Here is a 72,089-nt window from a genome sequence, read left to right as displayed (position 1 = left end):
CGCCGAAACCGGAAGTCGAAATCTCCCGGAAACCGGAAGTTGTTGTCTGTTTCTCTCCTCTCCGGGTCTGGATTCATCTGTCAATCCGAGAGGTGAGCTCAATCAACCCATCCAAGGAAGCAGGGAGATCATAGGAAACCAGCTCATCTCTCATATAATCCGCTAATCCTCTCAGATATGCGTCACACTGCGCCGGCTCGTTCCAGCTGCTGCAGCGGCTGCTGGTGCGGAAGTCAATAGCGTAATCCACCACCGTGCCGGAACCCTGGCTCAAACTCAGCAGACCTCCGGCAGCGTCGGGACCCAGACGAACGGAAACGAACACCTTCCGCATCTCCGCGGAAAATGCAGCAAAAGAGGCGCAGGCTGGAGTCTGCTGCTCCCACTCTGCAGTTCCCCATAAACGGGCTCTCCCCGTCAGATGATTAACGGTGAAAGCTACACGAGCCGCCTCGGAGGCGAAGGTGTGGGGCTGCAGTGAAAACAATATGGAACAGTTTGTGAGAAAAGGACTGCATCCCTCCGGCTCACCAGCGTAGCGTTCCGGCGTTCCCACACGAGGCTCCGGAGCGTATCCCGTCGGGCCAGGGGCTGGAGCGAGCATCGGAGTTGCGGGCGGAGGGACGGTAGCAGCCATGGTAGCAGCTAGCTGTTGTACGGTGGCGGCCATCTGTTGCATCTGGGAGGTAAGGTAAGCCAGCGTTTGTCCCTGGATTGAGGTTGCCTGGTGGGTCTCGGTAGCTAAGGTAGCTATCGTGACCTCCTGGCATCCTCAACCCTCTCAAAGCGGTCTCTAGGAGACCCGGTGTTTGCTTGGTCCATTTCTGGCCAGATCGTTCTGTCACAAACGAGCTGAGGACCAACATGCAGAACACGGGAAACCAGGGATAGTCGGTAACCAGCTTTATTGAAGGCAATAGGCTGGTAGGAGACAAAACGGCAGATAGTAGGCAAAGGGCTGGTCGGGGACAGGCGAGGGTTCCAGGAGAAAGCAGGACGGGAGTCGCAGGTACAGAACGGGTCAGGGAGCAGGCGAGGCAGGCTGGTCAGGGACAGACCGGGTCAGGGAGCAGGCGAGGCAGGCTGGTCAGGGACAGGCAGGGTCGAAACCGGGAGAGCAATCTGAAGGGTAATGCGGGAAAGACTGGCATGCTGCAAAGTACGATCTGGCACTGGGGTGAAAGTGAAGTGGGCCTAAATACTAATGGAGCTGATGGGTGTAACAGAGTGAGAGAGAGACAGGGTGTGACTACCAGGTGACTAAGGAATGTTAATGCAGAAAATAGGTGAGTGAGAAAGCAGACTGTGACAGAACACGAATCAATAGATTAAAAATCGTGTTGGTGAACACGAAATGCCATAAGACTGGGTTGAGCTCTCAGATGATGCAACACAGTCTCACGGCATTTCGTGTTATAGTCACGAAATGAATCTATTGATTCGTGTTCACCAACACGATTTCGCCATTTTCTTCGTGTCACACAGAACGATTTTAAAAGCAATGTAAATAATGAAAAAATAGAAGGAAAAACAGATTTAAAAAAAATACAGATTTCAGTATTCTGACACAGAATGATTTTAGAAGCAATGTATTTCCATTGGTAGTATGTTTCGTCCCTGCACTAAATAATAACAAATTAGAAGGAAAAAAGATGACAAAAATACAGATTTCAGTATTCTGAGGCTCTGAGCCCCATTTCTTTTCCTCGCGGACAGCAAAAAAACTCCGACATTATACAATTTCAAATAAAAGGGACAGGGTTAGGCTTAGGGTAAGATATTGAGAAAGAAAATATTTGTATGAACCACACAGCTTCTGGTATTCCAAGACCTGACAGGAACATACTACCAATATAAATACATTGCTTTTAAAATCGTTCTGTGTGACACGAAAAAAAAATGCGAAAATAGTGTTGGTGAACACAAATCAATAGATTAAATTAATTTCGTGACTATAACCCCCCCAGAAGGAGGACTCGTCGGCGAGCGTCTGGTGGCCGGGCTTGACACGGAGCCCGGCCGGGCCCAGCCCGAAAAGGCAACGTGGGCAACACCTCCGCTTCTCCGTCCCGCGGGCCCACCACCTACGGGAAACAGCGATGGGGTCGGGTGCGCTGCCAGAAGGGTAGCAGTGAAAGCAGAGGGTCTCGACGGACCAGACCCGGGCGACAGAAGCTGGCTTTGGGGACGTGGAACGTCACCTCTCTGGGGGGGAAGGAGCCGGAGCTTGTGCGGGAGGTGGAGCGTTACCAGTTGGATCTGGTTGGGCTCACCTCTACGCACAGCGTCGGCTCTGGAACCTTACTTCTGGATAGGGGTTGGACTCTATTCTTCTCCGGAGTTGCTCAAGGTGTGAGGCGCCGGGCGGGTGTGGGGATACTCACAAGTCCCCGGTTGGGTGCTTCGTTGTTGGAGTTTACCCCAGTGGACGAGAGGGTCGCCTCCCTACGCCTGCCGGTTATGGGGGGGAAAACTCTGACTGTTGTGTGTGCTTATGCACCCAACAGCAGTTCAGAGTATACGGCCTTCTTGGAGACCCTGGAAAGAGTCCTGTATGGGGCTCCTGAAGGGGACTCTTTAATCTTGCTGGGAGACTTCAACGCACATGTGGGCAATGATGGAGACACTTGGAGGGGCGTGATTGGGAGGAACGGCCCCCCTGATCTGAACCGGAGTGGTGGTTTGTTACTGGACTTCTGTGCTAGTCATGGATTGGCCATAACAAACACCATGTTCGAACATAAGGATGCTCATAAGTGTACGTGGTACCAGAGCACCCTAGGCAGAAGGTCCATGATCGATTTCGTTATCGTATCATCGGACCTGAGACCGTATGTTTTGGACACTCGGGTAAAGAGAGGGGCGGAGTTGTCAACTGATCACCATCTGGTGGTGAGTTGGGTCGAGTGGCGGGGGAAGCCTCTGGATAGACCTGGTAAGCCCAAACGTGTAGTTCGGGTGAACTGGATAAATAAAATACCCACTATTAACGGTGTGTGTGTCTGCCCAAGGACAATTTAAGGTAAAACCTAATAGAGGTGTCATACATAATAACCTAATAAAAGTAAATGTAACAACTACTACAGTGCAACAAAACAGGAATATTAAATGTGGTCTCTTAAACATAAGATCTCTAGCATCTAAAGCAATATTGGTAAATTATTTAATATCAGATTATAATATTGATAAATGCTGTCTCACTGAAACTTGGTTGAGACATGAAGAATATGTCAGCATAAATGAGGCCACTCCACCCAGCCATATCAACAAATTTGCCCGAGGCACGGGCCGAGGAGGTGGAGTTGCAGTAATCTTTGACTCAAGTTTACTTATCAATACTAAACCAAAATTAAATGATACCTCCTTTGAAAGCCTCGTTTTTAGTCTTACGCATCCGACCTGGAAAACTTTGCAGCCAATCTTATTTGTTACAGTGTACCAGGTCCTTATTCAGAATTCTTATCAGAATTCTCTGAGTTTTTATCAACTTTGGTTCTTAAAACAGATAAAGTAATTATCGTAGGTGACTTTAATATTCATGTTGACGATGATAAAAATAGCCTTACGGCCCGTCCACACTACAGCTTCAAAAAATGCTTGGAGCTGGGCGTGTGGGAAGCTCGACCAACAACCATTCACATGAATCTCCCGCCCCTGACACACAAGCAGCGGTTTGATTAGCTAGAGCTTGTACTGGCATATGATTTGATTGGCTGACGCTTCCACCGAAAGCTTCAGAAGCTTCAAAAGTTGAAAATTGCTCAACTTTTGCAGCCTGAAACGCCAGGAAAGCTCCGCTCTGCTTCCCACAATGCAGTTGGGCGAAAAGTGTGAATGGGCAGACGCATTGGAAACCGTTTTTGAAGCTGTCGAAGCTGTAGTGTGGACGGGCCGTTACTGTTGCATTTAACTCTATATTAGATTATGTTGGTTTCTGTCAGAGTGTAAATAAACCAACCCACTGCTATAATCACACTCTCGACCTTGTTCTGACTTATGGTATTGAAATTGAGAAACTATTAGTCGAACCGCATAATCTTGCTTTATCCGACCATTTCTTAGTAACTTTTGAAGTACTGTTACTAGACTACAAAGCATTAGTCAAAAGCTATTGCAGCAGAAACCTATCTGTTAGTGCTATAGCCAAATTTAAGGAAGAGATTCCACCAATTCTTAACTCGATAGCATGTCTGCATGTAGGGGAGGAAACTTATACAAAATGTACACCACCCCAAATTGATCATGTTGTTGATAGTGTTACAGATGCGCTGCGAATAAAATTAGACTCTGTTGCTCCTTTGAAAAAGAAGAAAATAAAACAACTTAGATTAGCTCCATGGCATAATGCCGAAACCCGCAAAATAAAGCAAAAGTTGAGACGAAGTGAAAGGATATGGCGTTCCACTAAACTTGAAGAATCTCGTTTAATTTGGCATATTACTCTCAATGAATATAAGAAAGCACTGCGTAAAGCGAGAGCAGCTTACTACTCTTCATTAAAGGAATGGTCTACTCATTAGATAATTAATCAAAACTTCAGTATTTAGTGAAACGTTATGTTTAAACCATACCCTGAAGAAATCAGCGATATTCCCCGGTAAATAATGATTTTATAGCTCTTTTTTATCAAGACCTGTATATTCCGTCTGGCCGCCGCCATGTTTGCCATTTTCAGTAGTCACGTGATGGTCGTGACGTCATCCATGCGTTCACTTTGTCAACACACGGAAACATGGTGGAGTATTTCAGTTCGGACTTGTCAGCAGAGGAACAAGTTTTGACCAATGTGAAGAGATTGGATGGGGGAATTCAGCCATACATATCAGTATGACAATACGACACCCTCTGTCCTAAGACCCTCACATCGTACAAGGAAAAACTTCCGGAGAAAACCCACAGTTTAAAGGGAACATGGGAGAAACCTCAGGGAGAGCAACAGAGGAGGGATCCCTCTCCCAGGACGGACAGACGTGCAATAGATGCCGTGTATAAATTGAAAAGATAATACATTTGCAACATAGGTAGTCCAAATGTTTGGAAATGCATGTGTGTATAATGGGAAGATGATATAAGATACTATATGTATGCATGTAGTACCACCCTTGCTAGCGATTCCCTCTCTAGTTTAGCATACTCAGCTTCGTTGTCCCTGGCCATAGAATCACGATTTTATGGGGCCGGAAAAACTGGGGGGAAATACACACTAGCCGGTACTACACTATATGGAAAGGCCACCAAAAACTGTCCTGGCCTGGACGTTAAAACGGGGCTAGCCGCTGCAATGGAAATGCGCTATAACATACCTTATTCTTACTCCGAGCACTACTTCTGCTCCTCCGTCGCTTCACACTTGCAGAGGGCGATTTCTCTACTGGCCGAACTGGTGTCCTGGTCGGTGATGACACCAGAAAGACCGATGGTACTGCATCTCCATTGAGTAATGGTTGTTCTTTAAATCCCATGTTATGTTTGATCATACTCTCAGAGTAGTCGTCCGGAAATGTGAAATGTTCGCTGCATACATGAGCCTGTAAATCTCTCGGTTCGGGCCGGCCACATTTCGCTAGCCACTGCCTCCGAATGTACTTCTTATGCTTACCTTTTGGCAACAGATGGAACCGAGCATTCCGTGGATTGTTCCTATCCGAATTATGGCAATATTTCGCGATACAGTGAGGCATATTTGAAGAGAGAAACTACAGTAAATAACATGGAGATCAACGTGTCTTCGAAAACCAAACGCATGGATTACGTCACGTCCGGGAAATGGCGGCGCCCACAGTGTTGATGTTATTTCGGTATATAATCAGTTTAAAATCACTGATAATGTCATCGGATTAAAAAAAAAAAGAGAGAGACTGGCAGAGACTGGTCTGTTTTATCGGATGATAATTTTTAAAAACTGAGTGTCATGAGCATACCATTCCTTTAATAGATGACAATAAGAATAATGCAAGATTTATTTTCAGCACTGTAGCCAGGCTGACAGAGAGCCACAGCTCGATTGAGCCTTCTATTCCCATAGCACTCGGTAGTAATGATTTTATGTGCTTTTTTAACGATAAAATTGTTACTCTTAGAAACAAAATTAATGACCTCTTGCCTTTGACCAGTATAGTGTTATCAACAGCTCCCGGAAACGTAAGTTCTAATATTACACTAGATAGTAAACTAGAATGCTTTTCAGCCATTAACCTTGAACAATTAAAATCAATGATTCTCTCTTCTAAACCATCAACGTGTATCTTAGACCCAATTCCAACTAAGCTGTTGAAGGAAGTTTTTCCATTAATTAGCACTTCTTTATTAAATATTATGAATATTTCTTTATTATCAGGCTATGTTCCACAATCATTCAAAGTAGCAGTGATAAAACCGCTTCTTAAAAAGCACAACCTCGATCCAGAGGTTTTAGCCAACTATAGAGCTATTTCTAATCTTCCGTTCCTCTCAAAAACTCTTGAGAAAGCGGTCGCAAAACAGTTGTGTGATTACTTAAAAAACAATGATTTATTTGAAGATTTTCAGTCTGGCTTTAGAACACATCATAGCACAGAGACAGCTCTGGTTAAAGTCACAAATGACATTCTAATAGCCTCAGACAAGGGACTTGTCTCTATTCTTGTTTTGCTCGATCTCAGTGCTGCATTTGATACTATCGACCATGATATCCTATTGCAAAGACTAGAGCACTTAGTTGGCATACAGGGAACTGCTTTAGGCTGGTTTAGGTCCTATCTATCTGAATGCTCTCAGTTTGTACGTGTTAACGATGAATCTTCCACGCAAACCAAAGTTAGCCATGGAGTGCCACAGGGCTCAGTGCTCGGACCTATTTTGTTCACATTATATATGCTTCCGTTAGGCAATATTATAAGGAATCATTCTGTAAACTTTCATTGTTATGCGGATGATACTCAACTATATTTATCAATCAAGCCTGATGAAATTAATCATCTAAATAAAATTCAAGACTGCCTTAAGGACTTAAAAACGTGGATGACCTTAAATGTTTTGATGTTAAACACGACCAGAACTGAAGTTATTGTACTTGGCCCGAAGAATCTACGAAACAAATTATCTAAAGATATACTAACTATGGATGGCATTAATTTGGCCTCCAGTGAGACTGTAAGGAATCTTGGTGTTATATTTGATCAGGATTTATCCTTTAACGCCCACATAAAATCAATTTCAAGGACCGCCTACTTCCATCTACGTAACATTGCAAAAATCAGGCATATCTTGCCTCAAAACGATGCAGAGAAACTAGTCCATGCATTTGTTACTTCTAGACTGGATTATTGTAACTCTTTATTATCAGGGAGTACCAAGAAGTCAGTCAAGTCGCTTCAGCTGATTCAAAATGCTGCAGCTCGTGTACTAACCAGAGTTAGGAAAAGGGACCACATTACTCCTGTTCTGGCTGCCTTACACTGGCTCCCTATAGAACACAGGATAGAATTTAAAATTATTCTTCTCGCCTACAAAGCCCTTAAAGGGGAGGCGCCATCTTACCTTAAATAACTCATTATACCCTACTGTCCTACTAGGGCATTGCGTTCCAAGAATGCAGGGTTGTTGGTTGTTCCTAGAGTCTCTAAAAGTACAATGGGATCCAGAGCCTTTTCTTATCAAGCTCCACATTTGTGGAATCAGCTTCCAGTTTGTGTTCGCGTGGCAGACACCCTATCCGTTTTTAAGAGTGCGCTTAAGACCTTCCTTTTTGATAAAGCTTATAGTTAGGGCTGATTAGATTCAGCCCCTAGTTTTGCTGATATAGGCTTAGTTTGTCGGGGGACATCTTACTTCTTCCTTCTCTCGGTCTATACCTGTGTACTCTCATGCTCCGATTAACCCAGCTTCCCCAAATGTCTTTCTTTTTGGTGTCTATATACGCCGGGATCCGGAGTCATGGATGATCCTGCGGTCCTGTGTCCTGGATCACGAGTCGTGGCTGTGGTCCTGGATCATAGGTCCTGGATGGATATCCTCGTGGATTCATCTTCCTATTATACACACATGCATTTCCAAACATTTAGACTACCTATGTTGCAAATGTATTATCTTTTCAATTTACACACGGCATCTATTGCACGTCTGTCCGTCCTGGGAGAGGGATCCCTCCTCTGTTGCTCTCCCTGAGGTTTCTCCCATTTTTCCCTGTGGGTTTTCTCCGGAAGTTTTTCCTTGTACGATGTGAGGGTCTAAGGACAGAGGGTGTCGTATTGTCATACTGATATTCTGTACACACTGTGAAGACCACTGAGACAAATGTAACATTTGTGATATTGGGCTTGATTGATTGATTGACTGGGAACGTCTGGAGGAGGCCCAAGTTCAGGAGGCCTTCAAGTCACACCTCCGGCGGAGCTTTTCGGGTATTCCTGTGGAGGTTGGGGACATTGAACCAGAGTGGTCGGTGTTCAAAGCCTCTATTTGTTAAGATCTCAGGCACTTAGTATGTTGGACCCAATTGCAGACAGGGAGACAGAGGTAAAGTATTGTAAGATACTTTATTTTTCCATGACTGGCTAAAATGAACAAAAAAGGTAACCACCAAAACTCTAGTCGAGATGACAAAAAACAGAGAACAAAAAATGAATGCGCTCACGCAGTGAGGAATCAAAAACTTTTCATGAGTACCAGGAGCATAGACCTTACCATGACAATAGACAAGACAAACTGACACTGAACACTCGGAGACAGAGGAATTTAAACACAGGGTAACTAGACACAGGTGGGAACAATCAGGGGCGGGGCTGACACTGATGAGCACAGGAGACACACAAGGAGTGACAGGTGAAAACACTCAGGAACTTAGACACACCAGGGAAACTAACGACAGACATGAAAACACAGGGAAAAGAGACCAGACAATATACAGGGAGGAAAACATGACAAGGAGAACGGAAAAACACCCACACCTAGACATAGAAACGTGACATGACATAATAATCCTGACACTATTGCCGAAGCCGCGGTGGGGAGCTGTGGTCTCAAGGTCCTAGGTGCCTCAAGGGGCGGTAACCCTCGAACCTGAAGAAGGAGGCCTTCAGGGATTTGTTATCCCGGTGGACTCCCGAGGCAGGAGCAAGGTACCGACAGGCCCGAAGGGCAGCAGCCTCATCCGTGGCCGAGGCAAAGCAGCGGGTGTGGGAGAAGTTCGGAGAACACATGGAGAAGGACTTTCGGGCGGCACCAAAGTTGTTCTGGAAAACTGTCCGACACCTCAGGAGGGGGAAGCAGGGAACCATCCAAGTTGTGTACAGTAAGGATGGGACGTTGTTGACCTCAACTGATGGAGTGTTAGGGCGTTGGAAGGAACACTTTGAGGAACTCCTGAACCCGACAACTCCGCCCTCTATGTTAGAGGCAGAGCTGGAGTATGACGGGGGATCGACACCAATCTCCCGGGGGGAGGTCACTGAGGTCGTCAAACAACTCCACAGTGGCAAAGCCCCGGGGGTGGATGAGATCCTCCCAGAAATGCTGAAGGCTCTGGGTGTTGAGGGACTGTCATGGTTGACACGTCTCATCAACATTGCATGGAAGTCGGAAAAAGTACCGAAGGAGTGGCAGACCGGGGTGGTGGTTCCCCTTTTTAAAAAGGGGGATCAGAGGGTGTGTGCCAATTACAGAGGCATCACACTACTCAGCCTCCCCGGGAAAGTTTACTCTAAGGTACTCGAAAGGTGGGTCAGGTCGATTGAGGAGGAACCATGCGGATTCCGTCCTGGTCGTGGAACGACGGATCAGCTTTTTACTCTCGCAAGGATCCTGGAGGGGGCTTGGGAGTACACTTATCCGGTCTACATGTGTTTTGTAGACTTGGAGAAGGCGTATGACCGAGTTCCCAGGGAGTTACTGTGGGAGGTGCTGCGGGAGTATGGGGTGAGGGGGTCTCTACTCAGGGCCATCCAATCTCTGTACTCCCAAAGCGAGAGCTGTGTCCGGGTCCTCGGCAGTAAGTCGGACCCATTTCTGGTGAGGGTTGGCCTCCGCCAGGGCTGCGCTTTGTCACCAATCCTGTTTGTAATATACATGGATCGGATTTCGAGGCGTAGTCATGGGGGAGGGGGTCTGCAGTTTGGTGGACTAAGGATTGCACCACTGCTTTTTGCAGATGATGTGGTTCTGATGGCTTCATCGGTCTGCGACCTTCAGTTCGCAACCGAGTGTGAAGCGGCTGGGATGAGGATCAGCACCTCCAAATCTGAGGCCATGGTTCTCAGCAGGAAACCGATGGACTGTCCACTCCAAGTAGGGAATGAGTCCTTACCCCAAGTGAAGGAGTTCAAGTATCTCGGGGTCTTGTTCTCGAGTGAGGGAACAATGGAGCGTGAGATAGGCCGGAGAATCGGAGCAGCGGGAGCGGTACTGCAGTCGCTTTACCGCACCGTTGTGACGAAAAGGGAGCTGAGCCAGAAGGCAAAGCTCTCTGTCTACCGGGCCATTTTCGTTCCTACCCTCACCTATGGTCATGAAGGATGGGTCATGACCGAAAGAACGAGATCGCGGATACAAGCGGCCGAGATGGGTTTTCTCCGCAGGGTGGCTGGTGTCTCCCTTAGGGATAAGGTGAGAAGTTCGGTCATCCGGGAGGGACTCGGAGTTGAGCCGCTCCTCCTTCGCGTCGAAAGGAGCCAGTTGAGGTGGTTCGGGCACCTAGTTAGGATGCCTCCTGGGCGCCTCCCTAGGGAGGTGTTCCAGGCACGTCTAGCTGGGAAGAGACCAAGGGGTAGACCTAGGACCAGGTGGAGGGATTATATCTCTTCGCTGGCCTGGGAGCGCCTTGGGATCCCCCAGTCAGAGCTGGTTGATGTCGCCAGGGAAAAGAAAGTTTGGGTCTCTCTGCTGGAACTGCTACCCCCGCGACCCGACCACGGATAAGCGGGAGAAGATGGATGGATGGACTATAACACAAAATGCCGTGAGACTCGGTTGGATGATGAGAGAGATGAGGCTTTCACTCCTGGGATAGAAGAGGGTGAAGAGGAAGGGGGAAAAGTTGCAGAAGGCTCCATGAGCGCACAGATACAGACATAGAGACAGATAGGGACGAGCTGGAAATACATGCACGTAGGAGCACATATGTTTTTGCGACTACCCAGTCTTCCCACTCACAGGAAAGTCAGTGAAACAGTGCAAAAATCGAATGAGTAGTTTTAATAACTTCCGATGTGAACAATGCCAAAACAATAAACTAAATATAATAAAACAATGGACAATTAAACACACCCAGATCTTTAGATATAAAACATGGTGTTGGGAGAGGAAGAGGTGGATGAGGGCAGAGTGACTGACAGACTGCAGTTTAAATAGCAGCGATGTCATCAGGTGGACCAATCAGGAAGCACCTGCTCACACACACACACACAAACATATATACACACACACTAAGGTGAGCAGAGAGATCTCAGAGAAAGATAAGTTCTTCCTCACATTTTAAATGGACTGCATTGACAGAGTGCTTTTTTCTAGTCTTTTACAAATGTAACTGTAATTTGATGACGTCTTTTTTATACAACTGTAAGGGAATACAGTTGTTTTGTTGTATCACAATCAAGTAATCCCGTTAGATGTAATACGTTTCTCCCCTATCCTGTTCCAGATTCATTTACCAACTACAGCTACAGGGCCGCTAAGGTTTACCATCTTCAATAGATTTATCCTCAGAACACCATTTATTCAACATACAACATCATCCCTTTATCCGTTTAAATATCTTTTATTTTAGCTACAACAAGGTCAAATGTGAGCTCATGTTGGATCACAGGTCAAAGGTCGCTCCAGCTCACCTCCGTCCAATCAGCAGATGTTCAGAGTGGTTCAGGAGATGATTTAAAGAGTTGATATCTTCATCAGATCTGCTTCTCCCACATCTGCTTCCTGTTTTCTCCCCTAACTCGATTTCTGATGTTAGCTGCTGTTCAGCCGGCGGCCGACCAGCAGCTTCCTCTCCAGAACCCCTCAGGGAGATCAGAGCTGAAACATGAAAGCGCCATCCACTGCCACCAGAGGTGTTTCCTTACAGTTCAATGATTCAACAAACCCACATACTGGTTATGCTGTTTTACTGACTGATTGGTTGGGATGTAAATAAAACTGAACGTTTCCCCCTTTTCCCCACAAATCCTGCCATCACCTCTGACTCTTCAGACAGGAAACTGTGTTAGAGGACTTTAAGGATGCATTAAAGCAACCGTATGTCACGTTTCCCTTAAAAACTTTTGCATTTGGATGCTAGACGGACTTGTGAGAGGGAGAAAGGTTTCTGTCAGACAGCTCTTGTAATGTAATACAACCTAACTTTGGGTTTTCCAACGTTCTGAATCAAATTGCAAATGCCTTCACTTCTCTTTTCTTGCACTTAGTCGTTCGAGAGGAGGATGTAGGAAAAGAAACAAGGATGTACAAACCAAGACATGATAACAGCCAATATAGGGTCGATCTCAAGTTACTTATTTTTCATTTCCTCGCTTCTCGGTCTCACCGGAAGTTGAATTTTCGGTGCCATCTTGAGGAGGGTCCCATGGCGCTTATTTGTGCCGGAGGACCGAAGAGCGATAACTGAGGAACCACCTGACCATCCTTCAGTGGTGTCGTACAGTGTGTAGGTGTGTGTGTTGTACAGTGTGGAGGTGTGTGTGTGGTAGTGTGTAGGTGTGTGTGTGTGTGTGTGTGTGTGTGTGTGTGTGTGTGTGTGTGTGTGTGTGTGTGTGTGTGTGTGTGTGTGTGTGTGTGTGTGTGTGTGTGTGTGTGTGTGTGTGTGTGTGGTACAGTGTGTAGGTGCGTGTGGTACAGTGTGTAGGTGCGTGTGGTACAGTGTGTAGGTGTGTGTGTGGTACAGTGTGTAGGTGCGTGTGGTACAGTGTGTAGGTGCGTGTGGTACAGTGTGGTAGTGTAGGTGTGTGTGTGGTACAGTGTGTAGGTGTGTGTGGTAGTGTGTGTAGGTGTGTGTGGTACAGTGTGTACGTGTAGATGTGTGTGTGGTAGTGTGTAGGTGTGTGTGGTACAGTGTGTAGGTGCGTGTGGTACAGTGTGTGTGTGTGTGTGTGTGTGTGTGTGTGTGTGTGTGTGTGTGTGTGTGTGTGTGTGTGTGGTACAGTGTGTAGGAGCGTGTGTTGTACAGTGTGTAGGTGTGTGTGTTGTACAGTGTGTAGGTGTGTGTGGTACAGTGTGTAGGTTGTACAGTGTGTAGGTGTGTGCGTGTGGTAGAGTGTGTAGGTGTGTGTGTGTTACAGTGTGTAGGTGTGTGTGGTACAGTGTGTAGGTGTGTGTGTTGTACAATGTGTAGGTGTGTGTGGTACAGTGTGTAGGTGTGTGTGTGTGTGTGTGTGTGTGTGTGTGTGTGTGTGTGTGTGTGTGTGTGTGTGTGTGTGTGTGTGTGTGTGTGTGTGTGTGTGTGTGTGTGTGTGTGTGTGTGTGTGTGGTACAGTATGTAGGTGTGTGTGTTGTGCAGTGTGTAGGTGTGTATGTTGTACAGTGTGTAGGTGTGTGTGGTACAGTGTGTAGGTGTGTGTGTTGTACAGTGTGTAGGTGTGTGCGTGTGGTAGAGTGTGTAGGTGCGTGTGTGGTACAGTGTGTAGGTGTGTGTGTGTTACAGTGTGTAGGTGTGTGCGTGTGGTACAGTGTGTAGGTGCGTGTGGTAGTGTGTAGGTGTGTGTGGTACAGTGTGTATGTATGTGTGTGTGTGGTACAGTGTGTAGGTGTGTGTATGTGGTACAGTGTGTAGGTGTGTGTGGTACAGTGTCTAGGAGCGTGTGTTGTACAGTGTGTAGGTGTGTGTTGTACAGTGTGTCGGTGTGTGCGTGTTGTACAGTGTGTAGGTGTGTGTGGTACAGTGTGTAGGTGCGTGTGTTGTACAGTGTGTAGTACAGTGTGTAGGTGTGTGTGTGGTACAGTGTGTAGGTGGTACAGTGTGTAGGTGCGTGTGTTGTACAGTGTGTAGGTGTGTAACAGTGTGTAGGTGTGTGTGTGTGTGTAACAGTGTGTAGGTGCGTGTGGTACAGTGTGTGTGTGTGTGTGTGTGTGTGTGTGTGTGTGTGTGTGTGTGTGTGTGTGTGTGTGTGTGTGTGTGTGTGTGTGTGTGTGTGTGTGTGTGTGTGTGTGTGTGTGTGGTACAGTGTGTAGGTGCGTGTGGTAGTGTGTAGGTGTGTGTGGTACAGTGTATAGGTGTGTGTGTGTGGTACAGTGTGTAGGTGTGGTACAGTGTGTAGGTGTGTGTTGTACAGTGTGTAGGTGTGTGTGTGTTGTACAGTGTGTAGGTGTGTGTGTGGTACAGTGTGTAGGTGTGTGTGTGGTACAGTGTGTAGGTGTGTGTGTGTGGTAGAGTGTGTAGGTGTGTGTGTGGTGTGTGTGTGTGTGTGTGTGTGTGTGTGTGTGTGTGTGTGTGTGTGTGTGTGTGTGGTACAGTGTGTAGTACAGTGTGTAGGTGCGTGTGGTACAGTGTGTAGGTGTGTGTGTTGTACAGTGTGTAGGTGTGTGTGTGTGTGTGTGTGTGTGTGTGGTGTGTGTGTGTGTGTGTGTGTGTGTGTGTGTGTGTGTGTGGTACAGTGTGTAGGTGTGTGTGTGGTACAGTGTGTAAGTGGTACAGTGTGTAGGTGCGTGTGGTACAGTGTGTAGGTGCAGGGTTTCCCACACATAGACTATACTTGGGCGGGCCGCCCAGGTATATTAACGGCCGCCCAAGTATATTTCGCGACCCATTTAGGTTGTTTTTTTTATATAATTTTTTTTTTTTTATTCGCCGTGACCACGACGCCATCTGCGATCGATTAACTTGTGGACAATGATCCCTCGCTCCCTTGCACTGATCTCGCCTCCTTCTGGCCTGTTAAGTGGCCTGCCTCACACAGGGTGACTGGCTGTCCACATGATGTGGCCTGCCAACATGGCCACTGTGATACAGATCATAAATCAAAGCCCTTGATTGGTCTCTGTGTGTCATTCAAGCTCGGGATAAGCTCAGCTCAGGTTAGGTAAAGGTGTTTAGATAGTTAACTTAGTCTAAGTTCTCAGTGGGTCTCAAACGGTGTGGTCACCATTTATGTAAACACATATTTCCATTTGAGAGGGTAGTGATTGGTCTAATGGATAGTGAGGTGGGATGAAGATCGGAAGGCTGTGGGTTCAAATCCCGCCAGGAACACCACCACTAGTGTGCCCTTGAGTAAGGCACTTAGCCCTTAGTTACTCCAGGGAGAATGTCCCTGTAATCGGTCCTTATAAGTCGCTTTGGATAAAAGCGTCAGCTAAATGAAATGTAATGTGATTAGTAAAATATGCATAAATAAATAAATAAAAAGTTAACTGGGTGAAAAAAGGTAAGATACACTTTTAAAACTTGTTGAGAGAAAGCTAGTCTTTGCTGCTGCCTCAAAGAGGAGGAGGGAGACAGGAGAGGCTGATTCAGGAGCACAGACACACTCACAACTATAAATGAACCAAAAATAAATTAATAAACAAGTTTCAGTGTTTTTTTCATATTGGAAATGGTATGTTATGGCCATGATTTTATGATTATTGAAATGTATACAGTTCTGTTTAATATAGGTGTTTCCATAGATCTAGTCTCTTTATTTTCCCCTCAAAATGCACCAGATTGATGCATTTAACTCCAAAATAAAAAATAAAATCTTACCGGGGGGGCATGCCCCTGGACCCCCTAGAGGATTTGAGGTCGACCCCCACTAAAAATCACATGGATAGGTTCCTAAATACATTTATAAATACATTTATTTTTTTTAAATAGTAATCCATTTCCATATGTTCATGTGTGGGTAGTAGATTTAAACTATAGGGCTATCATTCCATCATGCCAGCGCGTGAAGGGTCTGCTAACAAGCGACCAACAGAAAGGTTAATGTTGTTGCACGTCACCTCACCCCCCCCCCCCCCCAAGTATATTTCAGATATGTGGGAAACAGATCTGTGGGAAACACTGGCAGTTAATGGACCAGCACCAGAGGTGTTCCCATACACACAGGCGTTGGAGCTGTTCTTCATGAAATCCCAGAAGGATGAAGTGCTCTGACAAACAGTGCCATCTTTGCGCAAAATGATTATACAGGAATGAAAAGTCAATAAATAAACATGTTGTTAAAAAAATGTTTTTCTTTTTTCGGGCACATACTGAATGTATGTAAGTCGCTTTGGATAAAAGCGTCTAACAAATGACATGTAATGTAGTGTGTGTGTGTGTGTGTGTGTGCGCGCGTAGATGCGGCAGACAGATTGGTCTCAGTTGGTTTGGTGTCCTATGCTTACTTGTAAATACAACTTTTGGCCCGTAATTTCAATTCCTCATTTGAGAGGGGGGGGGAGATAGTGTTACGTTATTATGAGAGTGCTCTCATACTTGTTTGTTTCTGAAATTGTATATAAATATATGTGTGTGTGTCCGCATCTGTAGCCTGTTATTGTCTCATTATACCACACTGTGAATGAATCAAAGTAAATATATAAGTCGTCATGAACACATCTGTCCATCAGACAGAGGGCTGCTGAGCCTCCTGTCATCATTAATGGACGTCTCTTTAAAACGACTTCTCAGAGGAGAGGAGTTCTCATTTCTCTAACCGTCTGCTGCTTCCCCTCCTCTCTCCTCGGTTCCCCTCCTCGGCTCACATCTCCTGTGGGTGGGACTAATAGATAAATGGGAAAGGTCCCTTGCTTCTTCTCCCTTCTCGTGGTTTCCTTGCGTCTCTCCATGTATCCCTGGTGGGAGGGACTAAGACACAAGTGAGGGACACAGTGATGCAAGTTAAGAGAAGTGAGACGCAGCTAATAATTAATAATTCCTTACATTTATTATAGCGCTTTTCCAGATGCTCAAAGCGCTTTACAAATACACATCACACATATGATACATGCAATGGTCACCACTGTGGACAATACCCACAGGAGCAAGTTCAGGTGAAGTGTCTTGCCCAAGGACACACCGGCTTTACAGACGCAGCAGCGGCGGGTTTCACCCCTTGATCTGATGATCATTGCACAGCGCACTGCGCCACACCGTCCATCTTCACGCCTTGAGGTCATCGAGGCGCTTTTACAAGTACACATTGGTATCATACATGTACTGTGGACAATACCCACAGGAGCAAATCCGGGTGAAGTGTCTTGCCCAAGGACACAACGGCCTGACGCAGTGGCGGCAGGAGCGGGTTTCGAACTGGAGTTCCCCAGCATCCCCCTTGATCTGATGATCAGATGCACAGACCACTGCGCCACCCGTCCCAGCTAGTGTGCATATTCATGGAGAGACATCCTGTTTATTTGTGTTATTAAAAAGTTTAAGAATATCACTAGGCACTAGAAAAATGTTTTACGTAGTTTCACTTTAAAACTGAATGTGTCCAAATGCTTTCCAAAAGTCCTTCCATCACCTTCAACCCTTTAGAGCTCTGCATTCTTTGATCCACTGCTAAAGAATAAGATGTGCTGTGCATTAAAGCAACACTATGTAACCTCTCCCCCTAAAATAACTGTTTACATTTTGATGCTGGACGAACTTGTATTATGGAGAAAAGTCTGTCAGCCAGTACTTTTAATCTAAAGTTAGTAAAGGAATCAAGGATGTACAAAGCGAGGAATGATAACAGACAGTGTGTATATTCATGAAGTGTGGTTCATTTGTTTTTAAGACTAGAAACATCTTTTTAAATGTGTTAATGCCGTTTTACTTTGGTCAAGAAATGAATACAATGGATCGTTGCCCACTTATTTCCAGTCCTGCCATCACCTCCAACTCTTTAGACTTGAAAGCTGTGCGTCAGCGCGGTGCCTTGCTCAAGGGCTCTGAATATAAAGATGTGCTGCCCAGATAACATTATGTTACTCTCCCTTACAACAAAAGCTTAGGATTTGTGACATCTTGGATAACTCGTAACCTGACACTACTATATTGAATAAGAATACAGCTTCTCATCATTGTGATGCCGCACTGACCTGGAATAGGGAGTTCTGCAATATGTAACTTTCATGAGTGAGTCACAATCTGAAGCTAGAAGTGGAAAGATCGCATTGTTTTTATTGAGAAATGTTTCCTGGTTTTCCTCTGATGTACTTCATTTGCTTAAAATAGAGTGCCCAGTTGAAGTGGAATGAAACATTTAAATAAAACAACGTGTGTGCAGATCGCTGTGAAGCCTGTGTAACATGTGGTGCTTTCTTCAGAAGCCCCATGACTTAGTTTAATAAAGCCCACCTGTGTGCAATGTAAGTGTCACGTGATCAAACGGGGCACCATTAGAGCTAGTATGGCTTAATGGAAACCACGAGAAACCTTTGGGGAGAGGAGCCGGCAGAAAAGCAACAAAGAGGATGTCCAAATCACATTTAAACTTTGAACGCTTTATTCCATTTGTACCAAGCACTCCTTAAGCAAGGCACTGAACCGCTAACTCAAACCGGACGCTGAGACGTAGCAGCCGTTTGTTTGAGAGCTCCCGTTTGATTCATGCATGTACTCCTTCTGTAGATACTGACAGAGTGGAAAGTGAATCTGCCCTGAGTGTCTGACTGACCCAGAGGCAGTAGAGGTTACTAGGCATTAAGGCAGACAGGAAACGTCAAACCAAATGGTCCTGAAACATGCATTGGTTCCAGAAAGTCGCCACAACTAAAAGCAGCCCTCCTATTTAATGGTTTATTCAAATGATTGACACCACTTTGAAAACTAAAGTCAAACATCCATAATAATCCCATGCTACAGTGTGCACGCCAATCTGCTGCAAGTGTTTTCCAAGAGTTAACGATGAAGCTGGCATTTTAACTGTAAGCAGAAGGCAAAATAAAACAAAGGTAAAGATGTGCATGTTCTTTTCTGGGGATCCATGTCTGAAATGACATGTACTTTGTGGTTGTTATTAAAGTGCACAGCATGCCTGCGTTTCAGTGTGAAATCCCAATTTTGAACGGTCGTAGGATTTAATCGTGAAAGGCATTTTACTGCCCAAGCACAACAGAAACAATTCAGATTTAACATGTTTTATTTTTTTCATTCGTCACTTTCAATTCCATCGTATACAGGCAGTTGAACTCAGGCTGTAACCGCTGAGAAATGAGCCAGCGCCTGAACGTCACTCTGACACCGAGACATGACCGAAGTGGAGGTGGGGGCACTGCTCATGTTTAAGCCCTCTGCGTCAAATAGAATTACATTCAAAAGAAATTAGGCGACAAAAAAAATTAAGACTTTTTCTAGAAATCAGGCAGAACGTGACATGACGTGCTGTGGGGGTGACTTTGGCAGCAGTGCTTCTTTACACCGGACCTCTCAGTAAACACACCCAGAAACAGCACCGCATCCTGTGGTAGGAGCTGCACAGGGCAGCGCTAAAGCAAACCCATTGGAATAAGGCCGCTGTACACTTAACCGTTTAGTTTGTAATCCCCTTCCACCTCGAGACAGAGGGGCTCAGATAGAGAAGCATCAGGGTGGGCCTTGTTCCATAAAGGGACAGGGAATGACAGAGTAAGTCTAACGGCCACTGGAGAAATGTTTCAGAAGAGTGATGATGAGGAGGAAGAGGAGGCGGTGGTCGTGGTCTGAAAGTATTGGCGTTTGAGCATTAAACTAAGATGGTGTCAGCTGAAGAACAGGGCTGGACTTTGCTTTAGAGGCCCCCCCTTCGCCCGCTCTGATTAGAGCGGCACAATCGATGGAAATGTTGTCAAATTTCTAATATGGACTCAACTATAAAGCCACAATCAATTACGAGCCGTTGGAATAATACCTTTGATCTCACTTAATAAAGCAGAGCGAGGTGTTTCCAAACGTCTTGGATCCACACAGTTGCCTCAGTAGTCATTTGATATTAAAAGGGGAAGAAACACATTCGTCTCTGTCCCTGAAAATCTGACACATGTAAAAAAAAAAAAAATGTAAACACCAATCGATCCACACTTCCTCTCCCCCCAGGGGTGGGCGCTCAGTAGCGGTAGTGGTCCGGTTTGAAGGGCCCCTCGGCGGGCAGACCCAGGTACGTGGCCTGTTTGTCTGACAGCTTGGTCAGCTTCACCCCCAGTTTGTCCAGGTGGGCGGCGGCCACCTGCTCGTCCAGCTGCAGAGACAGAAAGGTCACATTAATCATGTGTGTCCTTATACTTCTGATGTGGTTACTGAGGCAGTTGGGTTCAGGCTCTTTGAGGATAGGACATCATGTTTTACGGTTGTCCTACCTTGCATGCTTTGCTTTGGAAACACTGTTTTCTATGGTCATGACAATAAAGCTTTGGGTCAGGTTTTGTCTTAGGCCAAAGGTGGAATGATATTGCCACCTAGTGGTGAACTATGCAGTTTACAAACAGATGTTTGATTCCCTATCTGAAAAGGCTTCTCAATGCATTTGAGTTTTGACCACTTTACTTTAATATGTGGATACAACTGTATTTTGATTTAACACAAGCTCGTTTCAAAAAAGAAATCTGAAAAAAAAAAAATTACATTTTCTTTTGAAATTGTCACCAAAATAAGCAATTATAGTTTACTCTGACAGCAATGCCGTCTTTGCCTTTTTACTGGGACTAAGATTATGAAAAGGGCAGTTAATGAAATTGCTGATTGTGTCCAAAAACAGTTATGTAAAGCAAATGAGCATCAAATTAAATACTGTGTGGTATTTGATAAAGTACAATGATGACTCAATCAGGGTCAACTGGGTTTGGAGCTTTTGGAATTCAAAGTCAAATCAGGCGAAGACTAACTTTAGTGAACACACGCATGATCTCAAGTTTACAGCCTCTAATTATTTGTTGCTCTGAGAAAAACTAAACGTGTGCGTCACCCCACATTGATAACATTGGAGTAACACTCACTTGAAAGCATAGGACTTTCTACAGATCTTCTAAATATTTACAAACCTGCAGGTTTACAGAGGACCTCATAACAAATGGACTGTCAGTAACATTTGGAGCAGAACAAGGAGTCCAGAGGATCAACCGATACGACTCAAACACGGCAGTCTTAGCGGATTTGTTAGTGATCTGTTTGTGTATGAACGTGTTCTATTCTTCCAGCAGGACATCTGCCAATAGGAAAGTCTATGTTGGCTCAACCCGGTGCCGACACGGGTTCCTGCTGGTGAACTTATCTTCTCCAACAGCAGCTCCCTCTTTCCGGAATTCACTACTCTCGTTTGTTCACTGCTTTTCAGGATTATTCACCTTTTGCCAAATCACTGACTGACACCTGAGAACGTCCTCAAAACAAATAGATTTGAAGACGTCTCGATCGCTCCTTCTTTAAAGTCAGATTGTTTACATTTGATCCTGAAAACACTTAGCTTTGTACTCGTGTGTAAAGAAAGAGGGCACCTTTAGCCTCAAACTACATTTGTATCTTTCTAAATGTATGACCAATCAGAACACTCCGTGATCCTCCTTGGGTATGACCAATCAGAACACTCCGTGATCCTCCTTGGGTATGACCAATCAGAACACTCCGTGATCCTCCTTGGGTATGACCAATCAGAACACTCCGTGATCCTCCTTGGGTATGACCAATCAGAACACTCCGTGATCCTCTGTCATTTTAAGCTCATTTTCTTTAGTTGGACTCATTTTTCACACAATCGAAACCTAAATACAATTATTGTCAAATTCACTATCCCCTTGACCGCAAGGTCACTTATTTTTAAATAGTTTTAATATGCTCTTTTGCAGAACAGTAAAACAATGTTTTCTCTTTAGCAAAGGGTAGGCTAGCATGACCGTTTGTCAGCGAGTTGTATCCCGCAGTTATCCCCATGCACTCCAAGCTGCAGCGCATCAAGAGGAGCTGCATCTCCCATCACATACACAGCATTAGCAACATGTGGACAGGACACTGACCTTCTTGGGCAGGAAGTGGACTCCGATGGGGTATTTGTCAGTGTGCTTCCACAGCTCGATCTGAGCCAGAACCTGCAGGGGGGGCAGATTAAGTGACATTCTGTGAAGGCTGTACATTGAAATGGTGTTTGTTGGAGACTTCGAAGTAGGGCTGTGCAATTAATCGTATTTTAATCGCGATTACGATTATGGCTTGCGACGATTATGAAAACAGCATAATTGACAAAATACGATTATTTTGCTGGGTGCGCTTTCGCCCCTCCCTAAAAGCCCACTCGGCCACGTGGGAGTGACATGTGTTGTGAGTGTTCAGCGCGAGCGAAGAGGTCAGAACAAGAGCAGCAACTCGTTAAAAAGAAGGGTAAAACTATTTCCACTATTTGGCTTTCAGGAGTCCGACGTGGAGCAAAACAAAGTACAGTGCAGGATGTGTTACCAGGTTGTGTTGGCACCACACGCTAACACAACCAATCTCTTTAATCATCTGAAATACAACCACAACGTGCAATACGACCGGGCAACAATACAACAAAAAGCAGATGCCCGCTCGACTTCATCCACCACATCATCACAGTCATCGATTCAGGACGCATTGTACAGAGCAACGGCCTACGCGACGAGCTCGCAGAGACACAGAGATATTACATTTCACATCGCTAAAGATATGTGCCCAGTTAGCACTGTTAGCAACCAGGGCTTTAAGCAACTTGTCAACACGTTGGACAAGCGTTACGCGATGCCGTCTCGGTATTATTTCAGCAGGTCTGCGCTGCCTGCACTGTATGACAAATGCCGTGGGGAAGTTGAGAGAGATGTGGCTTCAGCTGACTACTTTGCTACCACAACAGACCTATGGTCTAGCCCAGGGGTGCGCAACCAGTCGATCGCGAGATGTGTCTAAAAATAGAACAACAATATTCTGTTTTATCGTTAATGTCCTGTAACATAATCTTCCTGTGCCAGAATAATGCACTTGAACGCATCAAAGCTTTGTGATTGGCCGGCGTCACCCCATGTGTCGGGGCGTGGCTGAGGGTCTTCAGTACAGGTGGCTTGTCACCTGCCTGCGCTCATCTCTGAAACCAGACCATGTAAACAGGCTGGTGTTTCTTGCAAACATCTTTAAGAGATGACATGAGCAGCCCTACCAGCATTTGCCATGGTGGCCTAAACATTTTTATTTGGTCTTAAATTGTAGTTCAACATTTATTTCCTGTTACTTCTGCACCATGACGGTTGGCCAGCCTTCAATGTTTAACTGGGTGGAATATGTTGAATATGTTTTACCAACATGTTGGCTATATGTTAAGGAGTGTTCAGTAGGTTGTGACAGTGCACTGCATCATATTTGATTTCATTTATTTTTGGTCTAATTTATTTTTATTTATCATATTAATAATATATGTTTAGTATGCTTTTGGAAGTGCGCTCCAACATATTTGTTGATCTTGTTTATTGGTAAAATATTATTTGTTTTAAAGTTCAAGAAATGGTCAATGAATAATCGTGAAAATAATCGTGATATCAATTATTGACCCAAATAATCGTGATTATGATTTTTGCCATAATCGCACAGCCCTACTTCGAAGTATGCCTGTCACATGATCGACCCATCCTACGGATATAACTACAGATCCTTTTCTCTGACCAAGTCTTCGCTTGTTGCATTAGCATGCGTGTTCATTTGCACAACAACGTCATTTTTAAGTGAAAAACATTCCCATAACCATCGTGAGACATTCCTGTAAACAGCTCCTATTCGTTGTTTTGGCCGTGTGGTTATTTTTTAGATTTATTCACACACCAATTCAGTTAATATTCTTACCATGCAATAAAAGGGTGTCCATTATAATCATTACATTAGCGATATAAAGTGACAAAACTATTGTTTATCCCTCCAGTCGTTATGGTGACCGGCGTACTTCCATTCTTTCTCTCTGGCCTCAGTACCTGGTTGGTGAAGGAGTTGCTCATGACGAAGGACGGGTGTCCCATGGCGCAGCCCAGGTTCACCAGGCGGCCCTCGGCCAGGAGGATGATGTGACGGCCGCTCTTCATCCGGTAGCGATCCACCTGAGGAGGAGGAGGAGGAGGAGGTAGATGTTACTGAAAGATACAGAAGAGAGCAGGCGCTAGACTCTGAAGATAAGCCTTTCATATAGAAATGTTCCTACCTGAGGCTTGATGTTGATCTTCTCTGCAGCGTTCTTGTTGAGCCAGCTTATGTCGATCTCACAGTCGAAGTGTCCGATGTTGCACACAATGGCGTCGTCCTTCATGTTCTCAAAGTGACTGAAGGGCAACACAAAATAATTACAACTCAGCGTGTTAAACTGCAGTAAGCGTCATTAGACACTAATATCTAGGATATTTTAATCATTTGGAGTTTGAATAGAAACGTACTGTCCCACGATGATGTCCTCGCAGCCGGTGGTGGTGACGAAGATGTTCCCTTCCTTTGAAGCTTCATCCATGGTGGTCACCTCATAACCTAGAGAGCAACAGAAGGAGAGAGGAGATCAGTCAGTAAATGCCCCACTCCGGTGTGAAAGCGCCCATTGTGTTGGAGGAGCTTTGGCCTCCATTATGCAGGGGTTGTGCATATGACAATAAATCCTTTACAATCAGACGACTTTCAACTTATACGTGCTGCCTCTCTCCATGATGTCGTTTAGGGAATCATCCTCTACCTTCCATGGCGGCCTGCAGGGCGTTGATGGGGTCGATCTCTGTGACGATGACGCGGGCTCCGAAGCCGCGCAGAGCCTGGACGCAGCCCTTACCCACGTCCCCGTACCCAGCCACTACCGCCACCTTACCGGCAATCATCACATCCGTGGCTCTCTTGATGCCGTCGATGAGACTCTCCCTGCAGCCGTACAGGTTGTCAAACTTACTCTGCAGGGAGGGAGAGACACATATTATATATTTTTCAACCGGATGTCAACTTTAATTGCAGATAGATATACCAGTTCACATTGAGGGCCTGGTGTCAGAACGGGACTTTGTAACGATACCCCCTCATCAAAGTCACTAAAGCTGAATAATGATACAATAATACTTGTCAGATCGAGTCAAAACAATGTGAAGCATCCAGACGCATCATTCCATGTATTTATGGAATATGAGAATACGTCCTAAGCATTGAAAATATAGATTTGTAAACTAAATTCACTTATAAATTATAGTTATGAATTTGTATTCATTTTATAATGCATTTAGTATTGCTGTTTGTTACTTTCAAATGTGAGAAATTAATAAAGACCAATTATTAAAAAGAACAGTAGTTGTCAAGACATGAGAAGTTTGATTGAATAAAAGACTGCAAACGCTCTCAGAACCTCAACAAACGTGCTTAAGATGTAGTATTTTATACATATTAACTTAAAGCTACACAAAGAATTATAAGCTATTTTGTCCATCTTCTATTCGCACTATAGATACAGCTGAAGAGGATAACAAGGTGGAGGCTGCGTACCTTTGTGACGGAGTCGTTGACGTTGATTGCGGGCATTTTCAGCTCGCCCTTCTTCATCATCTTGTACAGGTTGTGCACACCTGTAGTGGTCTCCTCTGAGACACCACGGATACCTAAAACACAGGGTTAATGAGAAATATCATTATAGATATACTCCTGATGAACAAGTGAAGAAATCCCCCTGATGGTGAGGACAGCGAGGTTACGAGAATCACTTGTAGAATTCAGAAAGCCTGACCGCACTCGTGTCTCTAAAGTACCGGGCGCTAGAAGAGAATAGCTAGTTAATGCCATCTGTGTGCAGCATAGTCCTTGTGGCAAAATCACACGGCTAAAGGCTAATGTTAAAAAGGTTGCATTGAGATGCATTCGAGTTATATTCTGAATAATGTATTATTCGGTGAATGAAAAAGTTCTGTAGAATATCATGTCATAAAAACTATGAATGCGGTCTGTTACACATCGTTTGTATGGTGGCCTGACATCGGTATTTTTGCTTTCAACAGTTGCGCTGGTTTTAAAAACAGGCTTGCATATTTACAAGCATGCGAATACAAATGAACAGAACGTGTTGGTGGTGAGAACCACTCCCAGCTCCCAGCGAGTCTCAGTGCAGACTGCCACCGTCTGTCTGCCTCCCTGTGCCACCGCTGAACACATCACCTTTAGGTGCATCAGTGTGCTGGACAATATCTTGGAGCTTTGTTTTATTTGCTACGTTCTTTTTAAATTACAAGATACAAAACTCTGGTAAAATGTACAAATGTATGGTTTATATATAAAAATACTTGCTGTGAATGAAAGTTCAAGATAGTGTAAGATGAATGAACTGGCAACTAATCAGCTTGTGTCAGACCACTGCTGCCACCTAGTGTCCAAAACTCTACATGTGATTCATATGGTCCAGAGAGGGAGCTCTCCTCCAGCCTCGGAATGCCTTCTCACGCCAGCAGCCATTTATGAACAGGAATGCAGCCAAAAACAATAACGACCACACTGAGAGGACTGGTGGTGAAACTCAGGGTTCATTATGAAACATGCTCCCACCGCTTAGATCCACGGATGTTAATGCTTGAGGCATAAGATAGATATTACCCATTTTTGGAGATTTTAAATTGCAACTTCAAAAATATTAATTAAAATCCTATTTCCCATGTCTTTACATTTGGAATACTTAAGATGAATATGTATAAAAGTAAATCAAAGTGACATTTTAGATTAACACAATTAAAGTGGCAACACAGTAGAGGAATAACAGGAAGACAGTATTGTCATCAACTTCTTATTTCTATACCCTCCTTAGACTAGGGAACAACTTAGACCAGGTGTAAACCCACCTGCGAGCAGTTTGGGGTATTTGGTGTGGACCATGTTGGTGAGGTCTCCTCCGTCGTCCAGGATCATGTTGAGGGGCTGACCGTCCTTGAAGAACAGCGTCTGCTCGATGCACCACACGTACTCCTCATCAGTCTCTCCTTTCCACGCGTACACTGCACAGACACAGGGATAGATTCACTCGTCTCTTTCTGCAGAGCCAGGTGATGATGCCCACCCTGAGGCAGGGGGTCTGGATCTGTGGTGAGAACCACTCCCAGCTCTCAGAGTGAGTCTCAGTGCAAACTGCCTCCCTGTGCCACAGCTGAACACATCGGCTGGGCTGCACCGCATCAAGGGGCCATACATCACATAATATCTGCTAATAAATATCCTTTTTTATTTCATCTCACATTATTTTCCTGTAGCAGGGGTTGAGCTACATTCATTTACTGGTATATTGACATACATTGGTAATAGCTAATTATTTGAGACTCCATTATTAAGGGTGAGAACGGTTTCTTTTCATATCAAAACACACAAGCCTTCACATCGACAGTGGAGGCAGTTCATAAAGATTATTTTGCCTCAACAGACAAATATGAACAATGCAGTTTGTTATCTTTCCAATAAACGCATGACTGCATCCACACGAGCTGGCTTTGGTTTCTTAACACGTTATGTTAATCTTCTTTGTCTTTTCTTGGCTGTTACATCAGCTAAGTCAGACATGCACAGGAAGTGTGCATACAGTGCATGAAAGGGAAGGGAAGGGCATCGCCAGCGCTCACAATTGAAAATACTCGCTGGCGTTTGATAAATAGAAGAAGCTCAGTGAGCCTCGGCTGGTTTAATCTCCCTTTTGTCCCCTCCTGCTGTGTTTTTAGAAAGCCAACGTGCACTTCTTCCCATTTAAATCACAACAATCACAGGTAGCTGCAGGAAACCTGAAGTCAGTGGAAGACCTTTTTTAAGACCCTTTCCATACGTTTTAAGACCACTTCGAGTTCTAACCGGTTACATTGGCGACACATTGACTATATACAGTATGGATTGTCCTTCCTCCTTATCTTCCAACCATTTGGACGCAGACTTGCATTTCCCCATAACGATGTTGTTTAGCAACCGGCGTAAACGGACCTTCGCGCTATCAAGCAGTGAGCAGGCGATGTCCTGTTCAGATGAAACCCAACGGGATGCCATCAATAAACTACACAGAATCACACGACACACCCACGCCATGACTACATTCAGGCAGACTGTAGAACACAAGCTCTCTGGACCATGTATAGACTTATTGAAAACAAGCTACAAAATGTAATACTTTGGAAAATGCCGTTTAATACTTTTTAATAGCTTTTATTTTCGTTAAATTGATTTATCAACTTTTAATACTTTTTAAGACCCCGCGGACCCCCTGAATCAAAACAACTTAATGAGTCATTTTGTGACTTATAAAGGCAAGCAGTTATTTCTGTACGGCTGCACTGAGAAGTATCAATAACATCCACAATGAAGTCGTCTTTGCATCTGTATTGTGTGATTGATTGAAAATGAATGACTTTAATGTCACATAGCTCCAAAATGCAGGATCACTTTCATCGTTTTCAAAAGTGTTCCTCGTTGACACTCGAGCAGCAGGCTGGCATTTTAGTGTGGAGAGAAAGGAAGCAGTTACTAGATTCGCCAGTATGGTTTGGATGTTTGCTCAAGGCACTTAAACTGTCACATTTCGTTGAGTGACTAATATTTTTAATCGCTTTTTAAAGCCTATTAAGAAATCATTTTAGTACACCCGTTTTATTTTCAACCGGTTCAATTAGTTTATTTACACGATTACGCCTGCTGAAGGCCTTCATTCTTTCTAAGCACTTTGTACATGCATCGATGGAAAGTGACTCTTTGTGCAGAGGGAGCTAGAAAGTCATAATCAGGTATTTCATCATTCAAAGGGAGAATCCACCGAGGGTGTGTGTTACCTGGAACACCGGTCTTGGCGATGGCAGCAGCGGCGTGATCCTGAGTGGAGAAGATGTTACAGCTGGACCACTGAACCTGAGGAGGCAGAAGAGAAGCGGAAAGTGAGTCATCTCAACAACAAATAGGATTACTGCTATAGTTGTTACTTGTATTTATGTCCCCAAATTCCAGTAGTCTTGTAATGAAAGGGTTTTTGAGGCAGTGAACTTCATCTTGAAAACAATGTAAGGTCTCTACAATGTAATTCTGTTTGGGGCTGTAACTGTAATACTCTTATATGGTACAATAACATTTCAGAAAATGCCAGTTTTAAACTAATATTATTTTCATATAAATCAAGTATGACCCTTGAAAAGGGATAAGAACCTAGTTAGAAACGTGATAAGATAGCATCCAACTAGTGTCATATACCTAAAGCTTGTTAGCAGCACTATAGTATGTAACATTAACTGAGCTTTTAAAATGTGTTCCTATGATTGAAAGGACTAGCTCTACTGTACATACCATAGATAAGCAAATGTATGCAGGGTGGCCAACCAGTCAGAGGTTAAGAGCCACATTTGTTCTGTTACTGCAAAGAGCCACATCAAACACACAGTCACTGATAGCGCTTGTTTCAGTTTGTGGTTTTCTGGAGACAAGATTTCAACCACGTCACGGATGCGTTTTTGTGGCATTGGGATATATACTTTAAATCCTCTGGAGCAGAGAGAGGAGCTGTGGATTATTGTTATTGATTAATGCATCAGGGTTTCTTAGGGTCAAAAACACTGAACTCACAACTTAAAATGAAAGCGTTTAGTTTATTTAATAAAAGAGCACATGTTCAATGTGAAAAGTGACAGTAGTTATAGATTATTTGCAATTTGGTGCCATATATATATATATATATATATAAAACAAAAAAAGGGGGGGGGCACGGGGCTCCGTTGGCGGGGCGCAGCACCCCTCCAAGACAATGGTAGGGGAAACACTGGATATTGTTTAATCAACGATAGGTTTCCCCCCCTCAAAGGTGATTGGTTCACTGCATTGCAGGTATTATTGTGATTGGCTCTTGGGCCACAAATTACGTCAGAATCATCAGCATTCAATACTTAACAGACCTACTAAATATCAGGTTTAACTGTCAGGAGTAGTGTTGTCACGATACCAACATTTTGGTTTCGATACCAAGTCAAGAATTGCGATTCCTTTGATACTTTTCTTAAAAAAGGGGAAACAGTCTTAAATGTAATTATTGTGCTTTATTTCACACCAGAACCATAACACAAACTTTTAAACAATGAGAACAATAAATAAATTAAATGACAAGAATTCGTATTAAATAAAATTAATACATGTCTCACAGACAGGCCTCGTGGTGTCCGTAGGCTTGCCCTCACTGTCAGAGATATAGCTAAAATACTTCCACATTTAGCTTCTGGCGTCTTTTCTGTCAACAAGCCGAGGTGCAGCGGCAGTTGCACTCCCACTTGCAGCCATGCTTCTCGTTTTCTCACATGCTCTGGCAGCTAGCGCGTGCATGAGAGAGGGGAGGGACTTAGAGCGTGCTTGAGAGGGAGGGACTGCAGGCACGGCTGCAGTGCAGGGAGTGGAAGCAGAGCGCTGAACACACGCGGCTCTTATTAAACAGCGCTTTCTCATCGGAGTACTTTCCCCCGTCATTCTTAAAGTACCGATACTAATGAAACGGAGGAATCGTAACGTTTTTAACGGCAGGGTATCGCGGTACCTTTCAAGTATCGGTACACCGTGCAACACTAGTCAGGAGTCAGCGTCTCTCCCCCAAACTCACACATATACAATTCATTATGAACTGAGGAGCCGCATGAAACTAGACAAAGAGCCGCATGCGGCTCGAGAGCCGCGGGTTGGCCACCCCTGGTATACTGTATGATAACTGTCAAATTTAAAATCTGTATTATTTGTATACATATGCCACTGGGATTACTGATAGTTTGCCCTCTAAAGGGGATTTAGTAATGCTTTGAAATAGTGGTCTTGTTTCATAGTCGTTTGGTGTTTTACATGCCTGTATTTAAAAATGTTTGAAAAAACGCTAAAGTAGGTTGAATGCGTTTTTTACAGGTCCACAGGTATCTAATGAGACACTATACAAATGTTTATATCCGTGACAACATCTTTAGGCAGCAGTTGTTATCAAATATGAATCTAAAAATAAATATAATTTGGACCATAGTTGTCCCTTTTTGGACCACTAGCAGATTGTTACATTTTAAGAACCATATCCTTATATGCAAACATCGAAAACACAAATCTTAAGTATTTATTATTAAAAAAAAAGAAAGAAATTGACCTTTTCGAATACAAAAGATAAAATAAAGACCAGAATCGTGTGCATTGTGAAAGCTGAATATTTAGTTAGAGTATCATGAGCAGAGAGAAGTGTCACTTATTGAGGGGAAGAGCTGAGAGTGGGTTATTGATTCTCCGTTGGTGCTGGTTCCTGCAGGATGAAACCAGTCCTGCTCTGATCAAACAAACCCATGATAACAGAAGAGCGGCCTGGGGCAGTCAGTCTGGAACCCTCTCTTCCCCGTCTGTTTGAGTGAGTGAGTGAAGCTAAATGGGTGGGTAAGATGACCTCTTAGAAACCACTGCTGTGGTGCCCTTTTCAAGTCAGAAGACAACAGAGGTTATACTGAGCAGCTAATGCTATCGACCAGATGCATTTTCTGAAAACTAGAAACTGCATTTTCATTTTGACTTGCACTATCTATTTCTCTTTTTAACCTTGCGTTTGCTAAACGATACCAAGCCTCTGAATTACCCTGGAGCGAAAAAATGCTTACGCACAGAACTCGCGGTAGAAATACTTTATTACTTATCGGATCTGCACAAAAAGATATCAGATTAAAGCTGAGATTCCACAGATCCTAGAGGTATAAGTATCATCACTGTGCGACACAACTCAGGGCAGCGAAGGCAAACCCAGACAACACACAACGTAGCTTTACGCAGCCAAAACAGCAAATACGTCTTTCTTAGCGAAAGTTGTGTTCAATGGCATTAAAACGATAGAAACGCTGCTGAAGGTTAATCCAATGTGTCTGTCACTTTGAAATGATTACTTATAATCCATCATTCCATATTAGCTGCTATGAGAGCTACAACCCAGCTTCCGGTTTTGGGCGCGCTGGCATGCATTCACCAATGGGTAATGTTTAGATGGATTTTAGGAACTTCCCCTCGATTCTATTGGCTCCAAGGGTTCAAAAGAGATGTCAATCATCAAAATCGACAGCTATGGCAAATACACCCAAATGCTAAACCTCTCTAAAAAGGTCAAATGTCACTTGTTTTGCATCAATCTTGATACAGGTACATATTATATGTTATAGTTTGGATTCCTAAAGTCTATAGTCTACCATCCCATCATTCAAGGGTGGTTTTCACTATAAGTAATGTTTTCTTTTGGACGGACACTATAATTTATATATATTTTTTTTTTACTATGTTCAATCTGAATTTACTTAAATAAAAACATCTATATTCAGTGATGCAAACACAGGTATGGTGAAAAAAGAGAGAACTATTCGAAGCAGAAAAAAGCAGCGTAATATACCATCTGACAAAGGCCTGTGCTATAATGCTTCAATTAACTGGCTGTTCTTTATAATATACTCAGATCAATAGAGACAGAGACGTTAAGTTATAAATCAAGGGTTTTTATTATTATTTACAGCAGGGGTGGGGAACCTTTTTTACATTTTTACAACATCCTCCGAGGGCCGTACAAATGATTGAACTCAACCTCTGCTTAAAAATACTAATACATTTGGCCTTTCTTTCATGCTGTGCAAAGAAAAAGCAACCTCTTAATCCAGATATCTCACCATGACTCGCGCATGCATGTGCACGGTGTGGCATGACCACCCAAACAGAAAGATATGGACACAAGATGTGTGCAAATGTATTTAGTATCCTATCCATGTGAACATGATTTAAGTGGGGGGGGACCTAACCTCCTCTAGGGGGGTCCGGGGGCATGCTGCCCCGGGAAGATTTTTTTTTTTTTTTTAAATATTGAAGTCAAAAGCATCAATGTGGTGCACTTTGAGAGCAACATTAAGAGATCTATGGATACATCTCTCAACACCCATATGAAACAGAACTGTAAGCAGATTTTTCTTTTGGGATATTTTACAAATCACTCCTTTTAAACTCCATTCTTGTTATTTTTAACAACTTTCTCATTACTGTCATATAGTATTTTATACCTGTTTTTCATTTAGTCTCTAATGTCTCATTAATAACTATAATAATCATATCAAGGTGTGCCTTAACCTCACTGAGCTGAGGTTATTTGAGCCTCTCAGGAGAGAGCTCTCTTCCACCTGGTTGTAGAAAAGCTCTTTAAATTCGTTAGCATAGCTAGCTAACCAGATGCTAATAACAACAGATCGCCACTGTGCTTACAACTAAAGACACAGCCACGCAAACACTGCGGCATGTGTACGGCTCCTTATGGGTACTGCAATATTTGAAGAGCTGGAGCGGCGTTCCGGTGCTCTCCGTCAGCACTCTATTCTACACTCCTTTCAGACGAGACATAACCACGTGAAGACACGTTACGCTCGTGTTGTGTTCAAGGAACCTGTCCTTGGCCAGGAAAAACAGGCACTCACTTGTTGTAATTATTTTTACGATCTAGATTTATTCTTCTTTCTTGAAGTGAGAAGTTGTCCGTCAGTCGGACTGACGACCCCCCCCAAAACGAAAACTCTTCGGTTCTCCACGAATTACACAAGTCACCCAAATCAGCATTAAAAAGCGGGAGGGACCGAAAAGCGACTAATTTTCATCACTGATATTGATTCTGACTCTTCTACAGCCAACTCACAAGTTTATCATTGTTTTGAGAAAAAAGATTATTAATTTACCCCTGAGACAAACAGATCTTGAAGTGAGTGTTTTATTCCTTGAAAAACCGGGCTTGAAAGTGTTCAACCACAAGTTCTGAGTGGAAACAAAGTCCACGGCCCCACAGTAAAGAAAAAGAATGATGGGCCTTTGAATAAGTAAGAAAAAGGAAAATATTGCTTTTTTTCTAAAATAGAAAAGCTTATTCTCTGAACTGTAAGAGAATGGCTCTCAAATCTTTAGAAATAGAGTTTGATCAATATTCAAACAAGTTCATGTTTATTCAAAGATATTATAAGAAAGTAAAATAAATGTGCATGCATTTGTTTGGAAATTTTAAATATAAAAATAACTTTTCCATTTAAAGCCGCAACTGTTTAATAAACTCTTGCAAGTTGAGTCTAGTTTATATATTATATGTTCCGAGAGTCTTGCCTGATGAGTAGATTCTCTCTGGAGGAATACATCTGAATAAATAGATGGTAAAAACATTTCACCTCAGCTCCGATGGCGGTGAGGGTCTCGATGAGCACGGCGGTCTGCAGGGTCATGTGGAGGCAGCCAGCGATGCGGGCTCCCTTCAGCGGCTTGGACTGACCGTACATCTCCTTCATCTTCATCAGACCCGGCATCTCGTTCTCTGCGATGTCGATAGCCTTACGCCCCCAGTCGGCCAGGCTGATGTCAGCTGAGACGGGAAAAAGGACGTCAAAACACAAGATACCAAAGCTTCTTCATCCTGCACTCAAGATTCCAAGGGTTTGTTGTCATATTATAAAAGCCACAGTGTAGTTGATGGCAATGAGAAAATAAAGTCCCATGCCCTGCCAAAAATACAACCTTAAACGTATGAAATAAGGAAGGGTACAAGTAAGCAGATCCGTCACCTCAAGCTTATTTCAGATGCAATTTCTTTATAAATCAGCTTTGGATTTTTTATTTTAAGAACATGACATTATTCCAATTGAATGTCAAGAACAGTATAATACAACTTATCCCTATGAAACAACTAAAGGGTTTTTGATCAATATCAAATGTTTTATTTTAAAATCAATAACATAAATGTTTGCAAAGGACAAACAACATGTCCATATTTGCTGCAGACTTGGATCAAAAAGATTTTTAAGAGACACAGCATGGAACAGGTTCATCTTATGTCCTTCGGCATTTCTTAAAACTAATCACGATTTGGAATATTGCTCTTCTACAAATAATGAAGTCTTGACAAAACCCAATACATTTTAAGTTATCTGCAAAACTATTTTTTTTAACGATGCATGTTAAAAAAAATGTCGTTTTTGAACGTGTGAGAATATAATGCTAACCAAGTTGCTGCTGTCCTGGGAAAGTCCACACAGCCCCAGCTGTCCCTGTACACTCACTGCTCTCCTTTCAGACAGCTGCTACTGCACATGTGCAGTTTTGTGTTTTACAAAAGCTGTAGTCGAAATTATTGTTTTGAAGCTTTCTTTAAGTGTAATCCTAATTAAATGCAACTTTACACACATTTTATCCTAAAGTAATGTTACCTTTGAGATTACTTTGATGTCAAACTGAAATGTATTTATTCTTTGAGAAAACATGTGTTTTAGAATTCAGATGAGGTTTGTTGTTACTGCAGGAGGTTGAAGACAAACTAATTCCAATGGGGCTTTTAATATTAGTGTATAGCTTCAGGGGACAGGATGAAGGTCATGTAGTGCAACCCACCCTCCTCCTCCTCCACCGCAGGCTGCAGCATGTGCAAAATCCTTATACAAATACAGTCTATGGTGCAAACTGAGTCTATAGTAACTGCACCAAACCGGCACTGGCCTGAATGACCGGCCAGAGCCAGGATTAGTAACCCAAGTTCACCCTCAGGTCAAGTGGAGTGACTAAACTAAACTTTAGCTACCATCACCAGGTGTGAATCATTAGGTGGTTCTGTGTAGCAATAAGAGCTGAGTAGGGCAACACTATTGGCAGGAATGTTGGTTCAAAGCCCATCCTAAGCCATCTATAAACAGAACAGTATTAGCATTTAAAGTGCAGGTATCCTGGCACATGTGAATAACTGAACTTTTCTGTGTGCCCAGAGTTCAAATCAGGTCAGTTATTTGAAAAGAAAAAGCCAGCATTTTATAAATGTTAAATAGTCTTTCTTTTTTAACTAATCAATTAAAGTATAATCATATACGAAGTGCAGAAAATAAATCTTATTACCAACTGTTACAGCTCTAATGAAATAACACACTCCAGCAATGAGTGCCCTCCACCCCCTCCTTAATCCTTAGAAAAGTACAAAATGTACATTTCGATGGCCATGGGACAATGCTTGGTCTACAGACAAAATGTTTGAATTAAAAAGAGATATTGCATCAATTGATCACTCAGGACTTGACTAACAGTCACTGAGGAACTGGTTGACTCTTGACTGAATGTAGTCAATAGAGAATGTTTAGACTTTGCCCCACGCTTATCTGTGAACAGGACATTGGGCATCTGCTTCCAACCAGCTGCTTCAGGCCAACAAGTGTCACGTTTGACACTCACCGAGTGCTGTTACAACTACTGGAGATTTTAATGTATAATAACTAACATTATCTCCCATTGTACATACATTACCAGATGTTCCCAAATGTAATATTAAAAAGGCTATGGTGCATTATTTCCCTATGCACTGCTACCTTGAATTTGATTTCTTTGTTTGTTTTTGTCTCAATGAACAAGACGGCAAATCAAAGAAGATTGATCCAACTCATCAAATAAAGAACGGCAAGTAAACACTTTTGAATAACAAAGAGTTAAAAAAGAAAGAAAATTGCTAGTAATTAAACATGAGAAAGAACCGATGTTCAAAAGTGACATAATTCGAAACAATATTTATTTTAAACCATTTAGCTCGTAAAGCGGCTACACAGTACCACCACGTGTAGTCCCAGCTTTACTACCGTATGTAAGGTGCATACAGTGCAGATCAGTCTCTGCCTGCTGCTGTCACTCATGCACAAACTGGCGGCGGGTTGCAATGCTTCACGGGAAGTGAAGTTTGCAAACACAGCCATGGCATTACGGAGATACCCAAATAAACTACAATATCCAGAGACTGGACCTCGTTTCTGTTCACAGAGAAAAGCATGCTCGGCGGTAGTACGACGGTCTCATTTCTATTCATTCTCCAATTTAAACAAACTGTGAATACTGAGAGTATAGAAAATGGAAAATAACATGCTAGAATCTAATAGACGAATAACAAAATTATGATGAACACGCTAAAAGAAAACATCATAATTGAACACATGCTATCAGGTTATGGCTAGCAATAACAAAGGCAGGAAATAACTACAACCTAAGCCATGTAATAATAAAACCGTTTTAAACCTCTAATTGTTTTTCGTCTAACGATTAGGTTTTTGGCTCAAAAGGGCTGCTAGACATGCACGGAACCACAAACTTCACAACAAGCTAGCTAGCTAACCGTACGTGTTACTAAACAAAACATATGATTAGTAGGTTTAAATAAAGTCAATAAAACTGACACTTACCAACTTTGTAGTTAAGTTTGTCAGACATGGTTGTTTTCTGGTGTGGTGTGTTGTTTTGGGTAGGTGTAGTGCAGCCTAGCCGACGAACAGAGTCAGAGAGGGAGGGAACGACACATGACCGCTCTCTTTTTATGTACGAGGGAGGCCACATTCAAACCGGCTAACGCGAGGGACGGCTCGAACCCGGGTCTATTCTTGATTCCTATTGGCTGTCGAAGCTCCCGCCCCGCGTGTTAGAGATGTTATTGGATGACGGTGTATGTAGGAAAGACAGCCAATCATATCTCGAGTTGTAGTGTGGGGCGCCCACAGATTAGGCAAATGTTACATTAGGCAAACAGTAGGCAAATAAAACTAATCCTCACTCTAGGCCTCGTTTTTTACGAATTTCAAGAAAGAAATATTTTCATGAAGATTTAAAAATGTACCAATATTTTCGTGTATGCTTTGATGTATTATTATTTATAAAGATATTAATGAGGAATGCATCAGTGCATGGTATTATAGTAAAGATGCAACGTTAAAAACAGGCACTGTTTTGTACTCCTGTACTAATACTAGCCTCAACTCTAACCTGGCCTTTGCTCCACACTGGACCCTGTCTCAGTTTCCCTGAGGGTCCTCACACTCATTCTTTCACAACAACATTTAATATTCACTCTTAATATTTACACTAAAATCAACTGATGTGGGTTTTCGGAAGCAGTGCACAGGATTATTTCCATAATTTTCAGTTGCTTTACACACTAAAAACCCTTCACTAAATGCAGAGGAAAGTGTTTGTTGGATTTATTTTGAGCAGTGGTCGAATGTAAGAACATTTACTCAAGTATGGTACTTAAGTACAAATATTAGGTACTTTATGACTTCTAAATTCATTTAATACAACTCTATTCTTCCACTCCACTATGTTTTAAAAGCCAATATTCAGTTTTTTACTGCACTTCATTTATCTGACAGCTGTACTTTACAGATTCAGATTATTAATACAATACATCTACTAATACATGTGTACTTCTGCTTAAAAGTAAGAGTTGGAGTACTTTTACTTGTAACCGAGTATTTCTACAATTTACTTTTGCTACCTAAGTAAAACAATACACCTCTGAATTTTTTTAATGAAATACTGTCATTTAGACACTATATTTAATGTGAAATTCACAAAACGGTTGAAATGCAATGCGTAAAGATTTCTAACTGAACAGTTTTATTTGTTTATCTTAGGGCTGGGCAATATTACAATATTATATCCATATGGTTAAAGAGACTAAAGAGATATTAATTTAGGGGTCTTTGATTAGATACATAGATACATTTTTTTTTTCCATATTGCGCAGCCCTACTTTGTATGAACTTAATGTTAAATCAATACAAGTCAACACATCACTTTTTCTTGACTCTGAAGAGGAACTAGTCATTTTGACATTTTCTTGAGTAAACATTTGAACTCACACATTTACTCCTCAAGTAGTATTTGTATACCTTTTCTCAACAGACATAAACATACACAAATATGCACAGTACAAGAAGAAGCAGAGCTGCATTTAAACCGTAAAGAAGAGTAAATATCACCAGTAGAGTAGCAGTAATTAAACAAATTAAAAGGAATTGGTTAAAATGGTCTTGATAATACATTTGTTAATAACGTTATGAACTCAAAAAGGAAGGATATTGTGAATGAAAAACATGACATGGAAACAATAATCACAAGAATTAGAAATAAAGTGTATATATTTGAAGAACAATGGGGAAAATGGCTGCGATAACGAACACACACATAATGACCCTCAGGTCAGAAATAATTATGTATCCATCATCTGTGAATGATTTCAGATTCATTTAAATGTATCATTCTCTTAACCTTTGTCTCGTTCTGCTTTCCCTTACATTTGTTGATTGTCATTTTATAATGTTTAACTGTACAGTGTTTGTATTTGATTATGTTTGCATTATAATAACATTATGTCTTAAAAAAAATAAAGGAATAATATAACTGGTGTAGCTAAACAATAAAACATGGCTGACTTAAACAATAATGTTTCTGGTTCCCTGTTTCCTGGAGTGTTTGTCGGAAAGGAGGTCACTGATATGAGACAGCTCATGAACAAGTACGATCCAAACATCTGAATAGTCTTATTGCTGCTATTTCTGTGAAGCCTAAGTTGTAGTAGAGATAAGATAAGATACAAATATAAACAGAGATAAAACTCCACCAGGGAAGTTAAAGGTGTCAGAGTGAGTGAAACAGGACAGGTTAGGGTTCACACAAGGTTAACAAAAACTAAACATGTAAGTAAGAGTCAAATAAAAATAACATCACTAAAAAAGGTAAACCTGTAGCAATGAGGAAGAAAGGCAGGGAGCGAAAGCATGCGTTGAAGGGGCTATATACTGAGGCAACTGGTAGAAACATTATACTTGAGAGTACTATATTTAGGAGTAAGTTTAAAGTGGTTTACTACAGCTTGTGTCACCCTATATCTCTCCAGGTTAAAGGTCAAATTATGTTTATCACCCAGAGGCAGCAGGGAGGGAAGTGAGGTCTACAAAACGAACCGCTGTCACCAATAGCTGCAGTTCCATTGCTTAACTGTTGAAATACATACCATACAGGTTTTGGGGGGCAACAGGTTACATGACACAAGAGGTTACGTGTCATGTAACCTCTTGCATAACGACCCAATTCAGAATCATATAAAGTACAGTATTATCAGCTAAATGTACTTCAAGTAAAGTAAAAGTAATCATTCTGCAGGATGGATTCCCCAATCTGATCAATGATGACATGTATAGCCGCATGTCATCATTTCAGCGCTGGTTGTCTTGGTGGTGCCCAGCAAACAATGTGGGCTTCGTAAATAATTGGACAGCCTTCTGGGGAAAACCTGGTCTGATTAAGAGAGACGGCATTCATCCTACTTTGGAAGGTGCAGATCTCATTTCGGAAAACATTTCAGGGCTTTGTGGACTTAATCCATGACAAACTGGAGTTGAGACCAGGAGGCAGAGTCGCAGTCTTACACGCTTCTCTGCGCTCTCTCCTAGGCAGTCATCCATAGGAATCCCGAACCCAATAAAATACCCAATATTAGCGGTGTGTGTCTGCCCAAGGACAAGGTAAAACCTAATAGAGGTGTCATACATAATAACCTAATAAAAGTAAATGTAACAACTACTACAGTGCAACAAAACAGGAAGATTAAATGTGGTCTCTTAAACATAAGATCTCTAGCATCTAAAGCAATATTGGTAAATGATTTAATATCAGATTATAATATTGATAAATGCTGTCTCACTGAAACTTGGTTGAGACATGAAGAATATGTCAGCATAAATGAGGCCACTCCACCCAGCCATGTCAACACTCATATTGCTCGAGGCACGGGCCGAGGTGGTGGAGTTGCAGCAATCTTTGACTCAAGTTTACTTATCAATACTAAACCAAAATTAAATTATACCTCCTTTGAAAGCCTCGTTTTTAGTCTTACGCATCCGACCTGGAAAACTTTGCAGCCAATCTTATTTGTTACAGTGTACCGTGCACCAGGTCCTTATTCAGAATTCTTATCAGAATTCTCTGAGTTTTTATCAACTTTGGTTCTTAAAACAGACAAAGTAATTATCGTAGGTGACTTTAATATTCATGTTGACGATGATAAAAATAGCCTTACTGTTGCATTTAACTCTATATTAGATTCTGTTGGTTTCTGTCAGCGTGTAAATAAACCAACCCACTGCTATAATCACACTCTCGACCTTGTTCTGACTTATGGTATTGAAATTGAGCAACTATTAGTCGAACCGCATAATCCTGCTTTATCCGACCATTTCTTAGTAACTTTTGAAGTACTGTTACTAGACTACAAAGCATTAGTCAAAAGCTCCTGCAGCAGAAACCTATCTGTTAGTGCTATAGCCACATTTAAGGAAGAGATTCCACCAATACTTAACTCGATAGCATGTCTGCATGTAGGGGAGGAAACTTATACAAAATGTACACCACCCCAAATTGATCATGTTGTATAGATGTGCTGCGAATAAACTTCTCTAGACTCTGTTGCTCCTTTGAAAAAGAAGAAAATAAAACAACATAGAATCTCGTTTAATTTGGCATATTACTCTCAATGAATATAAGAAAGCACTGCGTAAAGCGAGAGCAGCCTACTACTCTTCATTAATAGATGAGAATAAGAATAATGCAAGATTTCTTTTCAGCACTGTAGCCAGGCTGACAGAGAGCCACAGCTCCATTGAGCCTTCTATTCCCATAGCACTCAGTAGTAATGATTGTATGTGCTTTTTTAACGATAAAATTGTTACTCTTAGAAACAAAATGAATGACCTCTTGCCTTTGACCAGTATAGTGTTATCAACAGCTCCCGGAAACGTAAGTTCTAATATTACACTAGATAGTAAACTAGAATGCTTTTCAGCCATTAACCTTGAACAATTACATTCAATGATTCTCTCTTCTAAACCATCAACGTGCATGTTAGACCCAATTCCAACTAAGCTGTTGAAGGAAGTTTTTCCATTAATTAGCACTTCTTTATTAAATATTATGAATATGTCTTTATTATCAGGCTATGTTCCACAATCATTCAAAGTAGCAGTGATAAAATCGCTTCTTAAAAAGCACAACCTCGATCCAGAGGTTTTAGCCAATTAGTTGTGTGATTACCTAAAAAACAATGATTTATTTGAAGATTTTCAGTCTGGCTTTAGAACACATCATAGCACAGAGACAGCTCTGGTTAAAGTCACAAATGACCAGTGTTGGGCAAGTTACTTCCAAAATGTAATATATTACATATTACTTATTACTCTCTTTTGAAAGTAATAAGTTACATTACAAAATTACTGTCTCTGAAATGTAATGAGTTACACTACTTTAGTTACTTTTTAGTTACTTTCACCAAAATAACTGCAAAAGAATGGCTAGGTATTTTAAATGCTAAAATGTAGTTTAGTGCAGCTCATTATACATCCAGTGAAAGGCGATGTGGTATAGCATAACAACTGTGTAGGCCTTTAAGGCTCTGAACAACTTGTATAACACGGGTTAGTTGAATACTCGATTCTGATTGTAAATTCTTAACATGTGACACGTTGTTAATACAGTCGTACAGACCACTGTCAAGGACTATAATGAAGGTTGCTAAGGAGGATCAAGAAAGAGAAAGGAAAAGAGGTTAAAAGACGGAGTGCTGGACGTCAGATAAATCACCAGAAGAAGGCAGACAGGAAGTAAACACTAACAGGGCACGGAATGGGCTCTGTAGTGTGTTTAGTATGTGGCCGTGTACAGGCCCGGCTCCAGAACAACATGACTCAGGGTGCCTCTGAGATTACAGGGGGCGCAGCAGTAGTAGGTTTACATGAGCAATAGTGACCGGCAACAGCAATGAAAAATAGCATTGATGGGTCCAATGAACAGATTATGGCATTTGTTATGTTTTGAAACCAAGCAAGTGAGAACATTTCAAGTGAGTTAAAAGTGCAATCCTGAAATATCTCATACAGTCCAAAGTGGACTGTGGCAAAGAAAAGCACAACAGCTTAAAACTGTACTGATAAAACAAATGAGAACATATTGTAAATCAAGGCAAATATTATTTGAACCAGCTCATGGTTTGAAATGGCAAACATTGAAAAGCAAAAGTATTAAAACCATGTAGCCTACTAAACATCACTTTGGTCCCATCATATACTCTGGGAAGAGAATATTTACTGTGCTTGAAAACTGGATCACATCATCATGTGAGGTTGACTTTGTGACCTGGAGAACATTTCAGCTGCAACATTAGCTTGTTGATAAGCTTGGGATATGAGATCTTTTTGTAGCCATTCGTGGTGAAGGCATCTGTGCTATTGTATGCATTATTTTTGACCCAACATTTCTACAGGCATGGCAGAATATGGCACTATTTTTACATACATGGGTGCTTAGCCAAGTCTGATGTGTTGGCTCCCTTGGTTTGCAGGGATCTAAAACATTTCTCACAGACAGGCCTCGTGGTGTCCGTAGCAGCGCCATATAGACTGAGAGTTACGTAATCTCCGTTCACTCCAATGGACCACTTTTTTACAGCAATGGCGGATCGTGGAGCCTCTCAATCGTTCCCCGGAAGTTAGCGCCAAGGCTGGCAGAGCTGTGGAGTTGCAGCATAATAGACCGTTCGTGACGGACTTTTAAAGGTAAGAAGAAGTTTAAAGATTTATATTGCGGATATTATCAGTACATCTGATTCAAATGAACATGTGTATTAAAGGATGTCAGTGGATTATCCCTAAATTAGTAGATTTAGGGAACGTTTACAGATAACAGATTAAGCTAGCATACCGAAGCAAGTTAGCAACACACGTTGAACAGCCCTTTAATTGTAAATTCCGTTCTCTTAATGTCATTTCGTCCAACATGTTGAATTAGAGAAGAGGGGCTTCTAAACGGGATTGTATGCGGGGGTGGAGGGAGTTAAATATTAGATAAATATAACTTTGGTGCGTGTAAGAGTGAGTGTTTTTAGCAGAGCCATATTGTGTCCTTGTGATTCTGTTGATTATTACCTGTCTGTATAATGTTGCAGCTCAGCTGATTTTGGATTGATGGCAAAGGGAGAGGGACTTAAGTGAGAGTGAAAACACAAGGTAAGTTTAATACTGTTTTATATAAGTAAACACCTTATCTCCCCAAGGCATTTCCCATCCAATAGGTGTGCTGTGTGTGTATAACCCTTTCTCCTGTCTGTTACTCCCTCTTTCAGCACAAGAACCAGAGGGGGATTCAATGGAGCCTGAATACCTGCACTGAGACCCTCACCCTGCACCCTGAGTCTCAACTCTCAGTGTTTTTCAAGCCTTTCCCTGTTTTTTTGTATTAAACAAAACATTAAGCTTTCCCAATGGTGTGGTTTTCGTTTTGTGAAAAAGTGAAAATGCAGTGTTTGTATATAATTACATCACATATTTTGTTGCTGTTGGTCGTGAAATTGCTCCTGCTGTCTTGAGCCAGCCATTTTTTCCTCCGCTCTGTGTCAGTGGGGAAGCCGTATATTCGTACTCCTTTCTCTGAGCGATTTGAGCATCCCCAGGCAGCACAGCAAACCATGGTGGCGACTAGGAGGCAGCACAGCAAACCAGGACAACACGGAGGAAAAGGCACCGACAAACTGCATGATATGCTATTCAATGTTTATTGAATTCCATGTATTTGCAATGGATGTTCCTAAAACAACACATTTAACATCATCATATGCTGCTAGTCCTGCTAGTCCTGCTGCTGCTGCTAGTCCTTTGATAGTCACCTTTAAGGTCTCCTGTCCTTTCTGAAAGCCATAAAGATGACATTAGTCATTTAGATAACTTGTGTCCTCAATTACCAGGGGATTACTGAAACTACCATGAATTTAAGAAAATGGTAGAAATGAATCCAATCTGAATTTTAAAGCATTACTTTAGATCCCCTCCCTCTAAATGTATCAATAAACATTAGAAAGTTATGCTCCTGACTACCATACCAGTTTAAGAAGATAATATTGGTTTGAAAGAATTCAAAGCTATAAATAAACAGCAACAGGCTCTTTAACCAAGGCACTGTTAGTAACATGTAAACTAGTTGTTCACACTAATCCTAATATTATCACTTAATATTAGCAAATTCTATTTTATTTTTTAAAACATATTGATGTAAATACATACACATATTGATTTGTTGTATAAATATTGCAAATCAAAACCTTTATTCACTAATAATTACCAAAAATCGTAGTTCTATCTCCTGTTATCAATGCATTCACATTGCCCGCCATGAACTTCCGGGGAACGATCCTCGTCTACATGAACCACGTGACGATAACCGTTTTTGGACTTCCGTTGTCGTAACTCTTCTATCTATATGGCGCTGAGGGCGGCGAGTCAGGCGGGAGTAAGCTAGTGTCCACAACGGAGGGTAACGTGATGTCCCCATCTGACCTGTTTCTACGGTCTGCAGTAGATGCAGTGTTGCTGGCGTTTAGTGATGGTTGCTTTAACCATTTTCGTATAAATGATTATCCACAGATGTGTGTCACTGCTGTGGAAGCACTTTGGAAATGATGCACGCGCAGCGGAGCAGTTCACGCGCACCTGACACAATTTGTTGTTAGTATTTTTCGCTCCGTTCTCTTTTTTGAATAGAGGGTGCATAACATTCAACTGCCCCGAAGATCCCGGCGCGAAGCCTGAAGAGTAAACACCAGGTTTACTAATCTACCCGCACAATTTGTCTGGTGTCGGAATGTCTCGCTATGTTAGTACATTGTTAAAAAACAAAACACCATTTAATTTCGGGTTAAAATGTGTTGTAACTGCGTTACTGAGCATTGTAACAGGTAATATATTACCCACATTTCATTAGTAATGCGTTACATTACTACAGCAAAAAGTAATATATTACTGTAACTCCGTTACTTTTGTAACGCGTTACACCCAACACTGCAAATGACCTTCTAATAGCCTCAGACAAGGGACTTGTCTCTATTCTTGTTTTGCTCGATCTCAGTGCTGCATTTGATACTATCGACCATGATATCCTATTGCAAAGACTAGAGCACTTAGTTGGCATACAGGGAACTGCTTTAGGCTGGTTTAGGTCCTATCTATCTGAACGCTCTCAGTTTGCACGTGTCAACGATGAATCTTCCATACAACCAAAGTTAGCCATGGAGTGCCACAGGGCTCAGTGCTCGGACCTATTTTGTTCACACTATATATGCTTCCGCTATTCAATATTATAAGGAATCATTCTGTAAATTTCCACTGTTATGCGGATGATACTCAACTATATTTATCCATCAAGCCTGATGAAACCAATCACCTAAATCAAATTCAAGACTGCCTCAAGGACTTAAAAACGTGGATGACCTTACATTTTTCCAGTGAGACTGTAAGGAATCTTGGTGTTATATTTGATCAGGATTTATCCTTTAACGCCCACATCAAATCAATCTCAAGGACCGCCTACTTCCATCTACGTAACATTGCCAAAATTAGGCATATCTTGCTTCAAAACGATGCAGAGAAACTAGTCCATGCATTTGTTACTTCAAGGCTGGATTATTGTAACTCCTTATTATCAGGGTGTACCAAGAAGTCAGTCAAGTCGCTTCAGCTGATTCAAAATGCTGCGGCTCGTGTACTAACCAGAGTTAGGAAAAGGGACCACATTACTCCTGTTCTGGCTGCCTTACACTGGCTCCCTATATAACACAGGATAGAATTTAAAATTCTTCTTCTCGCCTACAAAGCCCTTAATGGGCAGGCGCCATCTTACCTTAAAGAACTCATTATACCCTACTGTCCTATTAGGGCATTGCGTTCCAAGAATGCAGGGTTGTTGGTTGTTCCTAGAGTCTCTGAAAGTACAATGGGAGCCAGAGCCTTTTCTTATCAAGCTCCACATTTGTGGAATCACCTTCCAGTTTGTGTTTGGGCGGCAGACAGCCTATCCGTTTTTAAGAGTACGCTTAAGACCTTCCTTTTTGATTAAGCTTATAGTGATGAAATAAATATAATCTAATAAGAATGCATTGACGTAGATACGTTGTGCCTCTTCACCTATACATTTTAGTTCTTACTCTTTCACTTAAATCCTAAAAACTTAGATCTTATATTTAAAACTTTATCCAAACCTTTCCCCTCTAAGACCTCTCGAGGTTTATTAGAGGGTAACAGGTTGCAGAGAACGCCTAGCCCGGCCGGGGAGTATGGAACGTAGTCACTGACCCACTCCTACCTCTGACAAATTCAGGTTCCAGGGGACCTTTCTCCCTGTGTGCCTCTCCACCTCTGTTTCCTACTTCTTACTGGCTACCCTTTTCCCTCAACCTATCCTAAGGGAGTGCATGTATGTAGACACGTTAGTTTAGCTGCTATAGGCTTGGACTGTTGAGGGGGGCACCTTTCTCCGTCTTTCTGGCTGTTTGTACCTGTGTACTCTCATGTTCCGATCAACCCAGTTTCCCCCAAATCTCTTTTTTGTGTCCATATATATATACGCCGGCTAATCATGTTGCTGTGGTCGTGTGTCCTGGATCCTCTATCCTGAGCACTGGATCTGAGTCCTGGACTTCGAGTCGTGTCTGAACAACCCAGTCTCACAAAAAAACGTGTAATAACTACGTTGGTCCACAACGTAGGACGTAGTATTTCTACAAAAACGCCTCTGAAATTGTAAGATCCCTACGTTTTTTTTCACCATTCATTCCAATGGCTGTCACGTGATCTTCACATTTCTCCCTGCAGAAAAAAAAACATGGCCGAACTTCGTTTTATTCTCAGTGTAAAATGCCTATTTTAAAGTTAGTTTGGCCATTAAAATGCCTTTTGATGTCATTTGATGCCAGAAATATGAGTTGTTATTTCAGATTATGTGTGCAGTGGATGTACACAAGCTTTAGTTTGCTAGTTATTATGAAGATTACTTCAGGAAATTGTGTCGATACAACGTTTTCATTGTTACCAAGGTGGTTGCTAGGGATGCTGCTATCAATATTATTTCTGTTATGTTGTGTAACTGTTTAATGGTGTTATCTTTATTGCTACCCCCTTCCCCATCAATGTATAGTGTTGGTCCACAGCGCAAACGTATTAGTTGAACAAAATCCGCATCTAAAATTGTGGCATAGATACGTTATTTTCCCATTTGCAATTCCCCATTTACTCAACAATAACACATAATTATCCTTGTGTTTATGTATTTGTTTGATTAATAAACACAAGTTGGAGTCCGTCAGGACCGAGGGTCGGAGCAGCTCATTTGCTTTAGAGAATATTACACCCGGAAGTAAGTATTCTCTCCGCTTCGCTTGACAAACCCCGTGATAGTCCTCAAGCTCTGTGATTGGAGAGTGTGCCGAGCGTCGAACAGCACTTGAAATGGGATGGAACCACGGCAGACTGTCCAAAACTGGATTTGAACGGCTCCACCCCGTCCCCCCCTCCCCCACCCTGTCCCCAGAACTTGTGTGTTTCGCAACATGTTCTATGGCACGTCTCTACTGGGAGTTGTAGTTTTAAAAGACGTTTTCGTATTTCCCATAATAAGAAGTTTCCAGTATTAAACTGTGTACATCCCTGGAGGTTTAGGGGATAGGAACACTCAAATTTAAAACATATAATTAATAAATGGGTGAAAATTGCTTGCGCCCATAATGGGCAGCATTAATATATACCCACATGACAGCTAAGGTCAGAAGAGCTTTATTTAACAGCTGGTCTTATGTCTGTGACCCCTCCTGTTGTTCATTGATGAGCCTGAAACATGCACTTGTCAAGGTTCAGAGGCACATTTTTGCAAATATGGCAATTTGCATTAAATCAGCATGTGTAACAGTTGTAAATATGCAGTGTTGTTTATTTGTAAATCATTTAGTATAATCACACAAATTCTGTGTTTTATATTTAATAATTCTGTGTTCTTTATTTATTGATTGTACAATACCTGACAAGGTCGGAGTTGAAAAACTTTGGTCGCAGGTTCCTCAACAGTGCATTACAAGACATCTATCAATATGTGTGTCCTTCCACCATTAAACTGTCGTATTCTGCACATTTCTTATACTATCTACATACATCTTATATAAGAGTATAATACATGTATAATATCAGTTAAAATAAGTGCTTCAACATAGTTAACTTTGCTGGAGGTATACACAAAGTTTTTCAATCATTGCATAACTACACCGTTTGTGAATATGATGTCAATAAACCTTAGAAAATCTTGAAATCTTGAAAGGGATGTGCAAAATAGTCATTATATACAGTCTTTAATTAACTATTAGTAGAGAATAACGAGTAATGAATATACTTTATAGGGATCCTATTAATATCTAATAATAAAAATAATGAAATCCAATAACATGCTTTAACCACTAGGTGTCCCTTTATATCAGCTGTGCACCTTTATGGTGTAAATACAGCCTATCTACCAATTGGATCAAATATAAAAGTCAGCCGAATTAGTGTTGATACTGCAAGGAGACGTATTGTGTGAAAAGAAATGTAAGATGTTGTTTAATGGCTGATATATTTATGATCCACGTCACGTTTTCAGTGTTGGCGGCAGTTCCTCATGTTTGTCTAGAAGTCTTCTCATCAGGGCTCTATAAATAGAGAACTACGGCAGATATGTAATATTTAATGCAGCCGAACCGTGTATTACAATGCCGTTATGTGATGACTTTCAAAGAGAAAAGCAAGCACACTCGGAATAAAGTGTTTTCGGTCTGTTTCCGGTATTTGTTTATGACGATGTGCTGTGAGATGTGAGACTGGAATTGCACAGGGGAAAATAACGGATTTTGTTAAACTAATACGTTTGCGCTGTGGACCAACACTATACATTGACGGGGAAGGGGGTAGCAATAAAGATAACACCATTAAACAGTTACACAACATAACAGAAATAATATCGATAGCAGCGTCCCTAGCAACCACCTTGGTAACAATGAAAACGTTGTATCGACACAATTTCCTGAAGTAATCTTCGTAATAACTAGCAAACTAAAGATCATGTATATCCACTGCACACATAATCTGAAATAACAACTCATATTTCTCGCATCAAATGACATCAAAACGCATTTTAATGGCCAAACTAACTTTAAAATAGGCATTTTACACCGAGAATATTCCATTGGAATGAATGGTGAAAAAAACATAAGGATCTTACAATTTCAGAGGCGTTTTTGTAGAAATACTACGTCCTACGTTGAGGACCAACGTAGTTATTACACGTTTTTTTATGAGACTGGGTTGGGCTGAACCGGTCTCTGCAGTCCTGCCTGACTCTCATCATACTACTTCCCTGATGGCTCCCACAAGATTGCTGACATCCTCGTGGATTCATCTTCTTATTATAGACACATGCTTTTCCAAACATTTGGTCTATGTTGTAAATGTATTCTCTCTCCGATTTAGATACGGCATCTATTGCACGTCTGTCCGTCGTGGCCTGGGAGAGGGATCCCTCCTCTGTTGCTCTCCCTGAGGTTTCTCCCATTATCCCCTTTAAACTGTGGGTTTTCTCCGGAAGTTTTTCCTTGTACGATGTGAGGGTCTAAGGACAGAGGGTGTCGTATTGTCATACTGATATTCTGTACACACTGTGAAGACCACTGAGACAAATGTAACATTTGTGATATTGGGCTATATAAATAAACATTGATTGATATCTTCACAGTATTATATTATCCAGTTTGTATCACTGACAAATACATCTAAGAGCATTTAAGCATTAATAGCCTACTTAAAATACTCTACTGTGTAGATTAGTAACAGTAGCCTACTGCATTATACCATATCAGCATATCATGTGTTTTTATAATTACAAAGTATAGTGACAGCAAGTGTTAAAATAAATGTAGTGCAGTAAAAAGTATATCTGCCTCTGAAAGGGAGTGGAGTAAAAATATAAAGTTGCCAAATATCTTCTTTTCTAATGTCACATTGTTCTGTTGTTTTACATAAAACCCTTCAGTTAAAAACATCGTATTGATATTTTTGTATCGCATTTGACATTGGTAATCCAAATCCAAAGGTTAGGTAAAGTTATCTTACTTTTATATTGTGATACTCAGATTAAGTTACACTTTTGGTAACGAGCAGTTGTAACACAATAGATGTTTTAAATACCCCTCCTAACCCTGGTAGGAGTGAGATTTTTAGGGTTATGATGTGCAGCTTACAGACATGGAGTCTCTGGGGAAGAGTGGTTTGGATCTGAACACAAACTAAAGAAACTCCATGCTGCTGAATCAACTCCTCATCATGACCTACACCCAAAACATCCTTACATCACACATACATTCTAAGGATAGCTGTATGAGGCTCAGAAACCCTGCATGGACAAGTTGGAGGAAATTCACAAAACCTGTCAAACATGTCAGATATGTCAGATCATGTTTTGGAAAGAAACTAGGAACTGTAGTGCATACTGTATTACGAGTTTGCTTCCTTCTAAAAGTGTATAAAGCAAATATTAGAGAGGAAGGGCATTTCAGTCTCCCTGTTTGTACCACACAGAGATATTGATAAGAAAGTTTACTTTGACTCGACTATTCATTTAGAACTTGCCTCGGGACTACAGGACTATTAAGCATTTTCGCTAACACTGGTATTTTAACTAAACTTATTCTTTGTGTTCACTAATGTGCTCTGTACCTGTCAAATAAACAAATATAAAGTAGCATAAAATGGAAATGCTTAAATTCCAGTTCAGTATAGCCCTACTTGAGATGAGGTGATCATGAGAAAGACTACATGTTTCATCAACGTACACTGTTAAATATCCAGAGCCAGATTCCCGATGATTGAAAAAGCTATGAAAGGGAAACTTATTTCTGAGAGAATAGAAAAAAAGTGCCCAAACTTGCACCAAATCCCAACTTTTGTCTTTATTGACATAAACTGTATATGCCTACAACCCGTCATAAAGCAACATGGCCGCCACACGGAAAACTCTCCGGTCTTTTTACCCTGTGTTTCTGTCGACAGAACATGAGTGTTTTTAGTTAACAGGAAAACATGGAAAACAGTTTATTGGCATATGCAAGATTCATCTTTCAATAGTTTTAATTAAATATCAGGACTGGGGTCGACCTAATGACAAATAAGGCGATATTACGTAACATACATGTGTTTTGAATCGCTTTTTCTTTTACAAAGATGTGTTTAAATTTCAGCCTGAACCGTCTTTTTGAATTTGGACCGACCCCGATCCATGACTGTGTGCTGACAGACATGAGAAAAGGAGAAGTGAGCAGAAGTTTTATGACGAGACAAATATGTAGTCTCTCAGCGTTTGAATCCTTTTTACTCCACAGGTGAGCCAAGAGCAGATTGAAGAGAAACATCCAGCCCAGCGTCTCAGTTTGACTACGTATTCACAAGAGGTCACTGTGTCAAAAGGCTGAAAAACACCACACACACTATCTTCAAATTCAAACAATGTAGGATTTTCTCAGAAAGCATCAGTGACAGACGAGGCGTGGAGTGTTTCATGTTCCCCCTGGCAGCCATATTGAAGGGACACAAACAAGTGGAACAGCGGAACAGAAGTACTCCGATCCTAATACCACAATCTACAAATACTAAAAAAAAAACCTGCTCCCACAATTATTGTCCTTTTTGAAATGTTAACATAATATTTTCAATTATTGGAGGAACCTGAGACTTTATATTGATATGCTAAAACTACACTGTAGCTATTGTGCATATGACAAATAAAGCCTTGAATTCTTTGAGAAGTGAAAAGAAGCGGAAATAGGAGTAAAAGTACAATGTTTCCTACCTTCTGATATATAGTGGAGTATAAGTAAACAGAAGCATAACATGGAGATTACTTAATTAAAGTACAAGCTCTTTCAAATCTTACTCGGCAATTTTCAGTGTAAATTGACAGTTTGTTACATGAAGGATTATCCAAAAACATTTACAGTAAAGTAGAAGAATCGCAAAGTGACACTCTACTGCAAGTAACAATCCACCACTGTAACAATTCATTCAGTTAATTAAACAGTACATTAGAATGCTAGCCTAGGGCTATCACTAATGGACAGAAAATCACTGAATCATGTAGGCCTACTGTACAATTTTAGGGTATCTGAGTATTTTCCCTTTATGCTACTTTATACTTCTACTCCATTACATTTTGGAAAGCAATAAAGTACTTTTTACTCCACTACCTTTATCTGACAGCCATTGTAGATTCAGATTCATAACTAATATTAAATATAAATCAGCTAATGAACAAACATGGACATATAATCATGGGTTAAGTTATCCAGCAGAGGATATACAATCATTAAATGAGCATAATAATATATGGAGGCCAATACTTTTGCACTTCTACTTAGGAATTTAATTGCAGGACTTTGGAAACGGAGTATTAGTATTTAGTATTGCTACATTGACTTAAGCAAAAAAGTTTGATTACATCTTCCACTCCTGGTGATAGGTGGTTGTTATGGGATCTCTATAATTGAACATTTGGGAATTGTAGCTGTTGGCATTTGATTTCCAAAAATAAACCTTATGATGATTAAACAGTTGCCTCGTTACATTTTCAATAAAGTAAGCATGTGTAAGTGTTTTCCCCTCACATGACATCTAATGAATGTAACTGATTAGATCCAGAGTTAGCTATGAGAGACGAAGCATTGCCTGCGGACCCTTCAGAAGGAGATATGGCAGACAGAGGGATCAAACTCCCGATCCTCTCTTTACAAGATGTTTCCACTGCTGTAACATTTTGAATGAGAAAGTCCTACATTTTTATTTTGCCGCTGCAGACATTTAGCAGCTATAGATGAGGGGTTGTCGTCGTCGTTTTAGAAGAGCAGAGAGATGACAACGCAGGAAGCAGAAAAATGGCTGAATCATGATCTGTTTTTTCTTTTCTTTTTTTCCCCTTACACATCTGTTTATTCTTCACATTCCTCCCAGAAACTCGTCCTCCACACACCCGTCACCTATAGTATGCACTAGTTACACAAAGTGCACATTCATGTACTCAAAAATAAGAGAGCGATATACATCACCACAGGCTTGGAGGGCATTTGTTTGGCGACTCTATGCCCTTTAAGGAGTGCACAGCTGGAGCAAAGAGATCACATTAATGAGAGGAGAAAAGCCTGGGTTCATTTCGTAAAGTCAGTGTACAAGTGCATACTTAAGGGTTGGGGTCTGTTTTAGATATATGCACGTAGGCTTTAAGAGAAAGCAGCAGCAGAGTCCCTGCCTCTCTTCCAGATGGAAGCAGCCTGCACACAGACAGGAGAGGGGCATTAGCTAGCTAGCAGGGCGAGCTAGCTTAGTTAGCCGCCCACGCCTCCAGGTCCGCCATGTCGTCCTCGTCTTCTTCCACCTTCTTCTTGTCTAAAAACAGGAGCAAACAGAAATAAACCTCAGATTTAATAATGTTATTCATAATCAGAACATTTGATTTATCCTTGGGGAAATTGGGTTTCGAAACAGTTGCTCCATTTTAGAACAAAATAAATGTTTAATTAAAACAAAAATATAATTAAAATATTTATAAAAATAAGGAAGTTAAAATACATTGTTTAAAAGGATTAAATAACATTAAATAGAATACAAATATTTATATACGAAGTTAAAACTGAACATGCATTCAAAAGATTAAAAAAATAACATAAAGATGTTTATATAAACATAAGAAGCTAAAGTAAAATGTCAAATGTAAGGATAAAATAAAAATAAATTCATACAATATATGATATGGAAGCACATCTTTGAAAAAATAACTAATTAAATAACAAATTCTGATTAATTGTGTGGCCCTAATATGCAACATGTATATCGTAATAAATGCTTTAGCGGTGTATAAATATGAATAAGATATAATTGCTGAATTGCTCGGTTTGGCTAATGATGATTGTGTAGATGTGTGTGCTGTTTGTGTGAGTATGACATAGACTTTTTACTTATAATAATACCTGGTCTCGATGGTAGTGATGTAGATGGTACGCTGGGTAGAGGAACGTCTTCTGTTCCTTGGATTTCCAGAAGATTTTTGTCCAGCTCTTCCTGTTCCAGCTCATCCAGCTCAGCCATAAGCTCGTCCTGAACACACACAAAAACACACACACATACACACGTGAGTTATCAATTAACCAACCACAGACAAAGACTAGTTTATTTTATAATAAAAGACACACTTCTCTCATCTGAGGTTTTATCCATTTGATGCCAGCAGCTGTAACTACAATAGGCGCTTTCACACCGCAGTACTTTTCCCACTGTAGTTCCGATATGGTTCCGAAATGTTGCGTTCACACCAAAAAAACCCGGAACTAAAATGAGTTAATGAGAACCTTTTCACCCCCTTTTCCGTCCCTGATGGAGAGCAGGTACTTTCATGGGAGAAAAAGGTTCCTATTTCTGATTGGCTGGGCCGATTGCAAACCACGCCCCGTAAAACTCCCCAAAAAGTTTTGTGAAGCCGCCATTTTATTATCCTCTAGATAATTAGCCTTAGACTCAGGTCCCTGGTTAGCCACTCCCCAAATCAGGAGAGATTGCGGACACCTGATTTGGGGAGTGGCTAACCAGGGACCTGAGTCTAAGGCCTAGGGGCCGTCACACCTCGCATTAGCATTATTAGCATTAGCCCAGCGCAGAAACGCAGAGAGACTAACTTATGGCAACACAAAATAAAACATGGGAGCGGTGGAGATGAGGAGGTGTCGGCGTTCTGGCAATTTACTCGGAAGGCTTCAGTAGAAGCTGCTGGGACTCCCAGCAGCTTCTACTGAAGCCAGTCCCCAACTCCGGGGACTTCCGGCCGGGGACTTTGGGCGGCAGTATACGCCGTGAAGTGGGTTGCGGCCTGCCAGTAAACCCAAAGCAGAAGAAGAAGAAGTGACGTCAGCGGCTTCATTTGCCTAATCCACCCCCAGGGACTTATTGCGGTGTGAACGCGATCTGTACTTAGTTCATGAGAACTAAAGAGTTCTCATGAACCTTTGAGGGAAAAGTACTGCGGTGTGAAAGCGCCTAATAGTTTATATATTTATGGTGACATGCTAAATCCTGGTGATATTCTTAAATATTGATGAAAGTTGAGGAGGGCCTCCAAAAGGCACATATTCACACAATATTACATTTTCCCTTTATTAATGTGTCAACAAGTCGAGTCCATTTGGTCAGTACATTCTGAAAATATAAAATGTTTCTGCCCTTTCTTATGTTGCACTTACTTATTTACTTTGTCTTTTAGTAAAACATAGATTTGTTCACTACTGTCATGAAGAATAGAGCTGTGGCAGATTATTTGAGTCGGGTTCCTGAGTTCCAGGGATGTTCTCACCTCGTCAAACTCATCCCCGAAACCGATCGGTCTGGAAATGACATCTGAGATTTCTTGAGCTACTTCCTGTTGTTCCGTGATGTCCGCCATCAGATCGTCTACTTTGTCTATGTCCCTGTGAAACACAAAGAGAGATGTGAGGATGTGTAAGTGCATGAATGAATACAAAATAAACCAGTATAAAGTGGGCAGGAATGAGTCCCAAGAGAGTGTGCATATCGCCACTTCTGGTTTGCTTGTCTTGTAGTCAATGGTTTTTAGAACATGTTTCTGGTTAAAAGCCAAAACAGGGTCTGCGTTCAACACAACTTAGAAGAGTATATTGACTCCACGACATAAAATACCCCACTGGTGAATGTCAGCAGCTTCTATGTTTTGATAAAATGTCTTATGAGACTACAAAACATGATTCGATTGGCTGACGCTTCTGCCGAGGCGTCAAAAGTTGAACATTGCTCAACTTTTGCAGCGAGCCACGCCAGCAACGCTCCACGTCGCTTCCCACGATGCAGTTCGGCTAAAAGTGACGTCACCCCATTCAAAGTGAAAGGGCAGAAGCGTTGGAAGCTTCAACGCACGCCGCTGAGTGGACGGGCCGTTAGATTAGCGGAGGTGACGTAAAGTCATGTGACCGTGCTGTAGTTTGTTTAAAGCCTAATGTTAGCTTTTAACTTCTGCCGATTGCAGTTACTCTTCAAAAACCATAAAAGTGGTTCTAATATGTGGAGATGATCCTGCTGAACAAAAGATGCATGTATGATAAACGTGTATTCGCCAGAGCTTATTTTATGCAATAATCCAAAATCTGTGGTAAAATGTCATTGGCTTTGTGTCAAGGAGATGCTTCAAATGTTGAGGTCGGCCAACAGAAACACGCCATCCCTGCACCACTCCATTACATACTTACAATAACAATGGTTAAATGTAACCTATCATTTGTTTCTCAATGTCTCTTACATGTTTTCATGTGCAGCCTTCATGGCCTTGGCGGCGTAGCCCATGTTCTTGAGCACTTCTGTGTTGGTGTTGGCGTTCTCTAGTGCTTCCCTCTGGAACTCGATGGTGGACAGCGTGCCGTCGATCTGACCCAGCTGCTGCTCGTAACGCTTTTTCCTTTTCAAGGCCTGTAGAGCCGCTGCACAGAAACAGACACGGAGTTAGTTCAGGACAACATTTCTCGTTGAAGCGGCTACAGAAACCTAATCTTGTTTCAAATCCCTGCTAATGCCGTCACAGTAAAACAGACATTGGGGAATCACTTTTAGAAGGCCCAGAGGTAGGGAGTAAAATGCGATGCTTCAGAGGAAGAAATCAGAAACAGATAGAAATAAAATAAGGATACAATTGTAACAACCCCTTGGCAAACAGAAAAGTATAGAAATATACCCTACTGTACTTTAATTGTCTCCTTAAAGGTCACATGTCATGGTCCTTTCTACTGATCATAATACCATTGTTGAGGGATATTACAATAGAAAAATACTGTGCAATTTTCCAAACTCACATTGTTTCGCATACAGCATCTCTGTAAACTACGTGTATTCACTCTCTCCACTAAACGGCTCGTTGGAGCTCTTGCCCCCCCCCCTCCCTGTGTGCTCCGATTGACCAATCCACTGACTTCCTCACACACACACGCAGCTCAGCTGATGTCTCCTCCCTGGCTGCAGGCTGATAACAGACAGTTGCGATCGCGGCAAAATTCTCTCTGCAGACCCATTCTCACAGCGTTTATCAACCTTTTTCTTCTCAATATCAAGCCACACTTATTGTTTTTACTTCGGCTGAGACTTTGTGTGTGCTCGGGGTGATTCACAACGTCCGATTGTTTCACGTTGTGAATCGCGCTGAGCTCCGTGGAGGTGTGATTTCCTTGTTTAGCGATACACAGCCAAACTCATCCTGAGCACACACAAAGTCACAGCCGAAGTAAAAACAATAAGTGTGGCTTGATATTGAGAAGAAAAACGTTGATAAACGCTGTGAGAATGGGTCTGCAGAGAGAATTTCGCTGCGATCTCAACTGTCTGTTATCAGCAGCAGCCCGGAGGAGACATCAGCTGAGCTGCCTGCACTGAGTGTGTGAGGAAGTCTGTGGATTGGTCAATTAGGACCAATCAGCGGGGGCTTAACGTAACGGCTCCGCGGACTTAACGTAACGGCTCCACGGATTGGTCCTTTTCGTTCCGGTTACAACATGACGTCCTGATGTACCCGGAAGAATCAAATGGATGATGACGTTTCACCAACGAGGCGTTTTGGGGAGTTCTTCTCTGTGTTAGAGTTTTACTCGCTACAGGGTGTACTTTGAGGGTTTTGACTCTGCAGACCGTTTACATGCATAAAAACCTTCATAACACACAAGGGGACGGGTGATAACCGGAAAAGCATGATATGTCACCTTTAATGTTGTAATATATGCTTATGAACATGCATTGCAACCTTAATTAATGTATTTAATTGTATTTCATTCTTAATTACTATTACATTATTTTATTTAAAAATAGTAGTAGTAGTAAGCTTTTAGTTTTTTTCTCAGTTTGTTTTGTTTATTTAAAAAAAGCTATTTGGCCTTAAGAGAAAGTCCAAAAGTCTAAGAACGAGATGGAAAGGAACAGAGGATTCAGTAGCACTATACGGTACCTCAGGTCAAACCGAGGACAGCGATAACAGCTCAAGTAGACAGGAACTTTGGGGCCTTTGGTAAGTCATGAGCAGAAGAGGGAGGCTGTGAGATGTTGGAATAAAGTGTTTGTCTTCATGAAACAGGACTCTGATAATCGGATAAAATCCTGTCTGAGCCAAATCTCTGTCAGTGTGACCTCAGGCTGTTTCGGGTTGTCCTCTCACTATTGCTTCCTGACAAGACCAGCATTTCATCCAGCTCACGGTATCAACTTAGAATAACCGAGATGATACATTTAGAAAAACGTATTTGGAGACAACCGTTGGATTTCCCCCTGATCTCAGACTGCGGTCGGTTGATAACAAAAAAGTGATATTTGAAGTTTGTTTAAGCCATTAGAAAGATAAAGATGCCAAACATTCACTGGTTCCATCTTCTTAAACATGCCATTCTTTTATTTGAAGTAGGGCTGCACGATATTGGAAAAAACTGACATTGCGATTTCTTTCCCCCTGTGATATATATTGCGATATGAAAAAATACAGGAATTGAAGAAAATACCGTTTTTTTTGTTCGCAAACTATCCTTTCTTGAACTTTAATGCTATACAATTGGTATTTTTTTTAGCAATATTTAACCGGATGAAGGATTTTAGTCACGGACGTCTGAATCTTAAAGGGGACTATCATGCAAAATGCACTTTTGTACATCTTTTATACATGAATATGTTTCCCCGGTGTGTCAGGGAACTCACCACGTGTCAGAAAACACAGCCCTTTTCCTCCATACCCAAACTCCATCGATCAAGCCAGTGTGGCGGAAACGTTCTCTCCCTCTTCTTCTCATGCTCCCTGTCACTCTCCTTTAACTCCTCCGGTGACATTCTGTTATTTGAAGAATGTTATTTGCCCGGAGCTTGGCCGGTTACCGCTGGTATTAAAAACATTTTGGCGAATGGTTAGGTGGCGAGAAAGTCTGTAGTGAACGAACGCGCTCCCGCTCATGGGGGAGCCTGCTCGCGCTGCGCTCCCGCAGCAAACAGCCGTTTGCTTTTCACCCAACAACGACAACCGCCTCACGAAACGCTATGTGGTAGCGTTAATAAACGAAACAATTTAACAACATTGCTTGTCAAAATACCTATACCACAGGACCATTTAAAAAAAGAAGAAGTTTTTAGTGGAACCGAGCGGGAAAGTGGAAAGTACGTTATGCTGGCCCGGGGGGTCGAAATAGTGCTTCCGGGCCAGCGGGCCATTTCTAATGTCAGCCCTGCTTTATATTTCTGAAAATGGGTTATGCGTGTAACCCTATATATATATATATATATATATATATATACAGTCTATGGTGTAACCTCAAACCTCAAGGATGGATTCACTTAATTTTAGACTGAAATATCGCAGTAAGGTATGGATGGATTGCCATTACATTCGGTCAATATATTCATGAACCCTTGACTTCAGGATTGACGAATGCAATACCCGTAAAAGTTGCAACATCCTCCCATCAAAAAACTATTCTTTCCATCATTTTGTCCAAACACATTTTATGACATTTGTGTTTAGTGCTTAAGAACAAATGCTAGTCCACTAAACTAAGTTGGTGAACATGTTCAACAGTATCTAACAACATATTAGTAATGTCATAATTATCATGTTAGCATGCTGTTAGCATGTAGCTCAGAGAACTGCTGTGCCTCTGTGCAACTTCACAGACAGCTCACACCATTTTCTTCATGTGGAAAAGTAATCCATAGTTACATGAAGCTAAACAACGTTGAAACACTGAAACTCAATGGATTTGATCACATATGGCTGCTTTGTTCCAGTGGAGCCAGACAGCAGCAGATTAGATTTGTCATCGTATTATATCAGCACCCGGCTCTTTTTCTGGACTGATAACGATATTACCTACAAATCATTATTAAATTATCGGATGCAGAGCTGCACTCAGCCTGCACACTTAGATTTTAGGTTTAGTTCTGCGACCCTTTGTTTTTCCTGTTCCTGGCACTCTTCAGTATTTAGCTTCCCTATGTGTGTAAAGTAGAGCTGCACAATGAGGAAATGTGCAATATGTGATCAAGTTATTACTATTACTTGCGATAAATTAACAGATATTGAAGTCTACATGGTTCTGCTTTTCTGCTGCTTTCCGTATAATGCTCAAACATATTGCTTATTGGAAAAATTCATTAGAAATACGTATTTCGAAAGCTATAATAAGGTGTGTGATAAAACTGGAAATCCTTTCTTTCCAACACTCTTTTAATTGACAAATTGAACATTCAACTGAACACAAAAGGTGCTGAATTGCAGTAGTTATTGCTTAAGTTGACATTGCAAACACGATTTTAAAGAAGTCAGGGTCTGACTAATGGCACATTTCCACTGCAGCGGGGTAGCCCTGTTTAAGTGTCCCTAAGCGTCCTCGCTCAGGCCTCGGGCTGCCTCGCTGGCCGTCCGAGGCCGTGGCGCATTTCCATTACAGTTTAGGACCTGGGATAGCAGCGCAGTGTAGGCGGGGCGTCTGTGCAGAGACATCCTGGAACACTTTCACATTTCGAGTTGTTCCGTCGAGCTCCCGCTGGATTTTATCATCCCCAATGAGATGTCAACGTCAAAAAATGCTGTGTATAAAAATGCTGCAAGCTTGCTTCTAGATATATAGGCGACGCTAGGGATGATCTCGCGCGCGATCTTGTGACGATTCTCTCTGACCAATCAGCAGTCGAGAGTGTTGACGTCACTAGTTCAGCCCTGGCCCTGGCCTGATAGAACCACGATTTGATGGGGCCGGAAAAAGTACCCGCTAGCCGGTGCTACGCTATATGGAAAGGTCACCAAAAACTGGCCTGGCCACTTGAGGACGATTAAACGGGGCTACCCGCTGCAGAGGAAATGCGCCATAAGTGTTGTGACAGGTAGGGATAACACTTAGTCAGACCCTGACTTCATGGGAAAATATGATGTAACCTTAATTACTGACTATTTTTTAATTGGTAATTGAATTTAGAAAAACATTTCTTTATATAAGGAAATCTGATCTGCCATGGTAACACGTGACCTGAATTGTTTGATGCCACAACCAAAATGTCCCTGTACAGGAGTGCAGGAGGTATACATGCTCATTGCATTCCCTGGCTGACGTCCTGCATTAGTAGCTGTGACGTAGCCACCCTCTATGGCTTGGAGGAATAACCCAGGTGGAAAATGTTTAACAAAGACTTGATGTCAAAGAGCACAAAGGGTGATGAGGTATTGTAGCAAAACGTGTAAAGTGGTTCAACCTGCCATGGTGCAGATGCTGCTTTCACTACAGGTTTATTATGTTTACTTTGAAAAATGTATGGACTGTGGCTGCGAGGGAGTGCGGTCGTCTTTCAACCAGAAGGTTGTGGGTTCGATCCCAGCCCGTGCAGTCAACATGTCGATGTATCCTTGGGCAAGACACTTAACCCTGAGTTGCTCCCGATGGCCAACGGTGTGTGAATGTTAGGTCCTAGAGTAAGGTACACTGCTCTGTATGAATGGGTGAATGACATGGAGTATGTAAAGCGCTTTGAGGGGTCTTAAAGACTGGATAAAGCGCTATATAAGTACAGTCCATTTACCATTGTGTGTGTTATTTATCACCTGACTATAGGGAGGTTTACTGATTGGATGAAAATCAGGTTTCAGGGTTTAAAGCTTGTACAATGTCATGAAGAACAGGACTTTTAAACCAGTTTCAAATGAGCTAGCAGTGCAAATGAGTTCCTGGAATGACAATATTGTGTCCAGTTGAAGTATAAACAAATACAGCTTTGAGGTTAATATGAGCTGTGAACTGAGTCCTAATGCTGCAGAACCAGCTAATGCAAAATACAAATAATAATATAACACTATTAAACATGTGCAAGATGTAGAATAATGCAGTCATCTTTTTTTGTTTCACAATTTTTTAAGCAGTGACTTTTTATACAGGACTGAATCTACTGAAAATGTATTGTGGTCAGCATGTTGACACCACTCTGTTGCTCAATAACATGTTTAAGTATATATTCCATATATAACCAGCTGAGTGTACTATTTAACATTGTGCTCATTTTACGTTTTTTTACTTTACTGTTTTTAGATGGAGGAGCATGTTATCGCTGCAATGACAACCTTCCAAAGTTTGCGTCACTATTCTGGAAAGTTGAAATTGCTGTGAAGTGTGGGATTCCTTAAAGCCCTTAGATCAGGGGTGTCAAACTCAATTTCATGGTGGGCCACATTAGCATTACGGTTGCACTCAAAGGGCCGGTTGTAACTATATAAATACATAATATATATGAAATAATGTATAATATTATTGCCTCTGCATTGGATTTTTATCGGATAGGGTAATAACTTCATAATTAACTATGTCTGAAAACAAAAGTCTAGGGCAAATCTCTTCAGTGCATGTCACAAAATGAGATGCATTGTGGGACATGTAGTTTATGGGCAACGTGCTTCTGTAAGGTAAGATAAGATGGATCTTTATTAATCCCTGTGGGGAAATTCAGTAGTTTAACAGCAACAGGGTAAGATTGAAAAACAGGACAGCACAGATGCACACAGATTAATACAACTAAGGATAAATCAAAGATAAAAATAAGAAAGATAAATAACTATAAAATAAGAAATTAATTAAAAATATATAGATATACTGTAAAGTAGCATGTAACCGTATAATAAACGTATTATATTCTTTGCAAGCTCTTGCGGGCCCCATCAAATGAAGCCGGATTTGGCCCCCGGGCCTCGACTTTGACTCCCCTGCCTTAGGTGAAGCCGTGGCTTTAAATGCAGCATCCGAGTGCTGTTGTAAATGAGCACATCCTCTACAGGCCTTACCAACACTACGTCAGTGCCACGTCTTCCACAACTCAATATCAAACAGATCATAGTGCAGTTGAAAAGAATCATTGCCAAACGTAAAGTCCTGGCTGCTCCCTGTAAGCACTATTTGCTAGATAGAAGGAAGCTGCCGATGTTCAAATGAAACCCTGATAATCCTGAGCACATCATTCTTAAGGCACTTTTTGCCACAGTGCATACTTCTGTCAGTGAATGTACCTACAGTTGAAAACTTCATATGCTGACATTTAAAGCACTATATATATATTAATGTTAAATTACTATCTTAAAAAGTCTTACAAGAATGCCTTCAATTCATTAAAAAGTCCCAAAATACTAAAAACTTCCTGAAACCAGAAAAGTTTCCATTTGATAACAAAAACGTTTTTGAATCCATTATCTTTGTAGAAAACAAACACGTTCCTATGTATGCAAGAATGAAATAAGAGTACATATTAATGTTAGTTGTCATCATAGGAATCAAGAGAATATGTAATTACTCTTTTTCTTTTTGAAGTCACTATTTCAGTAATGAGCTACGAGCCTTTTTCTAAAGTCATACAGCAGAAGTATTTGGATATTTAAAATAGCCTTTCAGTTGTCTGTGTTGTTAAACAGCCTTAATCGATCAGATCATCTGATGACAGGAACACTCTGGGCTGCATGGAGTCGAGTAGGACCTTTAGTATTTTGAAAACATTAAGCGTATTACCCGGATACTTTTAGCAAGAACTTTGAACTCAAAGCATGTCACAGGTCAGTTTGATTTCTGACTTTTGTCTTTGACTATTTTACAAGGTTCTCTGGTTCTGAGTTACATAACCTATTTTTGGAATTACTACAGCTATAATAAATGCAAGCTGTTAGATCATAAATATATGTACACTACATTGCCTTTAAATGAGACTTATTCTGTGTTTTAATACCTATCCTTAACATACCGTTTTGTTCTTATTCCTTTGGTTGTTTTATTCTATCTTTTATATATTGAATTGTTGTTAGCTACCCATTAATGCTATTTGCTTCCTCTTTTTTTGTTATTATTTCGATTTCTTGCCTTTTTATTCATTTGTTTATTCAGTTTAGAAATGTATTTAATGTTATTAAATATTTATAATTTATTTTCGGTTAAATCCGTAATATAAAAGATAGTAACATACTATATGTACTTTTGACTGGGTGTCATTAAGTGAACAAGCTACTGTCTAGTAGCTAGTTAGTCAGACAGTTTGACGTTACGTTACAGAACCACAAAGTGAATGAAACAATACAGTCAAGTTTGTAGGTTAGTAACTCTCACTTGTTGTTTGATGTGTCCCTTTCAGTTCATTTCATTCTACAGAAATAGTATTAACACTGTGCTGTCTTTTAAAGACACATTTAGAGTCATGTGACCGTGTTCGGGTGCCGTTAACATGAGAGCCTGTCAACTTCCCGGTTCCTTCCCTGTCGTTAGCCCGCAGGCTAACTAACAAACTAACTAACTAGCGGTTTGACTAACCCGTCAACTTCAGGAGCTTTCTTTCTCACCTCGTTTATTTTTCGTGCCATTCTTCTTCGCCGTAACGAGCTCCTCCCCGATTTTCTTTTCTAAAAAGTCCTGTTTTTTGGCCAACATCTCCTCGGTTTCTCGGAGTTTCTGGATAGCCTCCTGGGGTGTCGGCGCTTTTCCACCCTTACCCCCGCCGCCGAATAACTTACCAAACACCGACATTTTGTTAGTAAATGTAAACAATAACGGCTGATGTAACCGTACACGAACAGCCGGCCCTTTGTGGTACAGGACAGGTGGTCGTTAAATTGCTTGGTTGTCTTTCTAGATAACTATAACGTTAGTAACCGAGCGGAGGGCTGCCGCTGCTGCTGCTGTTGTTGTTATTTTTGTCTCTTCTTCCGCCTCTTCCAGAAAGGCCCCGTGATGTCATTACGTCAGCGCTGTTACGTGACTCATGCGTGACATGCGTTCAGGGAAATTCACAAATGAGCTGTTAAATATCTAAAAAAAAATCTATTTTTAGAAATCGTTTACCTTCAGAATTAAAAAACATTTTCTACTTACATTTTTTGTTTTTAATATTGCTATTGCCAAAAGTATAAAAACGTTTTTTTAATTCATTATTATTTATATTAATAATATTTACTATTTTTAGCTCAATAATAACTTATGTCATTATTGTATAACAACCTGATAATTTTAACTGTTTTAATTTCACCTCTGTCAGAATGTATAAGTTGGTATATATTTTCTAAATTTGTATGCAAGGCAGTTGTCCAAAACTAAAAATCCCCTGGTTAAGATCATAAGTGATCATGTTAGATCTAATGTAATGATAAGTTTGATAAACCACGATAAAAAAATCAGGTCAGAATTCAGGAAGCAAATCACTGCTGGATGTTACGCATTGATGCATGATAAACAACATGTCCATCCATCCCACATATGGAAGTATAACACGTCATATTGTGATTGATGTTTTTAATTTTTTTAATGCTACATAATCATAACTCACTAATAACTTAGTCAGTCAGTTATTTTTCGGTAAAAGTCACAACTTCCAATCAGCTGCAAGCGCCAAAAGGCCAGCCTAGTTCCTTCAGAAAACTACACCTCCCATGATTCACTGTGGCGTATTTTTCCAGCTGAAGATTTGAATGACCTGAGCGCCAGCCAATCAGAGCTTGCGTTGTTTGAGGGACAGGAGGAGCGGGAGCCACCTGGAGCACAGAAACATGGGGTGAGATAGATGTACACAGGGGTGGAGAGTAACTAAGGAATATACAAAGTATGCATTTGAGCTATACTTGTACTTCACTTCAGTATTGTATGCTAGCTTATACTTTTACCCCATTGTCTTTTGTATGCCAATATTACTTTTACATTTGTACTTGTAACAGAGTATTTTTACACTGTAGTATGTCTGCTTTTTTCTCAAGTAATGAATGACTTGAACACTATGCACAATTTATCCATACAAAATATAAGTATGGATGTAAATAACTTACTTGGATATTTCTTTCTGTAGGGGTCAAAGGTCGTGCTGCAGGGCCACTTGGAGGCTCTGCTCTTAAGACCTCCTTTAACTTCACACACTCCCTCTCGTACTTAAACACATTGTAAACATATAATCAAATTGTGAGCTTGTGCGATCCTCACTATTGTATGAATTAATGCAAAGACTTGAAACAATGTGTGTGTTTTCTTTGGTGTGTCTCTGTATGTGATGACTGGTAGTAAAGTGAAGTAAAGGATTTAAGTACACTTTTAAGGTAATTGTACTTTATTTGAGTATTTAGATCCCCTGCTTATACGGAAGACTACTTCACTACAATAACACTTACCCAGCAGGATATGCAGTGTGTGTGTGTGTGTGTGTGTGTGTGTGTGTGTGTGTGTGTGTGTGTGTGTGTGTGTGTGTGTGTGTGTGTGTATGTGTGTGTGTGTGTGTGTGTGTGTGTGTGTGTGTGTGTGTACCTCCTTGTAAGCCTCAGTCAGGGAGCCCCACTTGCTTGGCCAGACAGAAGCCGAATCCTTCTCAACCTTTACATATGCTTTCCTACACACACACACACACACACACACACACACACACACACACACACACCACACACACACACACACACACACACACACACACACACACACACACACACACACACACACACACACACACACACACACACACACACACACACACACACACACACACACACACACACACACACACACACACACACACACACACACACACACACACACACATGTAGCTGTTGATGTAGCTGCTGCCTGCTCTTTGGTTTGGTTTGTTTGAGTCTAGTTCTCCCACTGATTTTTTACTGTCTCACATGTATAATGTGTTTCTTTTATGCTGACCATTTGAATTGCACTAAACAAAAGGAAAAGGAAAGCTGAAGCTAGATGCTAACAAAATAATAAATGGCTTATTTTTGCTTAAACAAGGCATATATAGGTAGTGCATCGTAGTACTAGCAAGAGCTAGAGAACATGCAGAAGGAAATTGATCTGTGCGCTTTTTTAAATTAAAACAACATGTATATTTTATTTACTTTGTAATGCTGTAATGATAACATTTTCTGGTTGGATACTACCAAATATTTAAATGTATAGACAATGTTTCTAATAAAATGTAATCTATACCATGTCAACAACATGGTGCTCTGCAGATATATTATCTATCTATTTTACATTAAAGAGAGTGAAATTAACCCAGTGGAAAACACATTAAGATTACGAACTACAAAACATAGAAAAATGATTTAAAAAATGAAAACAATATTAAAGTGTTAACAATGAACAATAAGGCATTCACAATGATCACACAGGAAGACACGTCTCATGTTTTAAAACAAAATAAAGATTAGAATTAGTACTTATTCTGACTTTTCAACATCCAGTCAACTTTACGCCAACCCCCCCACCAAAACAAATCAAATACATCTTTGTGAATCACTCTGGCCTCTTTCACAAAGAGTGATACAATAAATACCAATGGTAAGCAACATTAAATCAAATAACAGTGAGCAGGTTTACCAGATTTCATCTCGATGCACAAAGTTGATGGGCTTAGATGTTCCCTGTGGATCTGCCATTTGTCCTGACCAGAGTGTGTGTGTGTTTGTGTGTATGTGTGTGTGAGGCTCTTTAGTTTTGTACGGCTAATGTTTCACCTGTGTGTAAGTTACACTGACAAAACTGTTTACCGTCGCCATGGGGACGGAGTTCCGTGACACTCACATACACATATATCTCTGTGTAACCGTGGCGATGATAGGATGGAAGCACTGGAGGGGAACTCAAACATTAGAGAGGTGTCCACTGAAATATCTCGATAACTCATACATACTCTGAAATAGAGTGGTGCAGGGATGAGTCCTTAAACCTGGGGATGAGTTAGCATTTAGCACTTCTGGGACTTCAACAGGAAATAAGGTCTGTGGTTAACAAAATCTTTGACATCAAATTCTTCAGTAAACACACCTGCATGTCTGAAGCTTATATGTGTCAAAGAAAACAGGGGTTGCTAACAAGTGGTAAACGACATCTCGCCGAACATTAGCCTATTTTAGCTTAGCGATGGTGACGTGAAGTTATGTGACCGTAGTTTAGTTTGTTTATAGCGTACATTTACCCTTTTACTTCTGGAGATTGCATTTACACTTCAACTATTTTAAAGAGGTGTTAATATGTGGAGATTATCCTTGTGAACAAACCTGATGGTATCATAAACGGAGGGAGGCTGTGGCTCAGTGGATAGTGTGCTTACTTCGAATCAGGGGATAGCAAGTTTGAGTGCCACTGCAGTCAGCATGTCATTGTGTCCCTGAGACACTTCACCCCAAATTGCACCTGTGGGGATTGTCCACAGTACCGAATGTATGTAAGTCGCTTTGGATAAAAGCGTCTAACAAATGTAGCCACAGATCATATTTTCTTGAATATTAAAAAAAATTCTCATTGCTATTGTGGAGGAAGCCTCTTTGATGCTAACTTCCGAGTTGGCCTGGACAATATGTCGTTGTACCACTCTCTACAGATTCTGAAATAGGCTTCTGATCACCGTTCACTCACACACTAACCTCCTTTTCCCCTCTCTCTCCAAGTGAGGTTCTTCCCCTCATTAACCCTGGACACCACCCTCTCTTTCCAGGCACACGTCAAATCTGTCACCAAATCCGCCTTCTACCACCTAAAAAATATTGCCAGAATCCGGCCTTCACTCTCTGACTCTGTGGCAGAAACCCTTGTACACGCCATCATTACATCCCGTCTGGACTATTGCAATGGAGTCCTGTCCGTGGTTCCCAGCAAAACCCTGGATAGGCTCCAATACGTCCAGAACTCTGCCGCCAGGCTTCTCACCCACACCAAGCCATGGCACCATATCACCCCCACCCTCATCCACCTACATTGGCTGCCGGTCAAGTCCTGGATTCAATACAAAACACTCATCCTCACGTACAAGTCCCTCCATTCCCTCGCCCCCCAGTACCTATCGGACCTCCTCCATCCCTACACCCCTTCTCGGAGTCTGCGATCCTCAGACACGGGCCTGCTCTCCATCCCCCGCTCTCGCCTCCGAACTGTTGGTGACAGGGCATTCAGTGTTGCGGCCCCCACCCTCTGGAATGCACTTCCTGCCGAGATCCGTAATGCTGCCTCCCTGGACATCTTCAAATCATCACTAAAAACATACCTGTTCACCCTGGCCTTCGGGCCCTAGCCCTTTCTGGTCCCCCGGCTTCCATCCATCCATCTTCTCCCGCTTATCCGTGGTCGGGTCGCGGGGGTAGCAGTTCCAGCAGACATCAACCAGCTCTGACTGGGGGATCCCAAGGCGCTCCCAGGCCAGCGAAGAGATATAATCCCTCCACCTGGTCCTAGGTCTACCCCTTGGTCTCTTCCCAGCTGGACGTGCCTGGAACACCTCCCTAGGGAGGCGCCCAGGTGGCATCCTAACTAGGTGCCCGAACCACCTCAACTGGCTCCTTTCGACGCGAAGGAGGAGCGGCTCAACTCCGAGTCCCTCCCTGATGACCGAACTTCTCACCTTATCTCTAAGGGAGACACCAGCCACCCGGCGGAGGAAACCCATCTCGGCCGCTTGTATCCGCGATCTCGTTCTTTCGGTCATGACCCATCCTTCATGACCATAGGTGAGGGTAGGAATGAAAATGGCCCGGTAGACAGAGAGCTTTGCCTTCTGGCTCAACTCCCTTTTCGTCACAACGGTGCGGTAAAGCGACTGCAGTACCGCTCCCGCTGCTCCGATTCTCCGGCCCATCTCACGCTCCATTGTTCCCTCACTCGAGAACAAGACCCCGAGATACTTGAACTCCTTCACTTGGGGTAAGGACTCATTCCCTACTTGGAGTGGACAGTCCATCGGTTTCCTGCTGAGAACCATGGCCTCAGATTTGGAGGTGCTGATCCTCATCCCAGCCGCTTCACACTCGGTTGCGAACCGATCCAGTGAGTGCTGAAGGTCGCAGACCGATGAAGCCATCAGAACCACATCATCTGCAAAAAGCAGTGGTGCAATCCTTAGTCCACCGAACTGCAGACCCCCTCCCCCACGACTACGCCTCGAAATCCGATCCATGTATATTACAAACAGGATTGGTGACAAAGCGCAGCCCTGGCGGAGGCCAACCCTCACCGGAAATGGGTCCGACTTACTGCCGAGGACCCGGACACAGCTCTCGCTTTGGGAGTACAGAGATTGGATGGCCCTGAGTAGAGACCCCCTCACCCCATACTCCCGCAGCACCTCCCACAGTAACTCCCTGGGAACCCGGTCATACGCCTTCTCCAAGTCTACAAAACACATGTAGACCGGATAAGCGTACTCCCAGGCCCCCTCCAGGATCCTTGCGAGAGTAAAAAGCTGATCCGTCGTTCCACGACCAGGACGGAATCCGCATTGTTCCTCCTCAATCTGAGGTTCGACAATCGGCCTGACCCTCCTTTCGAGTACCTTGGAGTAAACTTTCCCGGGGAGGCTGAGTAGTGTGATGCCTCTGTAATTGGCACACACCCTCTGATCCCCCTTTTTAAAAAGGGGAACCACCACCCCGGTCTGCCACTCCTTCGGTACTGTTTCCGACTTCCACGCAACGTTGATGAGACGTGTCAACCATGACAGTCCCTCAACACCCAGAGCCTTCAGCATTTCCGGGCGGATCTCATCCACCCCGGGGCTTTGCCACTGTGGAGTTGTTTGACGACCTCAGTGACCTTTCCCTCGGGAGATTGGTGTTGATCCCCCGTCATACTCCAGCTCTGCCTCTAACATAGAGGGCGGAGTTGTCGGGTTCAGGAGTTCCTCAAAGTGTTCCTTCCAACGCCCCAACACTCCATCAGTTGAGGTCAACAACGTCCCATCCTTACTGTACACAGCTTGGATGGTCCCCTGCTTCCCCCTCCTGAGGTGTCGGACAGTTTTCCAGAACAACTTTGGTGCCGCCCGAAAGTCCTTCTCCATGTCTTCTCCGAACTTCTCCCACACCCGCTGCTTTGCCTCGGCCACGGATGAGGCTGCTGCCCTTCGGGCCTGTCGATACCTTGCAACTGCCTCGGGAGTCCCCTGGGATAACAAATCCCTGAAGGCCTCCTTCTTCAGTCGGACGGCTTCCCTGACCACCGGTGTCCACCAGGAGGTTCGAGGGTTACCGCCCCTTGAGGCACCTAGGACCTTGAGACCACAGCTCCCCGCCGCGGCTTCGGCAATAGAGGCTTTGAACACCGACCACTCTGGTTCAATGTCCCCAACCTCCACAGGAATTCCCGAAAAGCTCCGCCGGAGGTGTGAGTTGAAGGCCTCCTGAACTTGGGCCTCCTCCAGACGTTCCCAGTTCACCCGAACTACACGTTTGGGCTTACCAGGTCTATCCAGAGGCTTCCCCCGCCACTCGACCCAACTCACCACCAGATGGTGATCAGTTGACAACTCCGCCCCTCTCTTTACCCGAGTGTCCAAAACATACGGCCTCAAGTCCGATGATACGATAACGAAATCGATCATGGACCTTCTGCCTAGGGTGCTCTGGTACCACGTACACTTATGAGCATCCTTATGCTCGAACATGGTGTTTGTTATGGCCAATCCATGACTAGCACAGAAGTCCAGTAACAAACCACCACTCCGGTTCAGATCAGGGGGGCCGTTCCTCCCAATCACGCCCC

At 42.1% G+C, this 72,089-nt stretch overlaps 3 protein-coding genes across 3 annotated transcripts; all 3 read right to left on the bottom strand.

The window, feature by feature from the left end:
- Window positions 1-18,980: 18,980 nt before the first annotated feature.
- On the bottom strand, window positions 18,981-37,154 carry ahcy (adenosylhomocysteinase). Its single transcript, XM_034082695.2, has 11 exons — window positions 37,027-37,154; window positions 33,997-34,187; window positions 28,612-28,687; window positions 26,656-26,808; window positions 25,319-25,431; window positions 24,531-24,738; window positions 24,244-24,331; window positions 24,015-24,132; window positions 23,791-23,913; window positions 21,841-21,912; window positions 18,981-20,072 (listed from the first exon to the last, which is right to left on the bottom strand). Exons 1-11 carry the CDS (start codon window positions 37,052-37,054, stop codon window positions 19,941-19,943), a joined length of 1,302 nt encoding a protein of 433 aa, XP_033938586.1. The 5' UTR covers window positions 37,055-37,154; the 3' UTR covers window positions 18,981-19,940.
- A 14,279-nt stretch (window positions 37,155-51,433) lies between these two features.
- Window positions 51,434-65,288, bottom strand: chmp4ba (charged multivesicular body protein 4Ba). The gene is made up of 5 exons (XM_034082705.2): window positions 64,919-65,288; window positions 56,852-57,029; window positions 55,895-56,009; window positions 54,522-54,648; window positions 51,434-53,940 (listed from the first exon to the last, which is right to left on the bottom strand). The coding sequence occupies exons 1-5, from the start codon at window positions 65,100-65,102 to the stop codon at window positions 53,876-53,878; spliced, it is 669 nt and encodes a 222-aa protein (XP_033938596.1). The 5' UTR covers window positions 65,103-65,288; the 3' UTR covers window positions 51,434-53,875.
- Window positions 65,289-65,865: 577 nt separating this feature from the next.
- LOC117446504 (ciliary microtubule inner protein 1-like) lies at window positions 65,866-68,106 on the bottom strand. Its single transcript, XM_034082706.1, has 4 exons — window positions 67,938-68,106; window positions 66,861-66,942; window positions 66,392-66,490; window positions 65,866-66,103 (listed from the first exon to the last, which is right to left on the bottom strand). The coding sequence occupies exons 1-4, from the start codon at window positions 67,994-67,996 to the stop codon at window positions 65,948-65,950; spliced, it is 396 nt and encodes a 131-aa protein (XP_033938597.1). The 5' UTR covers window positions 67,997-68,106; the 3' UTR covers window positions 65,866-65,947.
- Window positions 68,107-72,089: the final 3,983 nt, after the last annotated feature.

Source organism: Pseudochaenichthys georgianus, chromosome 5 (assembly GCF_902827115.2).
Source record: "Pseudochaenichthys georgianus chromosome 5, fPseGeo1.2, whole genome shotgun sequence".
NCBI lineage: Eukaryota > Metazoa > Chordata > Actinopteri > Perciformes > Channichthyidae > Pseudochaenichthys > Pseudochaenichthys georgianus.
The sequence above is the reverse complement of the archived record's forward strand: the minus strand, read 5'-3'. Positions and strand labels throughout refer to the sequence as shown.

Bases quoted from the DNA above. Each gene is read 5' to 3' on its own strand.
- chmp4ba (XM_034082705.2), bottom strand. From the start codon at position 65,102: ATGTCGGTGTTTGGTAAGTTATTCGGCGGCGGGGGTAAGGGTGGAAAA. The intron at 57,030-64,918 runs GTGAGAAAGAAA...GTTTCTGTGCAG, and splicing joins TGGCACGAAAAATAAACGAG to CGGCTCTACAGGCCTTGAAA. The intron at 56,010-56,851 runs GTAAGAGACATT...TGTGTTTCACAG, and splicing joins AAGGCTGCACATGAAAACAT to GGACATAGACAAAGTAGACG.
- LOC117446504 (XM_034082706.1), bottom strand. From the start codon at position 67,996: ATGGCAGATCCACAGGGAACATCTAAGCCCATCAACTTTGTGCATCGA. The intron at 66,943-67,937 runs GTAAACCTGCTC...GTGTGTGTGTAG, and splicing joins GTGCATCGAGATGAAATCTG to GAAAGCATATGTAAAGGTTG. The intron at 66,491-66,860 runs GTACACACACAC...AATGTGTTTAAG, and splicing joins TGACTGAGGCTTACAAGGAG to TACGAGAGGGAGTGTGTGAA.
- ahcy (XM_034082695.2), bottom strand. From the start codon at position 37,054: ATGTCTGACAAACTTAACTACAAAGTTG. The intron at 28,688-33,996 runs GTGAAATGTTTT...CTGCCTCCTCAG, and splicing joins TCACCGCCATCGGAGCTGAG to GTTCAGTGGTCCAGCTGTAA. The intron at 25,432-26,655 runs GTGGGTTTACAC...CCTGTGTTTTAG, and splicing joins ATACCCCAAACTGCTCGCAG to GTATCCGTGGTGTCTCAGAG.